This window comes from Alnus glutinosa, chromosome 2 (genome assembly GCF_958979055.1).
Source record: "Alnus glutinosa chromosome 2, dhAlnGlut1.1, whole genome shotgun sequence".
Lineage (NCBI taxonomy): Eukaryota > Viridiplantae > Streptophyta > Magnoliopsida > Fagales > Betulaceae > Alnus > Alnus glutinosa.
Genome location: NC_084887.1, coordinates 36066722 through 36136201, shown reverse-complemented (window position 1 = coordinate 36136201; position 69480 = coordinate 36066722). Strand labels below are relative to the sequence as shown.

The following is a 69480-nucleotide window of genomic DNA, read 5'->3' as shown; positions in this document are numbered from 1 at the left end:
AATCATAATGCCTTGTTTTTCATAGCATTTGAATGAGTGAGGTCATCTTTTAGGTGGTGCATGAAATTGGAGATTATATATATATATATTTATCTCTGTGTGTGTGCACGCCCGCGTGCGCATTCCTCTTTTAGTCTTTTTTAGGGGCTTTGAAGAATGAAAGCTGTTATTTTTTTTTTTTATGATTTTGTTAGAGGTTCACTGCTTTCATTTGGTCCATTAGCTTACTTATAAAAAAAAATAAAAAATAAAATTGGTCAATTAGCCCAATTGGGTATAACTATATGATGAAAAATCTCCTAAATCAGGATTACACCTCTGCTTCCGCACACCGAATCACCAAATCATTTTAGTACTAGAAGATCTCATTTAGTGTGTATATGTAGTGTGTGTGTGTGTGTGAATGGAAATAATAGCTCTGTTTTTTTCCCCCCGCATCATTGCTCAGATTTGTGCAGTTCCACCCAACTGCCTTAGCTGACGAAGGCCTTCCCATCAAGCCAGCCGACACTCGAGATAATGCATTTCTTATTACTGAAGCTGTTAGGGGTGACGGAGGCATCCTGTACAATTTAGGCATGGAAAGGTTCATGCCCTTGTATGATGAGAGAGCAGAGCTTGCTCCCAGGGATGTGGTGGCAAGAAGTATAGATGACCAGCTTAAAAAGCGTAATGAGAAGTATGTGCTCCTTGATATTAGTCACAAGCCCAGGGAAAAAATTCTCTCCCACTTCCCCAACATTGCTGCTGAGTGCCTACAGTATGGTCTGGACATTACCCGTCAGCCGATTCCAGTGGTTCCCGCTGCTCATTACATGTGTGGGGGTGTGCGTGCCGGGCTGCAGGGGGAGACAAATGTTCAGGGCTTGTATGTGGCTGGAGAGGTTGCATGCACTGGTTTGCATGGAGCAAACCGACTTGCTAGTAACTCATTACTTGAAGCACTGGTTTTTGCCAGAAGAGCTGTCCAGCCCTCAATTGATCACATGGAGAGCTCTAAACATGATCTAAGTACTTCAAATTGGTGGGGTAGACCAGTTGTTCCTTTGTCACTTGGGAATGATGCTATGGAGAAAATTTTAACAATGACAAGAAAAGTAAGGAAAGAATTGCAATCAATCATGTGGGATTATGTGGGAATCGTTCGGTCAACGACAAGGCTGGAATTTGCAGAGCAAAAGATTGGTGAGTTGGAGGCTAAATGGGAGGAGTACTTATTTCAACAAGGGTGGGAGCCAACAATGGTGGGGCTTGAGGCTTGTGAAATGAGGAACCTCTTTTGTTGTGCAGAGCTGGTGATCAGCAGTGCCCTTGCTAGGCATGAAAGCCGTGGGCTTCACTACACGGTTGACTTTCCTCATCTGGAGGAAAGTAAGAGGCTCCCAACAATTATTTTCCCTTGTTCATCAGTCAAGAGTACCTGGAGTTCACGACAACTACACAAGCAGCTCATGTGTTAAAGAGTGCAACCTTGCTGGCAACATTTGTATTTATAGGTCTTTACCATTATATTTGTAAGTCAACATTGAGGTTAGGGGGGAAATGTGTCTTACAGCATTTGTTATTTATTGTTACTGATTCATTTTTAACTTTTTTTCAATAAAAATTTGTTCTTAGAATTGTATCAAAATGATAATGTTAATCTTCTTGTCCTTTTCCATAGTTATGCGCGGCTTTTTCATTATAATTTAGTTTTAAAAAACTGAAAACGTCTTAAAAATGAATAGCAAAAAATATAAATAATAATAATGAAAAATAAAAAGAAAGAAAATAAAGGTTATAATTGAATTTATTAAATTCAAACAACTTTTGATTTATACCCTATGGTGATGGTTGGGTGGGATCCAATTAAACACAAAAAAACAATCATAGAATATGTTAGTGCAGTTTCTGGTCCAATGACGTGGCAACATCGGAGCCGTCCCTTCGCCTGGTGACCTGCAAGACAGCAAAGGTCTGCCAGGGATTGGCCCGCGAAACCTCTTCCGACAATCAAAGCTAGTAAAGAGTTATGAGAGGGAGAGAGAGATCTTAGATGATATGAGATACTTCCTTCGTTCATAATACATATGTTTATAAGCCTCTTTTTTCTTTGCTGATATATGTGATAAGCTTTGTATTAATAATAACCAGTTATGGTCTTATGACGCTATGTTAAACACAGGGTTCCATATTGACATTTGATATAATTTCTGATTTGATTTGACTCCAAGGTATTCCATGTATATCCAGCCTGTGCCCAACCAACCTGGGGGTAGGTACTAGGCGCACATTCCGGGTGTAGATACCGGGTGTACTTACCGGGCCCACCTGTCATAGGGGCTAACAATTCCCCATCAGAATACTTGTCATAAATTTAGCCATCCTAAAACCATTTTATAAATTAAACTTTAATTTGGTTCTTTTTCAACCTAATTTTTATTAATCATTGTTGGTGAAATTTTTGCAAGCGATTGAGCGTAACTTAAATGCACCTAAGTATGAAATTACTAGAAGGTGTGGCCTATTTGACAAGAATAATGTTATAAACTATATTTTTATCTCCACAATACTGATGTGGCAATCCCAAACAATAATTGGACCAATCTTTTTTTTTTAAAAAAAAAAAAAAAACTCAAGAGTTGATTGATACTGCCACGTTAGCATTGTGAGATAATTGTAAGACAAAAATGTAGTATATAATGTGCTTCTCTCTCTCTCTAATCCTTTATTTAGCTCCAAATTTAACAAGGAAATCAGATGTAACAATTTCATCATTGTATTTTATTTCGTCCTAACACCTTCTTCTGCCTCAGCTGTCTTTGAAAAGCATCTCTTCTACCGTTGGAGTCAAGTTAAAGAAGCTTCATTATTGGGAAATTTTTCCATCAGAATATCTTATAAATAAAGGGAAGGGAAAGGATGGTCATTTTGAGTTTCTGGAATATTTACAGATATTCTTTCACCTCAAGACAATTGCAGCCCAACTACAAGCACCAAGTGTTTCAAGGTTTGGAAGCATCCTTGGCAATGGAGTGCCATAACCCATAAATCAAGCCAGTTATATCAACGTCCTCTAAAATTTTTAGGATATTTTATCATCAAAGATATTTTAAAGTTCAACTATAATTTTAAAACCAAATGGTTAAAATTTTTTCACATCAACCTTGTTGGAAATAATCCTACTCCAAGTTGAATTGGAGTAGTAGTCTCAATTCGGATTCAATAAGAACTCTTTGAAAAATCTACCAAATCAAATACCAGGTACTCCTAGTTCAAGTGAGAGTAGTAAACCCAATTCAGGTTTGATTTCACACCCCAAGTATAAACGACAGACTAAATATTTTATGCATAGAACATATTTGTTTTTTCTTATAAGTTAATTTAGGCATCGGAACGAGACTCCTGGAAGAGTCTCTTAGTTTTAGTTGTTTTGCAGTGATGGTGGGAGCGTGAAAAACATCGAAGAACGTGCAATTCACACCATATTGAAAATTGTACTAACATATCTTTTATTACTTTTGTTAATGGAGCATTACCACCACAATGTTTATTATACTTTTAAGACATTTTATAGATACTAAAAACTGACACAATAAAATTTCAATCATTTAATTTGAAAACAACGAACGGTCGAGATTTGAAAATTTAAATGTTGTAATAGCTCTATAATTTTAAAATATCTTGATTTAATAGCTTTTTGGGTATTGAGATTTGCCAAAGAAGGAACAACCATAGATTGCTATAATTATCTTTAGTTGTTAGATAAGGAGCAATATCAACTAGTATTATTATTGAAATTCTGTATTTCATTATTAGTATGTAGATAATCATATTACAATAAAATTATCTTAGCATGTAATGATGGATTAATGTGTCATCCAATATGATTTAAATGGGATAGGATCCTCTCCATGTCAAGTGAAATGGTTTTTTTTTTTTTTTGGTAATACAAGGGTTTTTGTCACATTATTGATATTAGAAGTTATTTTAGTAATTAAATTGTATAATTCAATTGAATTCGAGTTCATGACACTTAAAATCCAAATCCAACATACATCCTACTGAGTTTTACAATTTAAGTCCATAAACCATTAACCCCGTCCAAGTGCCATCCCTAATTCTGGAAGAGAGTGTCTAATGTAGATAAAACTGCATCTGAATTCATGAAAAAAAATGAGAGAAGACATTTGCGTTCGAAAGAGATCCCAGACCCGTTTGAATGAGCCCACTCGATGAGGTTGGAAATAACTTTCAAGGAGTTTTGGTCAATGGTCAGTCGATACCTATTCAACTAAGGCGACTTTCCGAGAGGCTCGATCGATGGATGGTTGGTGCTCACTCTACAGAGTGGTGCATCATACAAATACTTGAGACGTTCGGTTGATGCCTCGATTGACCAAGGACTTCATTGTAAGGTCTCATTCGAACGTGAATCAGTAGTTTCGTTTTGTTTCACTTTTCTAGCAAGGTTTGGACTTATTTTTCTATATAAACTCCCTTAGGATGGCTTAGGCTGCAATTCATGATATATTTTCTTTAGTTTGCAATAAGAAACACTCAAATGTTGAGTTTCCTCCTATTTTACCAAGAATCCTTCAATTTGTTATTCGTTTTGGAAAAAGTTGTAAGTTTTGTGTGTGTGTGTGTGTGTGTGAATTTTGCAACCTACTCACTACGCTTTGGAATTCCTTGCTTTCCACTTTAACCATCTTAATAATTGGATGCCAAATAATATAATTTTATTTGTATAGCTCAACAATGCACTCACGTGGGCAGATGAAAAATTTATGACAAAGTTTTCTTCCAAGGCGGGTAGGAGGAATTTCATCTTACCCATTCTATTAAATTGATGTATGCATGTGACTCGCGCTCTAAAGATAAATATCAGTATAATAGACTAGATTAGAGAAATTTCTTCCAATCCAATTTGGAAAAAAACTTTGTTTGAAAATAGATCAAAGTGCCCAACTTTGGTCCAAGTCAAGCACTCATTAATAGACAAACGAATCACCAAAAGTGCCAATTCTTAATGCTCATTTGGCAACCCCCATTAGAAAGAGAATCAGAGAAACTGGCTCTCTGCAGATTTTCTTCTATGGCTAACTGAGATCATCTGACGTCATTTGGGACAAATTGCTTAGGGAAAAAGTCATATCATTTTCTATGACCATCAGAAAATTTGTTGTAAACAACTTAGACATCTTCAGCAATTACCAAACAAATTTATTAAAGGTTAGTATCTTGCTCTATCCATGGTAAGAAGCAATTATAAGTTTTCCATAGGCAGTTGGTGCACCAATAATAGAAAATGAAAGTTCCATTAATTCTATATTGACATTGGGAAAATGATGTCTCACCAATTTATTGACATCGAGACATACCAAGAAGAAGGTGACATAAATTCATCAATCAATAAACAACAAAAGTATAAATGGACTTCTGTTGACCCCTTTTAATGCTATATCAAACAATTTGAAGCAGGATCACCTCCTTGCTGTTATTATTGTTTATTTAGTTTCCCAAATTTGCCAAGAACAATCTAACAACCCGATCACCTAACTCTCTTTTGAAAGATATTTAACTTATAAACAAGCATATATACACCATCATCATTACAATACCTTGATACCATCATCTGCTATGATTTCAGGGTTGGCGTCAAGGAGTGTAACTAGTGATCTGGTTTTCCTGTTCCGGACCCTGCCGGCTTCTTTCAACAACTCCGCTAACCTCCGCCTCTCATCAACCACATCAGGATTTGCTGTTCCAAGCTTCTCTTCTCTCATGCCAACAAGATATTCCAAAATTCCAATGGCATCATCCAGCCTGTGAAATCATAAGTTGGAAAGCACACAGATATCACAAACTATAGGCAAAGGGAACCAATGCTTAAATTAGTGTTTGATAACCAATAACAGGAAGCAGAAGGATAATATCTAAAGAATGGTACCTGCCCATTGCATCATAAGTGCCGGCAAGATTGCTATAGACCCCTAATGTGTCAGGGTGACATGGCCCAGATTCCTTTTCCAAAATACTCTTTGCTTCTTCAAAAAGATCTGCAGCCTCATTTATTGAGTAACGTTGCACACAGGCAAGTCCCATTTGGTTAAGAGCAATCCCAAACAGTGCAGATTTCTTCTCTCCAGTTGCCCGGAACTTTGAAATGGCACTTTCTAAGGTGTTGTAAGAGTCAGAGTAGTTCTCAATCATATAATACATGACACCCATCTGGGCCTCAATTCCAGCAATTGTGCTCTGTTGACCTGGGGCATTGCCATATATTTTCAAAGCCTTTTTAAGTAGCTTGAGTGCCTGCTCCAATTCATTCATAGATTGATAGATAGCAGAAACATCAATAAGACCACTTGCAATCTCTTCTGAGGGGATCCCAGGATTAGGCTTTTGATAGATTCGAAGAGCATTTTGACAATAAGATTTGGACTCCTTGAACTTTCCTATCTTGTGGTACAAGTCAGCTAAACGGACAAAAACTGAAGCAACAGTAGGGTGATTCTCTCCATTAGCTGACTTAAAGACTGTCAGTGCTTTCTGATAAGAAAAGATTGCCTCATCATACCGAGCCAAGGATAGATACGCGTCGCCAATGCTGCAATCAATCGAAGCCACATCTATTTCCTGGCCATTGGCTGCCATGGCCATGCTTGCTAAAACATAGTGCTCAAGAGCAGCTTCATAGTCTCCTTTTGCATCACAGATAAGTCCCATGAGCCTCCTATCTGCTGATTCTTCAAGAGAAGCAGGAGAACCATTCTCCTTGTGGATGTCAAGACCCATCTGACAAAGCTTCTGGGCCTCATCAAACTGCAATGCTTGAACATGGGCCTCAGCTACATAGCGACATGTCTCACCAAGTCTAGGGTCTGTTTCTCCCAATACCTGCCTTTGGATCTCCATACCTGCTGTATAAAACAGAATACAATTCTCAATCTGGCCTAGCATTGCATAAGTATCACCTAATTGCATGCACCCAGCAAACTTAGCTAGGGCATGATCTTGGCCATCTTCTATCACTGGAATGTCAATTGAGCGCTCAAGAGCAGGAATTGCCTCATTGTATTGGCCTAAGCTGCAGTATATTGCTGCCAAAACATGCAAACACATGACCAGCTCCAAGCTGGGCTTCTCTTGTGCACATTTCTCAAATGACTTCATTGCCCGAAGAGCCAATTCAAGAGCTCTCTGAGGATTTTCACCAGAAGAAATCATATCTCTAGCTTGTTTAAGCAAGAAGGGGCCAAGGTCTGGGTTATCAAGAGGATTATCAACTCCATTCTGAAATTTTGCTCCCAGCAAAGCCAAATTTCTCTGCCTTTTCATGGCAAAAACTGAATTCCCTTTTCTTGAATTCTTCTCATACCTCTTATCAATTGGAGGCCTCTCATGAGAAGATTTACTTCTAGGACTTAATTTTGCTGCTGCTCCAGAGTCCAAGTGCAAGCGGGAAAGCTGCTTCTTAGCTGACTTTTTACCAATAGACCCGTTTTCTTTCTCTGGAGTCAAGTCACCTCCATTACCCCTCTCCTTATTTTCTATGACCACCTCCTTTGTTACCTCAAATTCCTCATTATATCCAACAAGATGACGCAATTCTGAATCAATCCTCGATTCCCATCCATATGACACAAAGCTACCCCTCGAGGGTGACTGATCAGAGCTCTGCATCTCGCAGACATTGTGATACAGCTGATCGATAGACGTGTCAATCGCACCATCAATAGCCAGATCAATGGAGTCACTTTGAGGACTTTGTGGACTCAATGGACTTCTTGGAGAGCCTTGCTGGGTAAAGCTTTCCTTATATGGTGTGTAGCTTCCATTGTATTCGTCTACTGCAATATCCCCATTCAATGCATCCATAGCTAATCCAGGCATTGCACTAAGTATAAACTAATGAAATAAAACAAAACACAACAACAGTTATCAGATGGAAACAACAAACTAGCCCTATGCAGATAGATTGACAGAATGCATTACAAACTCGATGTCATACTAGGATTTTTCAAGAAACAATGAGTGCAAACTAAGAAAACAATGAAACATATAGTTGGCAATGGCATAACTCTGTCTCAAGTCTCCCATTTGTTCACATCACAAATTCTTCTTCCCAGACTCTTCCATTATATCCATAATCGAAACACCATAATATATGTTCAATCCGGTGCATGAAATGATTTCATAGAAAAGACCATAACATGAAACCCAGAAGAGAAATCAATTCAATGGCTTTAATGGGGTCTCTGCAAACTACAGAAGTACTTATAACTCAATGATCAAAAGAACCAAACACCAAAGAATAACACAGACATCAAACTCCAATAGCCAAAAGAACATTTAACATGAGAAAAACTACATAACTAAGTCAACCTTGGAAATAGAAGTCAATGTACTTATATCATCAATGCTTTCAAAAGAAACCCAGCAAAAAGACATAAACAATATAAAAGGGACATACCTTAAATGTTGTGCCCAGATAAACAAGGCCCAGAAGTTTTGACTCCCAAAATTCTCTGGGTGTTAATGCACAGAAAGATAGAAGAGAGGTATGGGGGGGTTGTTATGTATCTGAATGCTTATATATGACAGAAGAGTGAGGGCAAAATGGGTTTTCTCTAAATTTATGAGTTTTAACAGGTAATATATGTATTGGTGTGGGGTTGCATAGAGTTGGAATGTTGAAGCAATAAGGAAGGTGACCTCTCTCCCACCCCAACACCCCTCTCTGATTCAAACATATTAATAGAGAAATAACATAAAGGATAGAGTTTTCCTCCTAATTATATTCAAGGATTTCCTCAAATTTAGTCTTTAAAATTATTACGTGTCCCTTAAATATGTGAAATGCAAATTTTTTTTAATAATATTAATAGAGTTTGAGAAAATTCTATTAAAAAAATTATATTTATCGTAAGTTAATAAACCCATGACAATTTTATAGGCGATAAGAATTCTTTCAATTTAGTTGGGAGGAAGTCTTTATTAGTACATAAAAACTAATTAAAATTAAATGAAATTTTAATTAATCTTAATTTTGTTTGGCTGTGATTGTAGCAAGTTGGCGGGATTAACGGCTTTTCAACGCCAAAAGGACTTGGGGATATGTACAGCTGACAGGATTGCCCCCCTCGGGAATTTTGGAACTTCATTTTTTTAACTTTTTTTGCTTTACCACGTGGCAAAAGGAAATTTCAGCTTTATTTTGCTGTGATCTAATGATTGGAGGCCTTTGGGGGATTCCATGTGGGCCACATCCAGCCGTGCTGGGGCTGTTTGGGCCCATGTTTTCTTAATTTTAATCTCAAGTGGGCCCTGAACCAGACGGATATGTGGGCCCAAGCAAACACAACTGGCCCATCTCGCAAGTGCTTCTTTTGCTTTGATAAAGGTCAAGGGAAAGCGGGTTGATAAATCTTTCTTAGCAATTCAAGTATATTCTTGAAAATGTGTTAAAATATTAATTAGATAATTAAGCTTATTATTTTTTATTAGTTTAAATTTTTTAGAATAAGTAATGAATTAACAAAAAAATTATTATAATTTTGTGAGAATCATATAATATGTGACCATTTAAATATCGTTAAATTCATGTATGGTTTACAGACAGAAATGGTTGGATGTATTTTAAGTTATAAAATCTCGTTATATATTTAATTTTCATATATCAAAAATTAGTGTGGAAAAACTAATTATGGTATAAAAAATATCATTTCTTTTCTTATTTATCTCTCTTAGTTACCAACAAGTAAAAAGACATATGAGTATCGTAAACGGATGATAATTTAATAAATTGAGTTAGAAAATTTTCTTTCAATTCAATTTAGTGTAAAACTTTGTGTTAAACAGATTATCATGATTGCAACTTTTTGGGGGTGGACGGCTCTGAAACTAGCTTGATGCCATTATTATTATTATTATTATTTTGTAAGTTGATGCCATTATAAAATGCACTAATTTTTCGTTTAATAGAAGGGCATTGGGAAGCAGCTTGAGCTGACCGAAATGAATTATTGGATTTGGAACCCATATTATATGATATGATTGCAACTTTTTGAGGTTCAAAAAGTAGAAAACTTGGGAAATATCCAAACTACGAACATAAATCTTCTACTCTTATTAAATAATAGAGAAAGAATCCATGGAGGGTCATGAAACAAATTCCAGAAAAATAAAAAATTAAAATCCAGAGTTGAAGACAAAAAGACATGCCAAGGTTATTAATTTTTACAATTAATATTGTCATATATAATTTGGTTAGGACCCATCTCTGAGGAAACCCTAAGGATTAATATAGAATTGAAGCTTATGTTAACACAATTATTCAGAAAACCTGTCTCTGAAAGATAAAATATGAAAAAAAAAAAAAAAAAAAAACCAATTGATTATACTTGGAATTTATGGTGCGCGCTTAATTAATTTTTCTTGCATAATAGTGATGATCAGTAGGTGACCGACTAATTCCATGATAGGGAATCTAATTAAAATTGATTATACACCAACCAACAATTAAGCTTCAAATATGCCTAATTAACTGCTCTTCAACAGCAACAAGAGAAGACACCACCCACCGGAATTGAAGATAGAAACCGATATGAAAAAGATATATAATATATTATATTAATTTTATTGTTTATATGCAGCTAGTGCTTATTAATAAACTGCTAAACTATGGATGGGCTATTTTTCTTAACTTTATTCTGCTAATTTTTTTTTTTATCCAAGCTCTTTTGGATGAACGACAATGTAGTGAAGTTTAGATAAATTAAAGGTAAATTCTGAAAATTCCACATGCACTCTGGTTGTTTGCTACCTAATATTGGAATGTTGCAGCATATTGTTAAATCACCGGTACTTATTCCAAAAGCTTAACTTTATAGAAATAGATAAATTTAATCATTTAATTAATATTTTTACACTCATTGACGTGTGGGCTCAAACTTCATTTTAATAGATGAGGTCCAACACGTGAAATATTTAATTAAAATTAATAAGAGGTAAATAACGGAGTTAAGGTTCGAACTCAGGACTAAACTTAACCGACCTTAAACTTTTGGAATAATTAGTGATTTAACACGTATTGTTTATATGATCTTGACCGAACTCCTAACTAGCCAACACTAGATTAATTTCTAAGATTTTATTATGTTAGATTATATATAGTTATACCAGGGAGGCACTAGCTAGTATTTTATGTGGGGGAAAAACTTAAATAAAAAAATAAAATAAAAAAATTAGCCATATATATAAACTAAGTTTCATTTTGTATTTGATAGTGGCAGTTGAGTGGTTGGTTTTTATATTAGCCATAATGTGCAAAGACAAAAATTCAAAATTGAAGGTTTGTTAAAACAGCTGACGGCATGCTGAAGAGTAACAATCCGAACTGCCTGCAAGAAAAGGAAAGTTTATTAGCGTAAGAGTTTGACAAAGCGAACTAACAGGAAATAGCTCGAATGCTTAAGTCAACATAATTTATGAAGACAGTCATAAAGATATGCAAGATATCGTTTAAAAAAGGAGACAAAAGTCCTATTTTTACTTGGTGTGCGTTCAAACATTTTGTATAGCCGATTTGCCGTGACCGCCAAGTCATGTAGCTAGCTAGCCTGCCCTCATTGGAGGGTTTCCTGTTGATGCATTCCTAAGTCTCGTGATTCCTGCAAAGAATCACTTCATGCTGTGATCAGCATGCTAAAGGAGAGGATATGGTACGGTGCTCTGCAGTTGGGCTCGGGTCGAATGGTTAATGGATCAGATACGGGGCCATTGAGGCCCAACAAAGGTCGATAGAGTTTTAAAATGGCTGTGGAGTCACAGATCGATCAACAACCTAAAAACCTAATTCTGGCGTTGGTTGTTAGAAAAAGGCTGTCTGGAGTTGGAGCCGAAGGAGACGTCGCATGGGGTCTGTACGCGCTTGTGGTTGCATTGAGAGTGGAAGATTTTGAGTGGCACATGCATGAGAAGGTGTGTGGCGGCCGGCGTCTGTGGCTGAGATTTATCAAACAAATAGGTCAACAGCTTTTTTTGAATACCTAGACACAATACAAGATGGCCTCATGATCGGCACATGCATGAGAAGGAGTGTGGCGGCGTCTGTGGCTGAGATTTATCAAGCAAATAGGTCAACAGCTTTTTGAGGGTGATGGTGTCATCATTGGCTGAATAAAAGTTGAATACGTAGACACAATACAAGATGGCCTCATGATCAGGTGCTTGTGGCCAATAGCAAAAGAAAATTAGAAAAAGCTAGCTCCCTATATCATGATACTATTAAAGAGGAATCCAGATGAAAATAAAAAAAATAAAAAAATAAAGCTAAAATAGATAGGCAAATGATATTTATTCATACATTGTTTACGCACTCATATTTGATGTGGAATCCATACGTGTGAGATGGGTCTCACATTCATGAATCCTAAATCAAATATGAGTTTGTGCATAATATATGTACAAATAATACATCTCGAAAAGATAATACTGTATAGGCCAGGTCCATTTGATGTATAGACATCCTAAAGTTTAAAATTAATCAAACCATCCTTAAAAGGTTAGGATTTATCATAATTAATATCATTAGTCAAGTGAGCTGGCAGTTTTGGGTATCGTATCATTTTTGAAGCCACCGTCTTTTAAATTTCATCCTAATGTGTTTTTTTTAAAAAAGTTTATCGCAGTGTTAATTGAACCGCGCATAGTATATATAGTTAAACGAGCCATTTCTACCTGTTGTACTTGAATCATTCTCACAATATATCTCTTCCATAGTTGTGTGTCCCTATCAGTGATGTGAATCATTCCCCCTAGACTTCCCCTCCATTTTTGTTTTTTTGTTTGGGTGAGTTGCCAGACCCTAGCACTTGCTGTTGGAATTTAGAGAAAGGGGATAAAGTTATGATTGAGAGAGGAGAATCATCTTTTTGCATTTATTATTAATATTCTTTCCGATGCAAAAGAAAAATAATGATAAAAGCTCCATGTAGGCATTGGTCAGAGAAGCATCGTTTTATCTTTTTCAAAGGGTATATATATGTTTCTTTTGGGTTTTGACTTTTGGTGGTCTAGAAAACACGTTGACATATATGTATCACATCGTCAAAGGAACAATGACCATATATATATATATATCATGACTCTATGACGTCGATGGCCGGCCATCTGATATCACCCATGCATGCATGATTTGGATGGAAGGATCGATCGGAATCAAATAGAGGCTAACCTCCATCTTCTCTCCCTTGATAGAACATCGATCATCAGAATCATCTCCTCAGCCGAAGTCAACTCAATCTAAAACTCTTGATGATAGGACCCAGTCGCCAGAAACAAGTCCACCTCCAAAACAAAAACTGTATGATTAATTATGTCAGCTGTGTTTTATGAACTTTATGAGAAAGTTTGTTAATAATCTTATTAGTTTTCAGCTAAATTATCGGGTACTATTCAATGATATTCAATTGTCTTGCTTAATATCTAGCTAGTGCCTGAAAATCCAATTCGAATTTGATGAGTTTTAGAGATAGCAATAGTACTAGCTGGTCGACTATTATGATTTTGTTGACAATGATGAAGAATGATGACTAGCAACGAAAGAGATCGAATATAACGATGAGCATGAATGATTGCAATTATCAGTTCGAGCTAGGTGGGTTTTACAAATAAAGTCAACGCAGGCATGCACACATTGAGGTTAATTTTGGCATTTTGTGTTTGATGATACTGTAAATCACACAATTGAGCCCAGGTTGCGAGATAAGTTTAATCATTTAATCAATAATATTTTATTGAAATGGAATAAATGAAGTAGATAGGGTTTGAACTCAGGACCTCTGCTCATGATACCATGTTAAATTAACACTTGTTTTAAAAGCTTAAGGTAATAGGAAGAGATAAATTTAATCATTTAATTAATACTTTAACAAGTAAAAAGGCTTGCCGAATGTGTTGGCCGAAGATGTATGCTTAAGTTAGTGAGAGATTTTGAGAAAAGGGAAAAGCTCATAATGAGAAGTGTCCAGATGGGTGAAAATGATCATACACGAAGGGTTTCCCCCTGCAAGGCTCAAGCCACGTGTCACTCGGTCACCGGCCAAGTTCATGTTTAGCATGACACTTGGTTGATGTCCTTTAATGGGATATACGTCTGTGACATGTGATAGTGGCGTAGTATCCGGCCCTGCTTTTTATGCTCGCTATTGAGTTTCAGGTAGTGTCAAACACTCATTGGCTACATTATGGTCGTTATGTTATTTTTTACTGGATTTGACGTCCTCCACCTTAGTCCAATTTGGGTTAATATTGGTACATCAGCCTTGTGAGCTTGATAATTAATTTTGTAAGACATGCACTGAAATTTCAACATCTACTATGCACCTATCTTTCTTTCTTTCTTTTTTTTTTTTTTTTTTTTTTTTAACACCAAAAACTACCTCAACATAATAATTTAATTTGGATTAGAAATTGAGATGTCATGGTAGGAAGTGGTTCAGAATTTAGAATTTAGAATTTAGAATTTTATCGGCGTATAGTCTCTTGGCCCTATTAATAATTAAGCAAACCAATTAGTATTGAAGTTGATTGTAGGTTTAATTAAGGGCTTTGGTTTGTGTTTTGCTTCTGTGCACATAGGACATGCACATGCTGCTGGAATTGCCACGCGTTCTCAATTATTGAAAAGGTACCTCTAACTTGCATTCCGTTCACAAATTAAGAACACAAGCCTAACTCTTAATTAAGTTCCAAGTTTTTATCAGTCTCATAACACAAGGTAGAATTAATATTGATTAACTAAAAGCAGTCATTTTTTTTCTTCCTCTTTGGATGAATTTATATACGGATCTGTTTTTGCACACGAATTAATTAGCTAGCCTTGATAATATTAGACCAAGAAGAATGGATTCTTGGATCCTCTTTCGTTCAATTAGGTACAGGCACCGGCCCCGTCCCTCTAGATCTCCCTATCCTAACCCCAATCCTCAACCCACTGCCTTTTCTTCCTCACCAACGACCCAAGTGGCTGAATAATTACATATGTGGACGGTTTTTCTTTTGACCGTTTTGATATTCAAAGAGTCAAATCTTGTCTTTACTTTTCAAACTGTTTGTACGTACGTGGAGATCTATAGAGATCTAGAGAGAGAGAGAGAGAGAGAGAGAGCTTTGCTGGTAACAAAAGAATGTTATATATAGATGACCCTTAATTAGCATAATCATATATATATATATATATATATATAACGTGGAATATAAAGCGGAATAATAAATAAATAGACACAAAGAATTACGTGGTTTGATTTATGACCTACGTCCACAGCTATATTTTGCTATTTTTTTTTTCTTCTTTTTGAGTGATGTTTATAATATAAGAAGCTCGTATTTATAGGAGAATTAGGACTATGTAATAAATTTCAACTGTAGCTAGGTCACAGTCTTCAACTGTAACTAGATAATAGTCTTCAACTGTAATTAGGTCATAATATTTACCCGTCATATATAGTCTTCAAATAATATTAATTTTTTTTTTTTCGTATTCATATTTCTACTAATTAAGGAGAACCCCATCACTCTTGTATCCTATTTTTTTCGTATTCATATCCTAATTTTTTTCTCAAGATGCATGAGATATCAAATTGATCTCACTTGTAGACTCATCAGTCATGTGTGTGTGTATATATATATAAAGTAATAATTCACTATCACCTAAATATACAACTTTTCATCACCTTGCCTATATATGTGGCAAGGTAGTCCCTCACCTTAATTTATTTTTAAAAAATAAAAAAATTCAAAAAACAATGAATGACTACCTTGCCACATAAGTAAGGTGGTAAAAAGTTATATCTTTAGGTGGTATTGAATCATTACTCATATATAAATACACGCATCGATCGCTCTCGTATGGAAGGCACGCACTTAATTGTGGCAGCTAGCTTTGAATCTTGGTTTGACATTCGAAAAATAGAGACGTCAATGTGAGGGATGGTCACGGCAGCATGCATGATTGAATATCGATGCATATATGTTAGTGGACCAGAATCATCAATATAATGTTCTCTTTTGTATTCAACTTTTATTATGGGTATCCTCAAAGCAGGAAGGACGACGAATCTGTTGGGGGCCCCTTCACAGCCAAAAGAAAGTCTTAATTTGCTGACATTCCCCATCATGTTTCTAAAGTCTCACACCCACAGAGATCGAGATGATGAGAAAAGATAGAGGGAGTGACGGTATATGCTATAGGATGCTACCAGACAAACCCAAGATAAGCCATGATCATGATTTCCCAGCTTCAAAAACCTTATCTTGATCACGTGCGTGCCCTCCATACGTACGCCCCGATCTGCCGAAAGTATATATGGAAGATTACCCTTAGTCCTTCTTCATAATCCCCATTAACTTTTCACAACTTGCATGCAGCATCACTAGCTATATACAGTCCATTAATTACCTTGAAATTTTAAAAAATACTCATATATGAATCTTTTAAACCTTAATTTCACAGGCTCTGGTTAAAAAACCTTATCTTCACCTCCATACGCCTCTGCCGAAAGTATGGAAGACTAACCTTGATTAGTCCTTCTTGATAATCCCCATGAACTTTTCAGAACATACTACTTTTTTATCCTATCATGATAAGCTGAAAGATGATAAATTAAATATCGTTTATATATATAATCAACAATTACGTACGCTTTAGGGTTCCTAGCTTGTCTGTGATATCATATATATAGCTGCACAGGAAAAGCAACAAACATAGCGATCTTTGACTAGAAAATCCGATCCGAATAAAAGGTGAAATATAAGGTTCGTTGCATTGATATTTTACCCATCGATACTTAATTTGTTTGTTTGTGATTCACTATTCAAACAACTTTCAGTATTCCATGTCAATATATACTCAGAAGTGTACGTCAAATAGTCTAGCTTGCCAATCAATGTATTAGACTTTCCAAACGCCAAAAAAACGGTGCATATATGTATGAAACCCTGATGCCAGTTTGGTCAGAGATGGTGATCGATCGATCAACATATATAGGGCTACGTTTGCACAGAACAGCAACTTGTATATATAAGCCTGCAAATAATCTAGTGCTATTTATTAATTCTAATGATGCCTGAATAGTGCTAGAGACCATATACAACTGGCCAGAGAAGTAAAAGAGATAACCAAAAACTAGCAAAGGTTTAGCATTACTAGATAGAGAGTTAACATCTCTATCACTTTGTACGAGCTGAAATGCTTCTGTCTTTCATGAACATATATAAAAAAGAAATATTCTCCAATGTGACTGGTATATATCGTTTCGTTCCATAATGCATGTGCACAACTTCTTGTTATTCACTCCGCAGAGAGTTCTTCTCCAATAAAAATAAATCGAATAAGTCATGCTCCGTAGAAATTCCGATCCAGTGCAGAACTCATCTGAGGAGAAACTATATAGTACTGTTAGTATACTCCTGTTGTTACATTAATATTAGGGAAAACTTCATTTATCTCTCATAATCTGCAATTATATCTTTAAACTTTAAAAAGTGTAAATTTAGTGCAATTATATCCATCTTTTAATTTTTTTCAATTTCAACCCCCAGTTAAAATTTTTTGTTAAATCCTAACAGATTGGTGTCAAAATTCTTAAATTACCCCTCATTATTTTTAGGGAAAAAAAAAAAGAGAGAAAAAATTACAAGAATTTAAGCATCGGTTAGAATTTAATGGAATTTACAAAAATATCTATGCCTAAATCTTTGATTTTTTTTTTTTTTTTTTTTTAAAAAAAAAAGGAAAAAATAGTGGTATTTTTGAAATTTTGAAAGGATTTAACGGATTGGTGAAATTAAAAAAAAAAAAAAATTGAAAAAATGATACACTAAATTGACATTTTTTGAAGTTAAATGGTATGATTTTAGAAGCAATGAAAGATCACGAGTAGTAAGTGAAATTTTTCCTTAATATTATCATATTTATGCCGAAATATTTTCATAATACGCAAACGTATTATGGTTATTAATAATCTTTATTCACTATCATATTAGCTGTTGTATATATTCTAGATATTATTTCTTGACTCTGTATTTAGTGTTACTTCCTCTTTATTTTTACAGGCCATTCAACTATATATAAATAAGTCATTCTATTATACAATTACAAAATAAAAGCTTCCTTTCTACAATTCTTTAGCTTGTAGGCGTCTTAGATGCAAAGAGAGAGCAGAATCGGGTATATAGCCATGCAGACAAATATTCAGGATGAACGGTAGGCCCCAATTAAGCATTTGGGATTACTACGAATGTTCAATGATAATACAACACCTTCTGTAGAGAAAGAAAACTCCAAAACTCGGCCAACGTTAAAGTCCTTTAAGGGATAATTCTTACACTCAACTTGGAGCCACTTCTCTTCCCCTTTCTACTATTATAAATACCTTCCCTTCCCTACCTTCTTCCTCAACTCCTCCTTCCCTACCTTCTTCCTCAAGTCATCTTAGTCTTCATCTTCTTTATAAACACCTTCTTCTTCTTCTTTTTTGCAACTATCATGGACTCATCAGAAACTCAAAGGTTCTATCTCTCTCCCTCTCTCTCTCTCTCTCTCTCTCTCTCTCTCTCTCTCTCTCTCTCTCTCTCTCTCTCTCTCTCTCTCAATCTCTCTAAGATGATATAGTTTTTCATATACAAATATTTAAATGCATGATTCTAAACAGGAACAAGTGTGCAGCATGCTTCAGACAGTTCAACAAAATGGAGCACCTAGTGGAGCACATGAGGATCTCATATCATTCGGTTCATGAACCTATTTGTGGAATCTGTAAGAAACACTGCAGATCTTTTGAATCTCTAAGGGAGCATGTTATCGGTAAATTAACTGCAATTTATCTAGCTCAGCCACAAGTTATAATTCCAATATCTTGATTGATCCGTTAAAGATATATAAATTGTGAGACATGCATATATAAACTATAATTTTGCTTCTTTCAATTCAGGACCATTGCCAAAACAAGAATGCAAAAATGCTTTCAGCACCCGAGGATGCAAATTCTGCTTAGCTATCCTTAATAGCCCTGATGCTCGCAGGAGTCACCAAGAAAGATGCCAATTCTCGGGCATAAATGCTGTACTAATCCTGATCAGCTACAACTAATTACTTACTATTTTTCTCCATTTTCTTTTTCTTTTTCCAATGATTGATCAATGTATCTTTTAATGCATATGCTAATGCTATTACTGGTTCTAGGGGATACTTGCTCGCTTGGCTAACTTGGGCATTCGCGACAATTTGAGTACTAATGATAATGGTGGAGCAAGAGGACCGCAAGTAGTTGCACTCGCTTGCAAAATGGTTGGTGGTGGCAGTGATGGCTCCCTAGATCTTTGTGGAAGGGTCTGCCTGATTGATGAATCTGAGAACATCATTTTCCATGCTTATGTCAAGCCAACAATTCCGGTCACAAACTATAGGTTAGATATTTATATATGCGTGTACATAAAGTACCTTTGGTGATTTTATTGAACAAAAGAAAAAAAAAATTGGTGATCGATTTTTGAACTATATATGAGTGATGCACTAAATTAATTAACTCTTGTGAAACTTATATATAGGTATGAAACAACAGGCATTCGACCAGAATACTTGAGGGATGCAATGCCACTCAAGCAAGTGCAAAGGAAGATTCAAGACTTCCTTTGCAATGGGGAACCAATGTGGAAAATTAGACCTAAAGGCGGCAAAGCCAGGATTCTTGTGGGTCACGGTTTAGATCATGACCTTAACTGTTTGCAGCTTGAATATCCAGCAACTAGGATCAGGTAAATCCCTTTAAGGAACATTAAGAGGGGAAAAAAAATAAAGTAAAAGAATAACAACAAATTAATTAAAAGCGCGCGACTATATATATATATATATATATGTTATCGCCTGAAAAATAAAAAAATAAAAACAAAAAAAATCGCCTACCTTTTGGTCGATCTCTTGGATTAAAGAGATCATTGATTTGAATCTATTGCGACAAAACATGATGAGAATATTACTGATTTTCAAATGTATACTAAATAATTGTGACTGCAGGGATACTGCAAAATATCCTCCATTGATGAAAACAAGCAAGCTCAGCAACTCGCTCAAGTATTTAACACAAGCATATCTTGGGTGTGTACCCTACTAGCTAGCAATTTTTTCTCCTTGCCTTTTGTCTCGATTATCAAAGGAAAATGCTTGAACTACGTACTATAACTTTTACTACAAATTGTAGTATCGGTAGCGGCGTTCATTATCAAAGGTGCATCTTATTAATTAGCACAGTGAATACGTACAGGTATGACATTCAAATTGGTATACAAGACCCTTTCGAGGATTGTGTGGCGACAATGAAGCTATACACGAGGATGAGATCCCAAGTTCATAAAATAGAGGAGTTTCCGATGGCTTCTGACCCACAAAACCGGAACAACTTTGCATCGTGGAGGCAAAGCGAGCTTGAAAGGATGAGCCCAGAACAAATGTTGCAAATCTCAAGGTCAGATTACTACTGTTGGTGCTTGGACTCCATGCAGGGATAATGCTTGAATATAGAGAGGCCAATTTACTCCAAGGCTGGACAAATATATATAACAGCTGATGAAGGATCGGACATGCTACGGCCTCTAATAATGCTTTATGACTAGAAATAATTACAATAAAATGGGAGTGTTATATATATGTCGTTTCCAAAAGGTGTTACGTACTTATGCTTGTAGTACTATGTAAACCAAACTTATGTAATTGTATGCTTGCAGCTGCGCGCTTAAATAATCTAGCTATATATATTTGGAAGTCATTCACCAATTTACGTTTCCATTTTCTTGGTCTTAATTAACTTAATTTTGCTTTTGCTTTGTAACTTTATTCAACAAGCAGATTAATTAAGATACTATATATCGTGATTCGTCAAACTCCATTTATTAATCGATCAGCAAACAGTGAAAGGAATTAAGTGAGACTTCATGTGCATTAATTGAAATTGTGAATGATCCTATGTGAATTGACATTAACCTGCAGCCATGCAGCAAAGTTCTAGGACCAGTTCGTTTTTCATCTGTCTTACGCCAACAGAGAGATATTGGAGGAATTTTAGTGTTCTTCGATCGATCTGTTTGTGTTTTTGTGTTTTTCTCTTTTGATCAGGATGAAAAAAAAAACATTATCTTTAAACAAAAGTGACATACTATGACATAAATGTTAAAATATTATTTAAATAATTAAATTTACATTTTTTTAATAGCTTAAGCTTCGGGTAGATATGATAATTAATTTAACTTAGTATCGAAGTAAAGTTTTGAATTTTAACTTTTTCTTTATAATTTACCTTTTATTTTAATTAAATATTTTTCGACCTAAATAAAGTTAAAAGGCCTCTTATAGCCAAATTATTTGTTGTTATCTCCTTAGGTTCCTGCAAGCTAAGGGGCATTAATTGAATGTGCTCCAATACGAATTATGCAGAAACTTTGGAAGAAAAAAATTCAAAAATTAAGCCCTAAAGACCGGGTTGTGCTCCAATACAAAAATTATAGACTTTTTTGTCACTTAAGCCCTCACCAAAAAAAAATAATAATAAAATAATAATAATAAATTGCAGTCGAACACGACCTCCCAAGACTGCTGAATTAATTTCATATACATTAAAGCTTTGCAGTCTAGATTAGGGCTAAGCAAATCCCCGCAATACCCGCCCCATACAACACAAAAATTGCACCCATGGTGCAGGCCGCGGGGCTAGATTTGGGCCCCCCGCACAGTGCGGGGCGGGTTGCGGGGGGAGGCCTTAAAAATTTTGAGGTCCCCGCCCCGCCCCACATATTTAAAATAAAAATAAAAATAAAACCTAAGTTACAATTACAAACTTACAAGTTTACAACTTACCTAACCCTAGGTCTTCAGTCTTCGACTCTTCACGTCTTCAGCGGCTCAGCCTCTTCATCATCGCACGACAGTGACGATACAACCCTGAACGACTAAACCCACAATCACAGCGCTGCACCCTACAATGCCCACGCCCATCGCCCACAGCGCCGCACGGCCCGCACCCCACGCCCACAGTACGTTCTCTACTTCTCTCGGTCTCTTCTTTTCTTCTTTCCTTCTTCTATTCTTCTATTTATCTTGTATTTAGCTTCTATTTAGCAAGACAGGTACGTCATATGTGTGAATTTGTGTTCTTACCCCCATGGTTTGACAATTTGATGTTATGTTATGAAAGGTGGAGTTTGGGGTTCTAGGGTTTCAAATAATGGCTAGAAGTTTTAGATTCAGAATAATAGGCGTTGTTTGGTTGGGATTTAGACGATAGTGACAAATTATTCAGAGAACCATTGCAAAAAATGTATTATTTCATACCCGCAGATCCCCACCTCGTTCATCCCCGCCCCATACCCACTCTCCTCGCACGGTTGCAGGGAGTTTTTCACAGGGTGCGGGGTAAAAAAAAAGCCCATCCCATCCCCCCCCACCCTTCGCCCCATGCTCGGCTCTAGTCTAGATTACACATAGCTTCATGCAATCCAGTAAATTGATTAATCATGAAACTAAGCAGATCAGTCTAAATAAACTGTCATATCATTATATTTCAATATATATCAAATGAAAGCATGGTAGCGTTGGAAATCTATTAATTAAAGGCCACAATTTTGTATTTTGCGAAAAATTAAATTAAATTCCAATGTTTACTAGCTAGGTCGTCAACAGAAGTCTAAAACTCTGTTACAAGAATAACAAATCCAGTAGTATTTTATTTATATTCCAAGAATGAGTTGTACTTGATCCATTGTCGTGTGGGACAAGTAGGGAGAGGTTTTCTTTGAATAACCAATACCACATTTGAGCCTCCCCTTCTAAGTGGTAAGCCACCAGAAGCAATTCATCTGCCTCTTTTGATTGTTGAAGTTCGAAGATTTGCTCTACCCTGCAAACCCAACTTGTGGGATCTTCTGCTCCATTGTATTTAGGGAAATCTAGTTTGGCCAACTTAGGTAAGGCTGAACTGAATGATCCACAGTGGTGGTTTCTGTCATGGGTCTTGCTAGTAAAATTCACCCCTGTCTGGTTACTCCCTTTAGACATGATACTATCTACCATGGTTGTGCGCTCCTCCATCATCCTTGTTTACTCATCAAATCTCTTGACCAACCCTTCCATCATAATCATGAGACCGGCAAATTGTTTTTCAATCAAATCCACCTGTGGATCAGCCATCAAACAACTTGGATCTAATACCAAATTGTTACAAGAATTCATAACAGATCGAGTAATGCGCCCCTCAACCAGAAAAGAAGCTGGATTCAGCTTCTTATTCCAACCTATTTTGCTAATCGAATGAATTAGCGGTAGAAAATTAGAGGATCCTAGGCCTCCAAACACTAGGTTTGAGAATTAATTTTGCATGCCTTGATTCACCCCAAACAAGGGTTTAAATATGATTACAAATCAGATCTAGGTCAAATACCCATAGGATTTGTAATACTAATACTACCTAAATTAAGAGAATCTCTCCTTAATTACTTGTCCCATACAGCAATGGAGTGGAATACTCCTTATTGCCATATTATTCTACTAACCGACAATGGAGTATAACTCCTTATTGCAATATAAATAAAATATGAAGAACTTCACTTATAACCCCTGATCTTTTATCATTTTTGAAATAAGGCACCCAAATTTTAAAAAGTGTCAATTTAGGGTATCAATATTTCAATTTTTTCAATTTCAACCATCCGTTAAAATTTTCTGTTAAATCCTATCAAAATTTAAAAAAATATCACTCTTTTTTTTTTTAAGGAAAAAAAAAATTGCAATGATTTAGGTGTTGATCATAATTTAATTGAATTTGCAAAAATATTCTTGCCTGAATCTTTGAAATTTTTTTATAATTTTTTTTAAAAACAAAACACATGGGTATTTTTAAAATTTTGATAGGATTTAACGAAAAATTTTAACGAATGATTGAAATTGGAAAAAATTGAAAGATAGATATACTAAATTAACACTTTTAAAGTTTGGGTACCTTATTTCAAAAGTGATGAAAGATCAGGTGTTATAAGTAATTTTTTCCCAATAAAATGTACTACTAATTGAACTTGCTATATATTCTCGTAACGTACAATCTAATTCAGACATCTTGAGCAACCTTCGCTCGAGCGAGATTGCGATTAACTACGGGACAAAAACTTCACACACTCTCGCAATGTTTGCACGAGCGCAAAGTTTGCGATTATTTTTAGGAAGGCTAGTTTAATAAAAAAATTTCAAGACCGCATCCCTATCTTCTATTTAAGCATAATCTTGCCTGCTTGGCCGTCAGATTTGTTATAAATGTTTTCTTCAGCTTTATCAATAAGAATACTCTAAAGAATTTATGTTCTTCAGTTTTCCATTAATAATTCCTAAAAAATTATAAGCTTTGTAGAAGAACTGTAAATTCTAATGTTTACAATTAAGCTGTGCTTTTCCCAACGTTACGCCGCATCAGTTGATCCTAGAAGCACCCAGGCTTTTAGCTTTGACCAATTACAATGGACCACGTTCGGGTGCCAACTGCCAAGAAACGCTTTCAGAATTTGGCCGCGAAAAGCAAGGGCAATGTGGAAGGCGCTGTCGTTCTTGGGCACTTCTCTTAGCCTTTAGGTTTGGCTTTTTTTTATTTTATTTTTTATTTATTTATGGAACTTTGAAAATTATTAGATGCGCTGTAGTGGGGCCGTATATTCTTTTATGTCACGGTGGGCCAGATTCAAATTAAAAACAAAGGTACTGTTTGGTACGTATTGTTGTGTTAAGGTTTTTTTTTTTTTTTTTTTTTTTTTTTTTTAGTAATAAGAAGCAGTAATTGATGTAATATAAAGTAGAATTTTTTTTATTAGAATAATAAAAAAAAATTATTGATGTAATATTAAAAAAAAAAAAATTAGAATGTTTTAAAGTAAATTATTTTTTAGAAAAATAAAAATAAAGTAGAGAAATTATATGTTACTTGCCGAACAAAGCCAAAAAGTATTCTTATGATGCAAATTTGACTTTGGTTCTCTTCAAATCACGTGCGATGAATCTATTTATCTTGTTTATAGTTTTGAATTTTTTTTTATAGAAAAATGAAAAAAAAATATTTTGTAATAGGTTTTTTTGTTTGAATAATAGTAAAAAGTGATTGATGTAATATAAAAAAATAAAAAATTAAAAGTAAAAATGTTTTGATGTTGTGTTTTTTAGAAAAGTATAATTATACCCTTAAATCACTTAACGGAAAATTTTCATTTGTGGGTTATTGGGAAGAAGGAGATGGATCAGATTTACACGAATCAGGATCGTCTACAATTATCTACTCAAAGTATAGAGAATTCAGGTAAGTGATTGTAAGAGACTATTTATAGAACTTACCTAACCAAATAAAAATTAGACTATCTAACTACTTACTCGGTTATCTGCTTAAATTCTTTACACTTATACTCTGTTTGTTTCAAAGATATTCTAAGTAATTCATTTTATGCCGAAATAACCAGAGCATTAGAATAAATAATTATAGACGGTTGATCCGATTCACAAGTACGGGTGGTGGGTGGTTAGATATATGACTCATATATAGCCACGTACGCTAACTTTGGTAATATGGAAGTGAGAGGAAGAGGAACTTTGAGAAGTGAACAAGTGTCAATACGTAGTGAATAGTGTCGATACATAATTGAAGTCTAGACACAAAAATATTCACGTAGACAGTACTCTTTCCCGGTGAGATTCATTGAGTAATCCCATGAGGCCATGATATGAGAAATGTTCATTGCTCCTTTTAAGAGTCCGTTTGGTCTTACAATTTATGCACGTGTACAAGTTTCTCATATGCTTTAGCCAGAGGAATATATATGATTTTATTAGGCTAGTTTATAAGAATTAATTACAAATTAATTTGTAGTTAATTTATGTCCAGTTAAAAGTGTGTTTTTAAATAAAATTGTAGAAAGTATTCAAAGTAGTGGGATTTTTTTTTTTTTTTTTTTTTTTTTTTTTTTTTTTTTTTGTTTTTAGAAATGATACATATACCTTCAAGTGTTTACTTTCTAATGTAGCAATAAAAGTTACAATTGGATCTTTAACGGGTTCATTTATATATTTCACATCAACAGTGATTTTCACTGCGACACTTGAAAGTATATGTAACAATATTTCTTTTTTCTTTTTTCTTTATATGTGTGTGTGTTATGTAGGGATATTGTTGTTATTTTTTAATTTTTTTTTGCCAAATTTAATGGAAAATCCTATAAAATAGGGCTAAGTAGTTGGGGGCGAGGGGGGTAATTAGTAATTTTCTGAAGTATGAGAGGGACGTTGTAACTTGGCAAAAAGTGATTATTATTATTATTATTATTATTATTATTTAAGAAAAATACACATACCCCTCGAACTATTAGAAAATTTGCAATATCCCTCTTCCCATATTTTCAATTGATGCAATATCCCTTCCAAACTACAAGAAATTTGCAATGTAACCCTTTTGTCTACACAAAAAAGACAAAAATACCATTAAAATTAAAATTCGTAAAAAAAACAAACATCCTTATAATAATTAAAAAAAAAAAAAAAACCAAAACAAAAATATGGTGCACCAGTTTCTATCTAATTTTTTAATTTTTTTCTAAATATTTTTTAAACTGATGTTTTTGTCATTTCAGGTAGAGAGGAAGGGTACATTACAATTTTTAGTAATTTGGGAGAGGAACATTAATGCTTCAATTGAATATTTGAAAAGAACATTGCAAATCGAGTAATTTTAAGGAGTGGGTGTACTTTCTTTATCTTTTTTATTTTTTTATATTTTTTTTAGCCTTGTCATCCGTCTACCAATAACATCCAATTTATACCTACTCATATTGATAGCATGAAAGACCCAAATGCTCAAGAACAGAAGACCCAATAATGTCGTATAGCTCACGTAGCTGCTTCTTCATTTTGGGGTCTGATCGAAGCCCCCCTTTTGGATGACAAAAGAATAGAATAAGGGAATGCGTATGGCCTGCGGACTGCTGCTCCTCTGGAATCGTGTCATTCAAACCCTCATTTGCTCTTTTTTCGATCTGTTTGCTTATTACGACAAAATTGTGATAAGCGGAACCTCTTTGTTAGGATTTATGTTTGCTAATTTGATAGGCTAAGTTACAATTCAAATATCTTGTTAACCCTCGTTCCCTGATCGTTTGAACGAGCTACATCAAAGAATGAGTATTGAGACACTCGGACAAGTTACTTACGATAACTTTTAGACATACTTTGTAAGTTGTTTCATTAAAGAAAAAATTAATGAAGTTCAAGTTTACTCTCGAGAAGATTGGTCGCAAGTCTCGGTTGGAGAATGTTCGAACGAGATGAAGATCGCAATCAGGCAGAGAAGCTCGTTCAGATCATGTCCGAAACGAGGCGAAAATCAGAGAAGCTCGTTTGGAAGCTTAGTGGGAGCATTTTTGAAAGCCTTCATGAGGAATCAGTCAAACCCTAACTACGTCGGAACGGATCAACTTACTCATCCGAACTTAACCATATAAATTTACCTTTTCAATGTCTTAATTGCATTGCAACACTAAGTATTTTCCCAAAATCTATAGACCTGGAGGCTATTACTTTGTAAGCTAAGAGAGATCTTTCGCGTACCTATGCTTTCAATTATCAATCTCTCTTAGAATTGTTAAAAATCACACAAGTTCTTAAACCTTCAAGTCACCGAAGTTCCACATTGCATAGGAAACCAAATAGAAGATTGGCGATAATTCTTGAGCTATTAAGGTAGAAGACAAACAGTTCATTTGTTGGGTACAAGTCACTTTTTTACTGCAAAAGTTTTGTGAGTATAATCTTGTATAGTGAATTGGTTTCTTGAGTTTGACTATTTTACCTTTAATGAGTTCTTTAAAGATTTTTTACTTGATCACCAAAATTATTGTGCGATAACTTTATTGCTTTGATTAATTTGGTAATTGATTGTGCGGTTGCAATTAATATTTTAATTTATTAGGTCTGCTAGAAAACACCTATTCGTCTCCTCTAAGTGTTGTTTGGGGTCGTAGGGCGAATTTCACTCTTACACGAACATGCATGTTAGAATTTGGCACTAGCAGTGGAAGCTAGCCTATTCACATAAACGATAATCTTAAACGAGTTAGACAATAAGATTTCACATAGTTCATACAACAATAGTAAATCCATCCCACTTATGTCTGGTTTCAGTAAAATGCACTTTGTTAGGCACTTAGGCCAAAACAAACATCATATGTGAGATTTACATTCTTCTTGTTCCTTTTCTCTTAACAAAATCCAAAACAAAACAAGCAACCAGGATAACAGAAACTACAGTTGGGAACTTGGGAAACAAGCCAAACCCCTTTATTACAAGCCCTAATCCATAGACAAGGATATATTATTTACATATATTTCTGAAATCCATTTTTTTGCCCTCACGGGATCGGATACACGACCACTTTACCAGTAGCTCTGTTAGTGTCAAGATAGGAAAATGCTTCAACAGTCTTAGAAAATGGGAATGGGCCTTTGGGGTCGATCACCGGCTTCACCTTCCCACTCTCCAAGTAGGGTTTCAGTTTCTCTAAGATGGAGCCATTAGAAGTGAGCACAAATATGGATGCTGGTGGAGTTACAGGATGCACTATTGTCACAGCTTGCCCGCCTTCTTTCACAGCCTTCACTGCCCTATCACTCTGCCCTGTGATACTCCAAAAATAGATTGGCAGGTGACAAATTATTACTTTAGAACTACATCTACATGTCTAAAAATCATTAGTATTTGGAAGCAATAATTAATGAAGTCAGAATCTTACCAACAGCATCATATACTACATCAAATTTCTCTGGAAGTTCTTCAAAGTTCTCCTTGGTATAATCAATAGCCAAATCGGCTCCCAAACTCTTCAGCAGCTCCAGTTTTGCAGTGCTTGCAGTAGCTGCTACCTTGGATGCACCAAAAACATGCTTTGCTAGCTGCCTCAGACAGAAATTACAAGATATATAACAGATATCAGATCTGAATTAGAGTGCTTTTAGGCTAGAAACTTTAATTAAAAAACTAATGATGATTGATGAAATGAAGGGTTGCAATACATGTTCGCGTGTCAACTTCGGATAGTGTTAAGGAATGGGTATAAGACTATGTAGGCCAACTGGCTAACCATAATTTGAAATCATTCAATTAAACGAATAAAACCCCTTAACTTCAACTCACTAATTTCATGCTGGATTCATGAGTCGTGTAAAAAATTATCATTCTTAAATGTCGTGCGTTAAATTCAGGTCATGTTGAGAAGAGGCATGAGTATAACATTATATATATAAGTCAACTCTAATTCAATCCATTTAATTAAATGAGTAAAAGGTACCCCTCAATCCTAATTCAATAATTTCGTGTAGAGTTTGTGTCGGATTTTCAATGTGTGACTTGCAATAATGAAGAAAATACAAATTTTGCGTAAGGTTGACATGAGAGCATTCCAGCATATAATATGAAAGAGAGTGAAGATATACCTGAATAACTTGGGTTCCAACACCACCAGCACCTCCCAAAACAAGGATGGATTTACCAGCAGAGAATCCAGTTCGCTCAAGGCCTTCGAAGGCAGTCTCAATAGCAAGGGGAAGGCTAGCAGCTTCAGCAAAACTTAAATTCTTGGGTTTAAGAGCCAGTACCTTCTCTTCCACAGCAGTGTACTCGGCTAAAGAGCCAAATCTTTTTGGGTGGTCTAAAGCCTTCTCATTGATATCCCCATATACTTCATCTCCTTCCTTGAAATTCTTCACTTGGCTTCCCACTTTCACCACCACACCAGTAACATCATAGCCCGGAACAGTCTATATATATAACACACAAATCAGGCTGATTATGAAACAAATTCATGAAGTAATTAACTTCTGCAAAACCATCTAGTATGCAAGCTGGTCTAAAATTCAGACAGAAGTTTTAAAAAACAGTAAAAAAAATCGAATCATAATAGAGACACTGTTGGCATGCAACAGTATCGCTCTGCGTAGACGGCTCTTACAGTATGCCTTACGGAATGCGATTTCAAATACCATAAAAGGCTTTTGGTTTCACTGGACGACAATTAATTTTACAGATTAGATGCCAAACGCCCTATCCAACAGAAACGACCAATTAATAGATAAGCATGTTTACTTCATCCAATTAAATCCGTGGAATACCATGTAAATATTATCAGATCTCAAGCAGAAAAACGTTGATCAAGAATTAATCTTCATAAAATGAGCGGGAACAGTACTTATAATATACGTTTGCAACATAAAATTAAATCTTGTGAAGGGAAAGAAATTAAACACAAAGAACCCCAAAGAAAGTTGTGAAGAAATTCTTACTGGTAAAGGAGAGTCAGTGGCCTTGAAGAAGCCACGCATCCTCTTAGAATCAACAGGATTGAGGGATGCAGCAACAACCTTGATCAGCACTTGGTCTTCCTTGACTTGTGGGACGGCCACATTTGAGTCCAGTTTCAAAACATCAACAGCGCTTCCATATTCAGAGTAGACCCAAGCCTTATTGTGAGAGGGAATCGGAGCAGTTGAAGGGGCTGCCATTGATGGGTGTAGAAGACGTACACTTGCCGGGCTAGCTATTGGGAACGGACGTACAAGGAGAGAGAGGAAGCTAGAGAAGAGAACAAGTGTCAATATGTATTGGTTATTAATTAATTGTGTTTCTACTGATCTGGACAGAAAAATATGCACCTAGACACTCTTTCCCTATCAGATTCATTGATCGGTAAAGTGTAAGTAAGCCCATGATATAGGAAATGTTCAATTTACATGTTAATATTAAAAGTGCATTTTTAAATAAAATTGTAGGAGTTATTAGAGTGCATTTGAAAAAAAAATAAATAAATAAATTACACTTTTTCAAACGGTAGGTAAAAGTGTATTTTTAAAGAGAAATGTTATTTCATATTTTTTTTTTATATTAAGTTAGGGTTAAAATATATTTTGTATTTAAAGAGAAAAATACACTTTATTTCATATAAAGTGTATTTTTAAAGAGAAATGATATTAATTTTTTTAATGTCTAAAAGAATTAGTTGGAGCCATTATGGACAGCTAATCGATAAGGTGATCTGGCATTTAATGTTTAAAAATTGGAAGATAATGTCTCTAATGTTAACAACATTTGTCAACCGTTCACTTGTCTGTCATTTTGGATGGAAAGGAGGTTGACGCACGTGACTATTTAAGTAAAAATTAAGACCATTTTGTCCCTATCCCCTACAGTCCTTATCCCTTGCTCTTCTTGGTGTCCACGCTGGCCGTCACCACTCGTCGCGTGTCACATTCATGGAAGAGTTGAATTCGCTGCTCTTGTTGCCGTTGAGAAGGGCCATCAGCTCAATCCGGTCGTCGTGAATTTCCCACAGTCGGAGATAGTCGTTGGAGGGGGCTATGAGCTCGAGGTCGGGGATCATGGCATCCTCTGAGGAGAAGAACATGAGGTTGGTGGGTGCATAAGGGTGGTCAAAGACTAGGCGCCTGTCGGTGACAAAATCAGACGTGTCATGGTTGAATTGGACGAGCTCCACCTTGTTGCTATTGTCTTCAAGGAAACTTCCTATGGCGAGGCGAGAAATCTTGTCTTGGCAGACCGATCAAGCTAGCGAGTAAATTGGCCATTGAGCAACGTAGGTGTAAACGCCTGGTTTTTTCTCTGCCGGGCTTTGCATGGCATGGTGAGTCGAAATGGATTGGATTGATTAGATGGTCTGAAATTTCATCATATATATGGCTTGTCAAATCTCTTAGTTTATTCATACTTTAAATGTTCTACTGTGACCAGTGGCGGAGCCAGACTTTTAGTTGAGGGGGGTCAATAAATTTTTTTTTTTTTTTTTTTTTCATTTTGATAAATAGAGAAAAAAATTAAAGTTAATAAAAAATAAATTAAAAAATTAAAAAAAAATATAACTAAGACAATAAATAAATAATTCAATAAAATTTAATTATTGCTTAAAATATATAAATGTAACTTACAATTTATTTTGTCACACCTAGTGTTTATTTATTCAGTTATCATCGACGAGTCTTCCTACTTTAAAATCGCTATATAATTTTTTTTCATTGCTAATAATCTTAAATATATCATTCTCAATATACGTGACCAGACAATCATTTATTCATTGATCTCCCGTTCGACTATATAAAAAAAGTTGGTAAAGTTAAGTCTTAATTTTTTTTTAAAAAAATCAATTTGTCAACATAAACACAAGTATCATGACTCCCATCTAACCAATCCTAATAAGTAGGCAGGCCTAAGGCATTTTTTTTTAAAATAAAAAATAAAATAATAATAATAATAATAATAAGGCTTCAAAAAAGAAAAAGGAAAAAAAGAAGGTTCAATTGTTACTTTATAATCGTTTTAGAAGAAAATTATGAAAAGCTTATTACCTTATTACCAAAAAAAAAAAAAAAAAAAGAACAAAAAAGTATGAAAAGCTGGAAACCATCAACATCATGGTTCAGCTTTTAGCACTTATGGGCCACGTTTTTGGACCGGGCATAGCTGGAAGCCTAGATTATCTTTAGTCCATAGACGTGTCCGGTATCCTCCAAACGAACGTTTTGTTTATTTAACAAAACGACGCGTTTTATCAAAAGGAAAAAAATGCGTCTTCAACCTATCTTCTTCAACCTGTGGCAGCTGCTAGTGACTGGTTTTAGGTTATAAATCAGTGAAAAAATGGCAGAACGTAGTGTGGCTCATGAAACTCGTTCCTCTTGAAAAATATTTGCCTCTTATGAGTTTTTGAGGGTGGGCAATTAGGACTTTCCAAAAAAAAAATTCCAAGAGTAGGGAAAATTTTTGGGAGGTGAGGGGGGGCATTTGACCCCTCTCGACCCCCCCTGCCTCCGCCCCTGACTGTGACCTGAAGATGAAGATGAAGAAGAGGACCCATCATCAAACGGCGCCGCTATTTCCTCCTCCTCCCCTACTTCGACTTCTTTTATTTGTTCTTGTTTTACTGTGACCTGTTCTTTCATTGGCTTCTTTCCACCCCCACCCTCACTGCACTGCATCTTCCTCCATAGTAACAACTTCTCCGGTTGGCTCCCTCTCTCGATCTGCAACCTTCCGAGGCTCCAAAACCTCGATCTCTCGAACAATATCTTCTCGGGATCTAAGTCCCAGTTAGATTAAGTTCCCTACAGGGCATTTTATACACGTTTTCCACGTCCTCTGTTTGACGTTCAAAAAACAGAGCATGATAACACCCTTCTACAGATGCATTTACAGATCCCTCTACATCATCATTCCCGTTACTGTCGTTCTAAGTTTGCTGCAAATCCTGCACTGTTGAAGCGCCCAAACAACTCTTCCTCTTCGATGGTCTCTAAGGTATGCCATAATTACGAATCGCTCTTTATAGTTTAAAAAGTTGATGAAAGGTCCTTTTGGTAAATTATAATTACAAATCGATCCCTGAAATTAAATTATGTTAAAAAATTTGACAGATTCTTTTAAATGCCACATCAAATCAATAAAATGGTGACACATGTTTATCTGAATAAAAAAAATATAAATTTATTAAAAAAATAAATAAATAAACTTATTTTTTTAAAAAAAAAAAATCATAAAAAAAAAAAGATGGCCGGGGGTGGCCTGACCCCCAAAGGGGTGGCTGGGCCACCCTTTCCTTTTTTGTGTTTTTTTTTTTGAATTTTTTTTCATTAAAAAATAAGTTTATTTATTTATTTTTTAATAAATTTAACACCAATCATTATACACAATTTTTCATACAATCTAATCATTTTCAATCACTTCCTACCATTAAAAAACTCTTTTTTCCAATCTTAAAAATTCAACGCCCAATCACAAATTTAAAAAGAATCTTAATTCTATTCAACATCTAAATACATTTTCATTGTTTTGAAATCCACAAACAAATTCAAAATATTATTCTTATTCAAAAAATTCAACACCCAAACGGACCAAATCAAAGAAAAGATACTAAATATTTGCAAACGGAGCCGGGTGATAACTACCCTGCTTTATCAGTAGTCCTCATGCATAGACAAGGATAGATATACTGCTGAAACAGATTTCTTCTCCCTTACGGGATCGGATAGACAATCACTTTTCCAGTAGCTCTTTTAGTCTCAAGATAGGAAAATGCTTCAACAGTCTTAGAAAATGGGAATCGGCCTTTGGGGTCGATCAGCGGCTTCACCTTCCCACTTTCCAAGTAGGGTTTCAGTTTCTCCAAGGAAGACCCATTTGAAGTGAGCACAAATACGGATGCTGTTGGAGTTTCGGGAACTATTTTTAAGGCCTGCCCACCTTCTTTCACTGCCTTCACTGCCTCACTCTGCCCTGTTTTTGTTTACAAAACAGATTTAGTCTTCAATCTTCTTTTATGGGTAATAATTACATCAGAAAAGAAATTTTTGGAAGCAATAATGAAGTCAAAATCTTACCAACAGCATCATAAACTACATCAAATTTCTCAGGAAGGTCTTCAAAGTTCTCCTTGGTATAATCAATAGCCAAATCAGCTCCCAAACTCTTCAACAGCTCCAGTTTTGCAGTGCTTGCAGTAGCTGCTACCTTGGATGCACCAAAAACATGCTTTGCTAGCTGCCTCAAACAGAAATTTCAAGATATATAACAGATATCAGATCTAAATTAGAGTATTTTTAGGCCAGAAACTTTAATTAAATAACTAACAATGATTGATGAAATTAAGGGTTGCAATTTGTGTTCGCTTGTCAACTTCAGATGGTGTCAAGGAATGGGTTTAAGATTATATAGATCAACCATAATTCAACCCATTTAATTAAACGGATAAAACTCCTTAATCTTAACCCACTAATTTCATCTAAGGTTCGTGTCGTGTAAACAATTATTAGTCCTAAATGTCGCGTATCGAATTCAAGTTATGTCGAAACGAGGTATGAATATAAGACTATATAGGTCAACTGTAATCCGACTCATTTAATTAACAGGTCAGCCCCTCAATTCTAACCGATAAATTTTGTATTGAATTTGTATCGGATTTTCAATGCGTGACTTACAATAACGAAAAATATATGAATTTTGCACAAGGTTGACATGAGAGCATTCCAGCATGTAATATGAAAGAGAGTGAAGGTATACCTGAATAACTTGGGTTCCAACTCCACCAGCACCTCCCAAAACAAGGATGGATTTACCAGCAGAGAATCCAGCTTTTTCAAGGCCATGGTAGGCAGTCTCAATAGCCAGGGGAAGGCTAGCAGCTTCATCAAAACTTAGATTCTTGGGTTTAAGAGCCAATAGTTTCTCTTCCACAGCAGTGTACTCGGCCAAAGAGCCAAATTGTCTTGGCTGGTCCAAAGCTTTCTCTACCATATCCCCGTAGACTTCATCTCCTACCTTGAAATTCTTCACTTGGCTTCCCACTTTAACCACCACGCCTGCAACATCGTGGCCTGGAACAGTCTATTTGAAAATATGAAATATCAACAAAAATAAATGATATTAAGGCAATGAATTTTAAAGTGTCTCACATCGTCAAGAGATACATGACCTGAGCACTTTATAAGCTATGGACTCGCCTCCTCTCTTAAGGCATCTTTTAAAAGCATCAATGGACCCATAAACTTTTACATGGTATCAGAGCTTATTTCTTAAACAATAATGGGTTTTTCTTTCTTGATGTTAAACACGTGTTTGGCCAAAGTTGACACACGTGAGGGGCATGTTAAAGTGTCTCACATCGCCAAAAAGATACACTACCTTGGCACTTTATAAGTCATGAACACCCCTCATCTTTTAAGGCATCTTTTGAGTGTCAATGGGCCATGGACTTTTACAATGAACACCTAGGAAAGGATTTCCTCCATATTGCTTTTTCCTTTTTTCTTTTTGGGTATATTGTATTTTTTTTTTTTCTTTTTCATTTTAGCTACGATATTCTATAAATTTTAAATTTGAGCAAACAATCTTCTAAATAAAGGGTTAATTAAGTTGCAATGTTCCCCTGCTGTTGACGTTTCTTCCAGCTTCTGTTATAATTAGCCTTCAAATTTATGTGCTTAAAATTTCATGAAGTAACTTCTGCAAAACCATCTAGTATGCAGGCTCATCTACAAGTCACACAGAACTTATAAAAGTAACAAAAAAAAAAAATTCAAATATTGCAAATTGTGGAGAAGCCCATTGATCCATTAAATACCATGTAAATATTATCAGATATCCTGTAGAAAACCATTAATCAAGAATATTCATAGCTTGTACCTTGCGAAAAGAAAGAAAACACAAAAATCCACAAGAGAAAGATGGGAAGAAAGCCTGCTTACTGGAAAAGGAGTGTCAGTGTCCTTGAGAAAACCACTCATCTTCATATAATCAACAGGATTAAGGGCTGCAGCAACTACCTTCACCAGTACTTGGTCTTCCTTGACTTGTGGGACGGCCACAGTTTCGTCCAGTTGCAAAACATCAACGGCACTTCCATATTCAGAGTAGACCCAAGCCTTAATGTGAGAGGGTAATGAAGGAGCTGCCATGGATGTAAAGGAAATTAACTTGCTGAGCTATTGGGAAGCAACTAAGCAAGAGCAGGAGATGGGCCTGTTTCAATAAGAGAGATGGTCTGAGAGTCGCACTATAACTTTTGTTCTCTCTAAGAGATTTCCTTTTTTTTTTTTTTTTTAATGTGAATTATTGCTTCAATTCATGATCGATTTTTTATTTTATTTTTAGATACCTAAAAAGAAATTACATTAAACTAGTGTTGGACAACCCAAAATAAACACTAAAAATATAAGTACGCGAAGGCAAAGATACGGGCCTATTGATTCTTGTCACGGATGCCAAGAACCCGAGCCACTAGTGAAGATGGTTTAAAGGTGTATACAGAATCCAAAGGACCCAAACACCGTGTGCGTAACCATTACAGAGAATACCAAAAAAAAAAAAAAAAATACATATAACATATAGCTAGCCCATAAATACAAAAGTGGTAAAACCATCAAAGCAACATAGCACTGGTCGGATGGGAGTCGCCAGCGCGAGCGCATGAAGTTCACGCGCCAGCCTGGGACAACCTCTCTCCTGCTGAAAAAGACGCCGCGGACAGCCACAGACCGGCAACAACAGAGGCAGTGGAAGGAAAAACGGTGGAACAATGCCTCCACACGTCAGCAAGTGAGAAGCACTTGCTGGCGCGTGCAGTCAACGTTCCGTTGAGGGGTGGTCCGGTGGGAGTGTGGCTGATATCGACGAAGACAAAAGACTGCAGGGAGTAAAGTGGAGAGGCGTGTGTCATGTTGAATCTAGTTGAAGAGCGTAGATCTAGCTTCGAAAAACTCTACCCTAAGTCCTATCCAAACTCAGCGATGGACATGGTGGGAGAAGGGGTTGGCCAGTGTAGGTTGTGGTGTTGGGAGAGAAAACAAAGATAATACCTCAATGGAGGCAAGTAGGGCTAGTTAAAGTAAACTCTAGCAAGATAGAGGCCTCAAAAAAGGCGAAAAACGAGGGGGAAAGGAAGAGGAGGGGAAGAGAAGAGAGGGAGGAGGGAAGCATCCCATAGAGTTAGGGCAGGAAGAAATACATGCATGCAATACATCTTTGTTTTCTCCAGGAGATCCCACGGTGGATGAGGATTGGGCAGCTTGATGCCTTCTTTTAAGAAAAATGCTTCTTCTTTTTTTCATCCTGTTTGCAAAAGACGTGGACAACATATGTACGAGGAATGAATGTGTATCAGGTCTCTTCTTATAAAAATGTTGGAGAGGCTAAGTAATATTATTTGAGCAATATTACACACACTTCCACTTTTTTGCACCCATCATCACCACTCACTTAAGTGACTTTGAAAACTACAATTGGATTTGGGATGAATTTTTATTAGATTTTAATTCAATTGTAGTTTTAAAAGCTACCAAATCTAATGGTGGTTTTAAAAGCCACTTAAGTGAGTATGAAAATTGATGTGAAAAAATAAGAGCATGTATAGCATTACTCATGTTATTTTTGTAGGCTATTCGCAAAATGTTATATCTACTTTCTTCAATTTTGGGCTCTTATTGCCAATTGGAACCCTTTATATCAAGAAATATAATATGTTTACAACTTCTATATAATTTTTGTACAATTCTAACAACTTTTTTTAAAATCAATCATTGAATATATAGACCCCTACATGTAGGAAAATAATGATTTGTACAAGAGTTATATCAAGAGTTGTACAGTAATGATTTTCTTAAATCAAAAGGTCACCCGATCTTGAATCTTGTTCTTGATTGGTCATTTCAAAAATTTCACCATAATTTAATCTGTACATAATCTTGCTAAATCGACCACCTTTTGTAGTTGTTTCTCTGTCCTTTTGTAGTTGTTTTTTCTTATTTGCTCAAAAAAAAAATTTTAAAAAAAAAAATTGCATGGACAGAAAAATATGTTTTAATTTCTTATGTGATTCGTTAAACCCATTATATATACAACGGTAGTTTTCATTGCTTCAGGGAATACGTCACCAATGACCTACGCTACTACTGGGGTCAATTTGTCCTAGATCATAATTCATAACACTACTTCCTTTTCTTTTTGTTTTATTTTTTTTAAAAAAAAATATATATATACAATAATGTCACGGCATGAAAATACTTTCTTAAATAATAAATAAATACATTTTATAAAAACATTAACAAACGAAAAAATCTCTTCAGATTGGATCAAACCATGCGTGCTTTACTTTTGTATAAAAAAAATAATTGAATGGACGACTTTTTACTTAACCATGGAATGATTGGATGCAGGATTTTGGCTTCTTTCTGGACTATATGTCATCGTTGATTAGTGAACAAAACTATTTCATTAAACATCCTTATCCTTTAGTAAAGTGATAATTGTTTGCGAAGATCTTTCAATGAATTATTATATTTTGTTTAGTAATTTTGTGTAAATATTAAGTAAAAAAGAAAACCTAACTGTTGGTTAAATATTTTATATTTCGATTACCTAACCCAGCTGAACATGCACCAATGTTTTCTTTTTTTCTTTTTCTTTTTTTTCTTTTAGCAAATAACATATCAAACAAACCAAAAATAAATAAATAAACACACATAACTAACAAACAAACAAAAACAGGGGAAGAAGCTTAAGCCTTAATTGAAGGGATTCAAATCACTAAGAGCACTAACAGCAGATTTCCAACCATTTTTCCAACCAATATCGGTCTATGACTAATATTTATAGGGTAAAGCCCAAAGGGCTACATTGTTGCTTTTATTCCTTGGTTATTTACAATACAAATGATCTCATGGATATAGAAAAAATACAAAATGGTATGTAGAGAAAATATAATCAAATCAGAATTGAAGATATTCAAATCTGATTTGATTATAATCAATTACAATTAATGAGGATTAAATCAAATCCTCCAATATATGGAGAGTACCGTAATATACGGTATCAATATATTCTTTAACATCTATATGGAGAGTACCGTAATATATATACGGTATCAATATATTCTCTAACATCTCCCTGCAAACTCAAGATGGAAGATTCTGAAATCTTGAGTTTGATTTTTTTTTTTTTTTTTTCTTCTTCTTCTTTGATCTTCTTCTTCTTCTTCTTCTTCTTCTTCTTTTTTTTTTTTCTTTTTTTTTTTTTTTTTTTTTAATTTTGGGTCGGATATAACCTAGTTTGGAGAACACCTTTCTTCTTCTTCTTCTTCTTCTTCTTCTTCGAGCCAACTATGGGCTAAATGAAACTGGGTAGTGAGGTTTTGGGTAATACCTAAACACATGATGGGCCATTTATGGGCCAAAGAAAATGAGCTAACTTTGGGTTGAAATGGGCATGGTTTTTAGAAAATACTTAAATGCCAAAAGAAAGGTGGAGTCATCTATGGGACAACTATGGACTGAAAATAATATGGGCAACTTGGTCTCTTGATTTTTTTTCTTTTTTTCTTTTTTTAATCAACAAAACACTGAACTGAACAGTTTGAAAAACCAAACAAAATACCGAGCAGAGATACATGGGGGACAATTTTCTGTCCCCCATCACCCCCTTTTTCATTTTTAAATTAAAAAAAAATTAAAATTTGTCCTAGGACAAATTTATATATATTTTTGATTTAAAAAATCAAAAGAGAGTGATGGGGGACGGTTGTTTGTCCCCCACCTATCATTTTCCCAAAATACCTGCAACCAAACAGAGTCTTTCGTCTCCAACAGCTCGCCTGAGACTTACCAGAACCTGCCGAAAACTTGCCGGCACAACTAAATCTCGCTGGAGAACACCACAGATCGCCTGAAACGTTGTCGAACAACTCAAAAGTTGGCACAAAAGCCGCTGACAACCATGAAAACCACCATTAATGGCCAAACGTCGCCGGTGAACACAACAGAACCGCTGAAAACTCGACGGAGACAACCAGACGCCATCTTAAACAATCTGAAACTGTCAAAGCAAATGAGAACTTGCCGATGACACCAACTAGGATCGACAAAGAGCCAATCTACAAACACCCACCGTGAAAACACAGAAAGAATTTTTTTTTTTTTTTTTTTCATCTGGTCAAATGCGACGAGTATGCAGATTTTTTTTTTCCCTTCTTAGGAACAGTATGAAATCTCCCCATAATGAAATACAATTTTTTTTTTTTTTCTCATGAACATAACGAAATCTCCCCATAACGAAATTTCCTTCCTTTTTATTTTTCTACATCAACATGTAGAATATCTATGGGGATGAGATTTGCAAAGCATTGACTATCAAGAAAAATGAAATACAAGAAAACGAAAAATTTCACAAGACCATTGGATCGAACACTGGCGTTAGCCTATGGCTCTAATACCATGAAAGAAAACATAAAGCTAAAATAAAATAAAGCGGAATAATAGAAACGAGAAGAGATTTTACGTGGTTCGGTCTATGATCTACGTCCACAGGGTAAAGCCCAAAGGGCTACATTGTTGCTCTTATTTCTTGATTATTTACAATACAAAATGGTATATAGAGAGAATATAATCAAATCAGAATTGAATTGAATGTATTCAAATCTAATTTGATTATAATCAATTACAATTAATGAGGATTAAATCAAATCCTCTAATATATGTAGAGTAACGTAATATACGGTATGAATATATTCTCTAATAGTAACGACAAAACATGACTACACGAAATAAAGTTGAGAGTTGACAATGGTGAAAGAGTATGAGAGGAAAACTTTCGTCCTTGATTGTTGATGAGCACCGGCACATGGGAAAAGCATGATGGCCAGTGGCCGACCACCATGCTTGATTTTGGCAGTACCACCGGAAACTCTATTTTGGAGTTAAAATCACGTTAAACTGGCCAACCTCTTTTACCAACCATGGAACCAAGTTACCAAGGCGTTAAATCATAGTCTCAGAGGCCTTTGTCTACCGTTTTAATGTATATATAAGTGAAGAAAATTAGCCCAAGGACTAGATGTAGAAGACACTTGATGGTTCTCTCTTTTTGCGACTTACAATATGGAAGAGAGAGGAAGCTAGCTAGAGAAGTCTGAGAAGAGAACAAGGGTCAATAGGTGGTGATGGAAAGGTGGCGGGGAGCTTGGTTAAATTGTGTTAACGTTTCTAGTCTGGACAGAAAAATATGCACCTAGACACTCTTTCGATATGGGAAATGTCCAATTTACATGTTAATGTTAAAAGTGTATTTTTAAATAAAATTGTAGGAGTATTAGACTGTGTTTGAAAAAAATTAAATAAATAAATTACACATTTTCAAATGGTAGGTAAGAAGGTGTATTTTTAAAAGAAAAACGTTATTTCGTATTCTCTGATCATTTTTTCGTCTTTTTTCACTGACGTGTCATTATCAATTTATTCTTAAATTAATCGTTATTGTTTTAAATCGCATATTTTGAAACGACTAATCAAATAGACCTTTAATTAGGTAAGCAATTGTAGAGAAATATGGTATCCAAATATTAGGAACAACCTATTCTCAAGCAGTGCATCAAGGTTACATGAGCCCAAGGACTCACAACCAAAAGTAGAAAGATCAAAACTAAATGGGAAATGTACTTTTTATTTATAAACTAATACAACAATAAAAAATAAAAAATAACTTGGATTGGGCAACACTTTTGCAACATAAAAAAGTTTTAGTTAGATATGATGGAATGAGAGATTTGAAAGCATGCTTACGGTATATATAAGGGTTAGGGAAGGGTTTCAGAGTATTCTCACACTTTACTAATAAGATAAGTATAATTTTTCATGTGACGAGACCAATGCCAGCGATTCCGGCCAGGTTGTAGCTCTTTTGCCTCAACTGCCGCAGCCAAAGGCCAGAGAGCCTGACACAGCGCAGCCGAATCTCAAAGTGGGTCGACCTCAGGCCGTGAACAGTGAGCGGGAGAGCGAGAAGATTGTCTCGACCCCGCCGCAGACGGATAAGGATCGGACGGTGAAGAAAAGGAGGGATTCGAATGGGCCGTCGAAGAGCTCGAGCCAAAACGGGCAAGCCCAGGGCAGGCAGAGCGTTTGCCGTCCCTTTCTCCCCTCTCGTTGGCCTTCCATCTCTCCCGAGCTCCAATCGGCCAACGCTCCCCTCCCCATCTAATTTTAAGGCATTTTCATTTCCGGTTGGTGTTCAACGAGAGATGGGTGAAGGGCATTTTCGTCTCTATTTTCGTGAGTTTATTTTGGATTACTTTAGCATTTATTTATTGTGAATTGTTAGATATAAAGCATAGTTAAGATTTAACAATTTGAGAATCTTAATTGTAAAAGAAATTTGAGGGGATCCTAATTCGAATAGGGGTAGTGATGGTTAGATAGCCAAGATAGAAGGTGATAAGGTGGAAAGGCTAAGAAAATGATAGAATGACATGTGTTATCCATTATGTGCAAGTGAGTCCTCCTCACATTTAAAATTGAGAAATGCTAGGGGTATTTACAAACTCTTACAAAAAAAATTTACAAACTGACATGGCATGCATGTGGCATTTTATTAACTAAAAAAGTTAGACACATAGGATTCCACGTCCACACTAAATCCAGGTGGAAGCTTCCATGGGAGCTTCCATGGACGGTTGGCTATGGGAGCTTGGGACAGATGGACAGCCGGCAAGAGGGGAGAGATCCTAGGAGAGGACAGCGTGCGGGCAGGCCTATGGTCAGGGTCTGGCACACCGACCGGATCTAAGATCCAACAAACCTACGTCGGTGTGCGTGGGTTTCTGGCCAACGATCCTATCGAAAACCCATATCAGTCCAGAGATTTGGCCTTCTCAAACCCAAATCCGGCCAAGAATCGATCATCCATTCCCATACCCATTTGCGGCTGAGCATTGAGTGTCTATTCTTGAACCCAGATCCGGCCGGTAACCTACCCCTGTCGTCGTTCCCTTGCTTCGTCCTCACCAGCCGTTCTCCGTTCTCGGCGGTGAATTTGGGTTCAACTGGATCTACTAGTCGGGCTTCCACCAAGCTAGTCGGGGTCATGTTCGGTCGGTGTGTTGGATTTCCAACGGTGTCTGGGTTCAACTGGCCGGCGACTGGAGGGGAGAGTAGGTCTGGAACGGCGACTGTAGGGGAGAAGGGTATTTTTGTATTTTAACATTTATTCCATGCAGGACGCCACATCAGTTTGTAAACTTTCCTCTGTAAAGGTTTGTGTAAGTACCCCTAGCATTTCTTTTTAAAATTACATAAGTTTCTCACTACATCACTTAAAATAAAAAGAAAATTAATACCTGTGAATTTTAGACAAATGCACTTTAAAATTTAACAGCAATGACCTAACCATGAGGAGAAACTTTCTCAAGATTTTGAAAATGGGTTGGTTGAACTTGCAAATTCAAGTATTGAAATTGAATTGGCCATGCATCCCAAAATCTCATAAGGTTCAATGGATACAAAACATGCATGGTGGACTGGTACCCACAAAACATGACTACACGAAATAAAGTTCAGAGCTGACAATGGTGAAAGAGTACGAGATTTAACATCGTTTATACGATTCTAGTAAATCCAACCCACTTATGGTCTGGTTTCATTAAAATGTACTTTGTCAGGCACTTAAGCATTTCCATTGGATTTATGTAAAACTCATATTTGGCTAGAATAGATAACATAAATACTAAAAACACATTTCATTGGATTATTTATCCTAAATCTAAAGTAGAGTTTTTGTAGATTTGTAAATAGTACAATTCTACATGTGGAGTTGCACTATTCACCAATCTATCCATTATTTTATTACTTTTTACATATAAAAAGTGAAAAAAGTAAAATGACAAAAAGTAGATAAGAGATAAAAAGAAAAAAATAAAAGTAAAAAAAGAGTATAGAATTAAGAATAGATAATCGGATGGAGTGTGCCTTTTAAAACCCATTAGCTAAACTAGATAAAGTGAGTTTTGATTAGCTATTTTAGATTGAAATATACACAATCCAATGTGACAAACATCATATGTGAGATTTACATTCTTCGTGTTCCTTTTCTCTTAACAAAATCCAAAACAAAACAAGCAACCAGGATAACAGAAACTACGTACAGTTGGGAACTTGGGATACAAGCCAAACCTCTTTATTACAAGCCCTGATCCATAGACAAGGATATACATATATATATTTCTGAAATCAATTTTTTTGCCCTCACGGTCACGGGATCGGATACACGACCACTTTCCCAGTAGCTCTGTTAGTGTCAAGATAGGAAAATGCTTCAACAGTCTTAGAAAATGGGAATGGGCCTTTGGGGTCGATCACCGGCTTCACCTTCCCACTCTCTAAGTAAGGTTTCAGTTTCTCTAAGATGGAGGCATTAGAAGTGACCCCAAATCTGAATGCTGGTGGAGTTACAGGACTTACTATTGTCACAGCTTGCCCTCCTTCTTTCACTGCCTTCACTGCCCTATCACTCTGCCCTGTGATACTCCAAAAAATAGATTTGACAAATTATTACTTTAGAACTACATCTACATGTCTAAAAACATGTGTATTTGGAAGCAATAATAAAGTCAGAATCTTACCAACAGTATCATATACTACATCAAATTTCTCTGGAAGGTCTTCAAAGTTCTCCTTGGTATAATCAATAGCCAAATCGGCTCCCAAACTCTTCAACAACTCCAGTTTTGCAGTGCTTGCAGTAGCTGCTACCTTGGATGCACCAAAAACATGCTTTGCTAGCTGCCTCAGACAGAAATTACAAGATATATAACAGATATCAGATCTGAATTAGAGTATTTTTAGGCCAATTTTGGATTGTGTTAAAGCATTGGTATAAGACCATGTAGGCTAACCATAATTCAAAACCATTTAATTAAACGAATAAAACCCATTAACCTTAACTCGCTACTTTCATGTTGGATTCATGAGTCGTCTAAAAAATTATTAGTTCTAATGTGTCAAATTCGAGTCGTGTTGAGACGAGACATGAGTATAAGACTATATATATAAGTCAACTCTAATTCGAATCATTTAATTAAACATGTAAAACGTATCCCTCAATTCTAATTCGTTAATTTCGTTTTGAGTTTGTGTCAGATTTTTGGTGACTTGCAATAACAAAGAAAATACGAATTTTGAACAAGGTTGACATGAGAGCATTCCGGCATGTAATATGAAAGAGTGAAGATATACCTGAATAACTTGGGTTCCAACCCCACCAGCACCTCCTAAAACAAGGATGGATTTACCAGCAGAAAATCCTGTTCGCTCAAGGCCTTCATAGGCAGTCTCAATAGCAAGGGGAAGGCTAGCAGCTTCAGCAAAACTTAAATTCTTGGGTTTAAGAGCCAGTAACTTCTCTTCCACAGCAGTGTGCTCGGCCAAAGAGCCAAATCTTTTTGGGTGGTCTATACCCTTCTCAGTGATATCCCCATATACTTCATCTCCTTCCTTGAAATTCTTCACTTGGCTTCCCACTTTCACCACCACACCAGCAACATCATAGCCCGGAACAGTCTACATATATATATATACAAATCAAGCTGATTATGAAACAAATTCATGAAGAAACTTCTGCAAACCATCTAGTATGCAAGCTCATCTAAAATTCAAACAATAGTTCTAAAAAACAGTAAAAAAAAAAAAAAATTAAACACAAAGAACCCCAAAGAAAGATGGAAAGAAATTCTTACTGGTAAAGGAGAGTCAGTGGCCTTGAAGAAGCCACGCAACCTCTTAGAATCAAGAGGATTGAGGGATGCAGCAACAACCTTGATCAGCACTTGGTCTTCCTTGACTTGTGGGACGGCCACATTTGAGTCCAGTTTCAAAACATCAACAGCGCTTCCATATTCAGAGTAGAGCCAAGCCTTATTGTGAGAGGGAACTGGAGCAGTTGAAGGGGCTGCCATTGATGGGTATAGAAGACACTTGCCGGGCTATTGGGAACGTACGTACAAGGAGATGTAGAAGACGTACACTTGATGGTTCTCTCTTTTTGCGACTTACAATATGGAAGCTAGCTAGAGAAGAGAACAAGTGTCAATATATAGGTAGTGATGGAAAGGTGGTGGGGAGCTTGGTTATTAATTGTGTTAACGTATCTAGTCTGTCTGGACAGAAAAATATGCACCTAGACACTCTTTCCCTATCAGATTCATTCGGTAAACCCATGATATGAAAAATGTTCAATTTACATGTTAATGTTGAAAGTTTATTTTTAAATAAAATTGTTGGAGTTATTCTATTTGAGAGTGTGTTTGAAAAAAAAAATTGCACTTTTTCAAACGGTAGGAAAGAGGATGTGTTTTTAAAAAAGAAATATTATTTCATATTCCCTATCATTTTTCTGTCTTTTTTGGTTGAGGTGGCGTTATTAATTTATTCTTAATTAATAACGCCAAATCAGGTATACTCTTAATTAGCTAAGCAATGACCTAACATGAGGAGAATCTTTCTCAAGATTTTGAAAATGAGTTGGTTGAAATTAGCTAAGCAATGCTTAATTAGCTAAGCAATGACCTAACCATGCATCCCAAAACCTCATCAGAATCAATGGTACCGACAAACATAACTACACGAAATAAAGTTGAGAGTTGATTAATTTCTTTTTTAATTAATTTTTTAAAAAAAATTATTTTTTATTTTTTATTTTCTTATATTACAACATGTGTCAACCGGTGGGCGTTAGTTTTTGACGGAAAACTTAACTAAGGTACTAATTTAGTCTTTTTTTTAAAATTGAGGTACTATCTGTTATACAAATTGAAACTCAAATACTAACAATTAAAATTTTTAAAATTCAGACACCAAAAGGTGTATTTGACCCCAAGAAGGCAAGAATTATGGATGCCTTTTTTCTAAACAAATCCTTAGAAGCCGATAAAAGTGACAGGAAAAATATCCTAAATTAATTTTCTCTGAAGAGATTACATCACTCAAAGAAAAGATACTAAATATTTGCAAACGGAGCCGGTTGATAACAACCCTGCTTTATTAGTAGTGCTCATGCATAGACAAGGATAGATATACTGCTGAAACAAATTTCTTCTCTCTCACGGGATTGGATAGACAATCACTTTTCCAGTAGCTCTGTTAGTCTCAAGATAGGAAAATGCTTCGACAGTCTTAGAAAATGGGAATCGGCCTTTGGGGTCGATCAGCGGCTTCACCTTCCCACTTTCCAAGTAGGGTTTCAGTTTCTCCAAGGAAGACCCATTTGAAGTGAGCACAAATACGGATTCTGTTGGAGTTTCGGGAACTATTTTCAAGACCTGCCCACCTTCTTTCACTGCTTTCACTGCCCTCTCACTTTGCCCTGTTTTTGTTTACAAAACAGAATTAGTCTTCAATATTCTTTTATATGTGGGTGATCATTACATTAGAAAAGAAATTTTTGGAAGCAATGATGAAGTCAGAATCTTACCAACAGCATCATAAACTACATCAAATTTCTCAGGAAGGTCTTCAAAGTTCTCCTTGGTATAATCAATAGCCAAATCAGCTCCCAAACTCTTCAACAGCTCCAGTTTTGCAGTGCTTGCAGTAGCTGCTACCTTGGATGCACCAAAAACATGCTTTGCTAGCTGCCTCAAACAGAAATTTCAAGATATGTAACAGAAATCAGATCTGAATTAGAGTATTTTTAGGCAAAAACTTTAATTAAAAAACTAACAATGATTATATTGTTGAAATTAAGGGTTGCAATTCCGGCATGTGATATGAAAGAGAGTGAAGATATACCTGAATAACTTGAGTTCCAACTCCACCAGCACCTCCCAAAACAAGGATGGATTTACCAGCAGAGAATCCAGCTTTTTCAAGGCCTTGGTAGGCAGTCTCAGTAGCCAGGGGAAGGCTAGCAGCTTCAACAAAACTTAGATTCTTGGGTTTAAGAGCCAATAGTTTCTCTTCCACAGCAGTGTACTCGGCCAAAGAGCCAAATTGTCTTGGGTGGTCCAAAGCTTTCTCTACCATATCCCCATAGACTTCATCTCCTACCTTGAAATTCTTCACTTGGCTTCCCACTTTAACCACCACGCCTGCAACATCGTGGCCTGTAACAGTCTATACGAAATAACAACAAAAATAAATGATATTAAGGCAATGAACACCTAGGAAAGGCAGTGCATGAATGACAGTTCTCCAAGATCTTCCTCTATATTGCTTTTTCCTTTTTTCTTTTTGGGTATATTGAATTTATTTTTCTTTTTCATTTTAGTTATGATATTCTATAAATTAAATTTGAGCAAACAATTTCCTAAATAAAGGGTTAATTAAGTTGCAACGTTCCCCTGCTGTTGAAGTTTCTTCCAGCTTCTGTTATAATTAGCCTTCAAATTTATGTGCTTAAAATTTCATGAAGTAACTTCTGCAAAACCATCTAGTATGCAGGCCCATCGACAAGTCACACAGAACTTATAAAAGTAACAAAAAAAAATTGCAAATTGTGGAGAAACCCATTGATCCATTAAATACCATGTAAATATTATCAGATATCTTGCAGAAAACCATTAATCAAGAATATTCATAGCTTGTACCTTGCGAAAAGAAAGAAAACACAAAAATCCACAAGAGAAAGATGGGAAGAAAGCCTGCTTACTGGAAAAGGAGTGTCAGTGTCCTTGAGAAAACCACTCATCTTCTTATAATCAATAGGATTTAGTGCTGCAGCAACTACCTTGACCAGTACTTGGTCTTCCTTGACTTGTGGGACGGCCACGTTTTGGTCCAGTTTCAAAACATCAACGGCCCTTCCATATTCAGAGTAGACCCAAGCCTTAATGTGAGAGGGGATTGAAGGAGCTGCCATGAATGTTATAAAGGAAATTAAGTTGCAGAGCTATTGGGAAGCAAGAGAAGGAGATGGGTTTGTTTCAATAAGAGAGATGGTTTGAGAGTCGCACTATAATTTTGGGCTCTGATCGGCGATTGGACCCCTTTATATCAGAAGCTCACCAGATCCTGAATCTTGTTCTTTATTGGTCATTTCAAAAATTTCACCATAATTTAATTGGTCTGTACATAATCTTTGCTAAGCCTGTTGTTCCTTGTAATTCTCTGTCATTTTGTAGTTGTTTTCTCTTATTTGCACCAAAAAAAAAAAAAAAAAAATGTATGGACGGAAAAATATGCATGTTATACATGTTTTTCTTATGGAGGAATGCTCCAGAACCCGAAAACATGCTACACACGTTTCCCATGATATGGATTATGGACATTGGACAAGGGTAATTTTCGTAGCTTCATGGAATACGTCATCAATGACCTACGCTACTGGGGTCAATTTGTCGCAGATCATAATTCATAACACTATTTCCCTTAATTTCTTTCTTTTCTGCTTTTTTTTTTTTTTTTTTCTCAAAATAAAAACATTAAAAATACAAAACGCTTACAAAATATTTTTATTTTAACGTCACATCAAAATCTTTCTTAAATAAAAGAAGCAAAAAGTAAATTCTCTTAAAAAAAACATTAACAAACGAAAAAATCTCTTTAGATTATTGGATGGATATCTTTGCATCCTAAAATCTTGAGTAATTTACTTTGGTGTAAAAAAATCATTGAGTGGACGACTTTTTACTTGACCATGCAGGATTTTGGCTTCTTTCTGGACTATACGGTAATGAGGTAATAAGGATCTTACTCTCCTACTATTTTCTGCCCAAAGGGACAGGAAAAATTTATGAAAATTGTGACAGGGCAGTACCCCTATTGGAGTGGGGTTCTGATGTCTCCTGCTTTGAGTGGAACTTCTACTCGAATGGGCTCCATACTCGGACGCAAAAATGGACTCTTATAGACTTGCCTAGAGAAGAGGGCAAGGAATCAAATTCAATGTTAAAACTTAAAAGGGACAGGTTGAGTGTATGGATCATATTAATATTATTTCAACAGATAAGATATAGTGTCGTTTTAAATAACTTCTTATTAGCTAATGTCATTGTTGATTAGTGAACAAAACTAGTTCATTAAAGCATCCTTATATATCCTTTAGTAAGGGATAATTGTTGCGAAGATCTTTCGGTGATAGTAAACAGGCCAGTTGGCACTGCATGAACTTTCTGAGTAGACCGACGAAGGACTAAATTAAGGAGCTAACGAACTTCTAAAATAAACGGGTGCAGTAGATGATTAGCACCCAAAATCAATTCGTCAAACTCCCTTTAATAAGTGAGACACGATACATGAAATATTTAATTGATGAAAAATAAATTATTGAAAATGAGTTCGAACATGACACTTCTAATACAATATTATATTATTAATTATTCCAAAAGCTTAAACTAATAGAAAATTATAAATTTACTATTTAATTAATATTTTCTAGCAACCAGCATTACATTTACATTAGGAACAGGAGTTTTCAAGCTGTTTGAATGTTCCGTCGATATCAGGCATTAATGGGCTGAATAAGTGTGAAATACATGCAGAAATATATATATATATGCTTATCAAAAGGCCATGATATGATAGTCCTCCATGGTTCAATAGAAACGCAAACATCTACTTTTATACAAAGCTTTTACACGTCTTTCGCATTAATTTTTCTTTTCAACAATCTATCATAACTAGCACTTCAGGGAGGGGAAAGAAAGGTTCTCCAAAACACCGACGTCATATAATTTACTGATACAGCAATTGTATCTAACTATGAAGTTTTAAAATGGTATTGCCAGTGATGAGAGAACTCAAGGCAAAGGCCAGAAATGCAACAAAGGAAAATCCCACGGATGCGCTTGCCATTTCAGGAAACTTGTCGCTGCCCCAGTTGGACTTCCACTCGTAAACTCTGGTGGCAGCCGATGATGAGGCCGATAGCAGAAGATAAGTCAACATCTGCCACCCCAAACAACAAGCCCAGCATTTTGCTATGTATATCAGTAGACGGTTCTTGAAATGAAGTCATATGCACATGCATGCTCTTATATTGATACATGTTTAACTGTGTTTCTTGTGTGTGTGCGTGTCTTGTGCCCCTGTGGTGATTCCTTTCAAGGGATCTTCAAGTCCCCCTACTAGATAATTATCGGGCTCTTCGTCAGCTTCTTCTCCTAGATTTGTTCGGTGTGAGATTTAAGTAATTGTTCGTCTTTGGCTGAAGACAAAGAACAGATCTGTTCTTCGTTCAAAGATGAAGAGAAGATCCTCCTCTTCATTTTCGACCAAATTAAGACGAAGATCTATTCTTCGACGAGCAGATCTTTGTTCTTGCCCAAGTCATTTCCAATTCCAACTCCGAACATTTCGAAGGCGGAGTCGGACCGAAAATCACCTCCATCAAAGGTTTTTCAACTCTTCCAATTTCGGCGGAGGCGGATGCCGGAAGAGCCCTTTCCAACTCGGCAAAGTCGGTGCCCAGCCCTACTAGAAGCCGGAGAGCCAAGAATTATGTCCCATCCCCTTGGAATTATGTCTCCATATAAAAATTATAATGGGTTTCTGGTAGAATTCTAGCATTTCCTAATAATACTTATGCATTAAGCTTTCAAAGCCATTTGACACACTAAAGTGATTATTATTAACGTACCAGAATATTCCTTGCTTTAGAAAGTGGAAAAGTTTCTTCCAAGAGGCAATTATAGAATGGAGAAACCGAACCTGAGAAAGCAAAGGCTGATCACTACGGGGAAAAGGCAGGAAAAAGGTGATTAAAAAAAGTTGTGGAGGAAAGTCAACAACTACACGGTCCAAAATTAATCGAGTGACCCAGCAACTTCTCTGCAGGACCGTGCCCAACATAAAGCGTACGTGGAAGAAAACTCACTGCCTGTGGGTTGTGCTAGTCCACAGACTCCACACCCTCCATGGCCCTAATGCAACGACCTTTTCTATAAGCTGTGGTCCCATAACGTAATTAGCATAAATTCATTGGACCCCCTAATCTGTACTAGTGATTAGACCCAAAACAGGATATGCACAAAAACATGGATGACGGTTTTTTCGGGCGAAGAGAAATTCGGATAGTTTAAGAGAGAATAGGCGTGGAAGACACCTGCCCTGCCCCGGGTAGCCTAGGGTATTGTGGCCACCTATCCGGACAAGTAAACCCTGCAGCCTCTCTCGGGCTGCCCAAGTACTAATTTTTGGGGAGTCCAATCCAGAAACCATGGGCCAGTGTTAGGTATAATATGTGCTTTACAATAAATATTCAAAACAAAGACTTGCCTGATCGATAAGGAAATCAAAGTAGTGACGGAGGTGGTGCCGGACTAACTGTTTCCCGGTGGTGAAATAATGGACCAGATCATACACTTGCAGCCCTGAATATGCAAACCCTATCACATTCACAGCCATACAGTACCTGCAATTCATCACATACAAAAAGCTCACAAATTTGACCGACATCTCAAAACGCTTTAATCAAACAATTCAAGGCCTATGATCTACAAATTCAAATAAGCAACTTTTTGCTTGATTGCTTTATCCAGATGGCCGTAGAAACAATCGAAAAAGGCCCTTCGTGAGATTTTTCCCGCAGACAGTACTACTTTTACCGAACAAAAACCTAAGACTATTAAGTGAGTAACTGACCAACAGACAGGCAGGCAGGCAAGACTAACCTGAACTCCTTGTACTGGTAAAAAGAATCAAGAGCCCAACCCTGAGACTTGTCAGCCGACATAACCGAGAACGAGATCAAGCAAAACACAAACCCAGAAATCCGTAACCCCAACAAGGCCCTCTTCACCATGCTTTCCCTCCTCGTCCTCCTCAGAATCGACAGATTTGGTCTCAATCGCCGGTCAGCACCACCACGGTTGTTAGTGCCTGGTTCAACTTCTCTGACGCTGGTGAAGCCCTCTTGGGCTCCTAGGTTCACCTTGGCCGCCACCACCACTGGGTCTGCCGGGAACGCCCGGTTCGCCGCGGCCGGCGATGGGGTTGCAGGGAGTGCGGTGGGGTGTTTGAGTTCATTGCTGTGAAAGGATCGATCGGAGGAAAGCGAAGAGGGTGATGAGGAATCTAACGGTGGCGATGAGGGCTTGTGGTCTCTAGGTGAAGAGTGGGTGGTGGGTGAGGGTGGTGCGTCTGAGATAGTGTGCTTTTCTTGCGCTTGTTCTTCTACTGGATTTTGTTCTTCTTTTCTTACATATTGGGTGTGATTTTCTCCTTCTTGTTTTGCTTCTTCTTCTATCACATCTATGTGTTTGTCCATTTCTTGGTCTGAGTTCAGAGGCATATTTTCGTTTTTAACTCGGAACGCGCTCTTGCCCACATCAGAAGCTGACTTCCCCAAGATTGTCTGCGTAAATATATTGGGGTGTGAATAGGTAGGTGAGTAGCTGCATTTATGTTGATTCTCCCCCCTGCGTTTTTAATTGGACTGAAATCTTAGGTATCTCTCGGCATATGACAAATCACGTATTTTTTAAATAGTATCTATGCTTTTTCAGTGGCATTAGAATAATAGAAATGTGTTTTTCAAAGGATAAATGAGACTTTCAGGGATTGAATCGGGAGAAATTCTTTTAACTCGGTTTGAATGAAATTTATATTAATTTTTAACTATGTTTTAAAGATAAATGTTAATTTAATAAATTGGATTGAAAAAATTTCTTTCGATACTGTTTTCTGCAAACTAAGTTAAAGAAATTTTTTCCGATTCAACATGCGAGAATTATATACTTTTTTTAATAAAGCTAATTGTAACATATTTTAAACACAGGCCGAATTAAAAGAAAATTCTTTGGTTCCAATTTAATGTAAAAGTATGTTCTTTTTCTATAAAGCAAAACCCCTCGACGTAACGCGAGGATTGGACAAGGGGACCACCACCGCCAAGGCCACGCACTCCGTGCTGATTGGTTGCTAAAGGCCCGGGCGGTGGGCACAAAAACAATAGCAAATCTAATCGAAATGCAAAATGTCGCTTCAAAATGGTCACTCTCAACTGACACCATATTACGTTAGAAAGCAGCATTCCAGCTCAGTAGCTCATAACCTGGACCAAATCTGGTACAAATCGGTTCCAGCCAATGCAGCCACATACCTTTGCTTCAACCGTTCAATGGTCCTAAATGATCCATACGCTAGCCTATCCATGATATCCAGAATAAAAAATAAAAAATAAAAAATGAGTATCTCTTCCGCATCCAACGCTGCCCCTGCAATCAACACCACCACCTGAAATGCTTCTGTTTGATACACTTTCCAGGCTTTAACTCCGATGCAAAGCCTTCTAATGCAATATTTTACTGTCATCTCATTTCTTTTACACACTACCCCATGGCTAAAAGTTATAATTGATCGAATCTAAAATTAGGATTCCTTACAATTGGGGTGGCTGAATTGCAGATCCCACAAAGGGGGCCGCAGGGTCTACCCGTCCTGAGTAGACTAGGCTGTGCGGTAAGGGTAATATGCCATAGTGAGTGTAATGCAATAGTTCATTATCAGCATAATTCACTTCTCTTAACCTTAGAGGACCAATTTGCAGGGTAGTAGAAATTTGCATTATACATGTCAGCCCTGTAGATTGACGAACGGTAATTTGCATTATACATCTCAACCCTGCAGATTGAGTAACCTAACAGTTGATTTGCTTAGGACATGGCAAAGAATTCATGTGCTTCATAGTACTTTTCTAAGACAACATTGAAGATAGGGTGGATGCGTTCCAAGAGATTGGAATAGGGACCCATTACTTCACTGGGCAATGGTGGAGAATCCTCATCCTTTGCCGAGCTATACTGACATCCTGAGAGGCCGCTTAGAGAATAACACGTGTGATAATAGTCCCTTCCCTTCCCGGGTTTATCTCTCATTCCGCCCGCAATATCCTGCATCAACCAAATCATGTCAGAATATTAACCCCTTAAAAGCAGGATAATAGCATGTCAAAACAATTTTTCAACAAGCAAAAACATCATCGGGATGCCAAATATGCAATTTTCAGTATATTGAACGTTCAAATGGAGGTCCGCTAATTGGAACAGTGAGGACATCAATTAAATGTTTCAAGAACTGAAAATGTTGATAGTGAACTCAGCTGTCCAAAAATTTCAAGTTCTCTTTCCCAAAAAGACAAAATAACAATGAGAGTTCTGACTTAGTTATGGCACTAAAAAGCCGAAAAAGTAATTCTTACAAGACTGCCTATTTTTCAGGCCCTTCACAAACAAACCTAAAGTAAATTAGCAAAATTCAGGCAAGACATAAATCACACAACCATCCACCAGGCATCAAGTTACCACAATGTTGAATTACAGGTCAAATCCACACCTGCGCACATAAAAGTATGTATTGTTGCAAAGCCAAGCTGTTAAAAAGGGATGCTGTTTCTGCAGGTTGCTTGATGAAATTATAGCCAATACTGTTTAAATTTACTGGACAAGAAGCATTCAGGCCTGCGGACACGTGAGAACGGCGGTTTAAATATAATCTCCTAATAAATGAAGTGGAAAGAGTTACAGATATCAAGAGAAAAATTTTAAACTGTCTTTTTCTTCAGATATACCAGAGGCTATACCAGTTTTTTGGCTGTCATTGGTGCAGTCTCCTTCTCCAGAATGCGGGAGTGCAAGTTGTTCATCAAGAATAGAATGAAATCTTTGTAACAATGCAAACACACCTCCCTGGTCACTCTCTTTTATATTAATTCCACTATAAATCAACGGAACACTGACAAGAAAATTAGGGAGAGGGAAGGGGGGGGGGGGAGAGAGAGAGAGAGAGAATTACCTGCCAAAATGAATAGCAACTATCAACCAATTTATTTGTTCTCCCCTGAAATCCACACTCCCTACCTTGCCGAAATGCCACCCAATCCTATACAATAGCAGACATTTGATAAAGAAAAATTTAAAAAGCATTTTCACAGAAATAATCGCAAGAGAAATGTTGATGACAAACACAGCAGATAAAACCAAAAGCAATACAACAAAATTGTTCCACCACGTTATACAGAGCCAAATAAAAAAATAACTTGTATCAATCACCATAAAGAGAGATAAAAATGTCTTACAAGTAAACCAGCCAAGTCCAAACGATTAACCTCATTGATCAGAATCATTGTGGCGAAACCACAAAAGGTGTACCTGATAATCAAATTGTCAAATCTGTGAGAGGCAACCTTGAAAGTGAACTGTGAGAACCAGCTAAACAGATATGTAGGGGAAGAGAAAATGGGTACAGGACGAAACATACCCACCATGAGCTTCAGCACCAGGTTCCCCAGCAATGCCACCTTCATAAGTCTGACAGCTACAGAGAGATGACAGTAAAATACTATCAACTACTTATATTAACCAGGCAATTAACGAAAGGACAATTTAAGTAAGCAATCCTATAATACTGTTTAAATCTATGTGCAGAAGACAAATTTAACTTATTACCATCAAAACCAGGGAGTGAAAGCAGACAAAAGCTTTCCAAAATAATGCAGAACCAGTGCCACAGATTAATTGCACTAGTACTCATCAAAAACTGATGGCCACTTTACAATGCAAAAAACGCTAAACCTAGTGAAGGACAAGATGCTAAATAACTTCGAAAAATTCAATTCCAATTCACTTCTTTTATGAGTCATATAAGAAGAAAGTTCTTCCTTCTCATCTTTAAATTTCAATTGTACCATTTCAGTACTGTTAGTAAAAAGGGGGAAAATATATGAAAAGGACAGAAACAAATACAAGAATTTTTCCTCTCTTCTTCCACTCCTCCCCAAAGAATAACTGGGACCAATTCAGTCACGTTCCCATTCATTTAGAATCTGGGCTCTTCTGCTTCATTTTTATTTAATTTTTTTATTATTATTTTTCCTTCTCTTTTCTTTTTTTTATTCCCTTTCATCATTCCTCAAGTCCCATAGGTAAGATCCTGTAGAATCTGGCCCATTTTCTCATTGAGCAAAAGGTACAAATTAAATCAAATTGATTTTTAGATCACAAGTACTATATGAAATCTTCATTTTTTTCCTGTCTCTATATCCCACATATGAAAGAGTACACAATAATGGTGTATTTGGCAAATCAAATATCTAATAACGAACCATTCTAATTAGTTGATAATTTATTTTATTTTTTATAAGTAATCAAAAAATATTATTAAAAGCTTAAGGCGTCCCTATGTACACAGAAAGCATACAAAAGGAAACACCAAATTAGAAAGAGCAAAAAAAACCCCATTACACCTCCAAAACACCAAGGCAAGATCCACCACCCAATCAAAATTACAGCCAAGTTGAAGTCCCCAACACACACCCTTACTCCACCACCCTCAAGTCCCACATAATCAAAATACCACCTGAAGCCCCGCAAGACGACACCCGCATAAACTGCACACAACGCCAAAAGACATGAACCTTGCCTTTTCCATGGCTTGAACACTCGCCTCTAGCATCATAGTTGATGGAGCATTTCAAATTTCTTAGCTCCTTGCTTCCTTTTATACCAAGATTAAAGAGAAGCCAATTCCTCACGATGATGCTCCTCTTCAATAGCTGTCAAAAGAGCCAAAGACTGCTCCTCATGACCCACACAAGAGATCCCCACAATAGGATAGATCTCCTTTACATAATGCAAAGCCCAATCTGAAAACCAGAATCTCCCAACGCAACAGGGGGATAAATACACAGAGGGGAAGAAAGGACCTCTCCAACCTCACCATCACCACCCCCATCCATCCCATCCAGGAGACACAAAGCAACATCCATCATCACCCCCATCCAACCCATCCAAAAGGTACTTATTTTCCCCTAACCTCCTTATGTTGAAGCCACCCTTAGCACCCACAAGCAATTTGTAAGAGGGAGAACACTCAAGGGACCTGGCACCTACCACCAACCCACCTTGCTTGCCCAGACAAGGCACACTCACCGCTGAGATACACCCAAGGAGGACAAAATCTGAACTTGCCACGACACCATCGGGAGGGTGAGTAAGGAAACAATCAACCAGAGAGGCATGCGCTGCTTGCTCAAGCATAACCGGCGAAGCTAGCCTCGGCGCGATCTGGGAAGGACGACCGGCAGGCTCTGTTACCACAGACAACATCGACCCGAATGGAACAAACCCATCCATAACTGAGCCCCTCGAAGCTGAAGGAATCTGAGTCACGGAAGAGACCAAATTTGAGGAAGGTGGTCTCTGGCCCGAACTTTCTTCTTCGAATCCGTACCCATGTAAAAAGGCTTGCAAATTTTGTTCTTCAGAGACCGCTTGACATTGGGCTTAAGATGGGTCGCTTGGGCTTTAATTTTTTTTTTTATAAGTAAGAATTCATTAAAAAACGCAAAGGGACGCAACCCTAGTACACAAGAAGTATACAAAAGTGTCCCTAATCAGAGGAAAGAAACGAACAAGTAAAAAATCAGTGAACGGCAAACTACCCGGGCTATGCGCCGACACCCAAAGATATAACATATTAAGCACATTTCTACAAAGAGCCCCAACCGATACCTCCACATCCTCAAAAAGCCTAGAATTTCTCTCACGCCACAAGCCCCATAAAACACATAAAGGAACTTGCTTCCAAATACGGTTAACAAGACCACGACCCAGCAAAGTGCCACAACCACTCAATAAATCCAAGACACTACTAGGCATAACCCACTCCACCCCGAACAAGCTATTAAAAGAACTTCAAACAACCCGTGCCACGTCACAATGAAGAAGAAGGTGATCAATGGATTCCCCATGCTTTTTACACATAACACACCACTCTATCACCACAACACCACGCCTACGTAAATTGTCATGAATTAAAATATTTCCTAAAGCCGCTGTCTAAACAAAGAACGCCACCCACTTCGGAGCTTTAACACGCCATATACCCTTCAAGGAAAAAAAGCCGCCTCATGACAAACTAATGCTTTATAGAAAGTCTTCACTTCAAAATTCCTCCTCTTAGAAAGATTCCACACCACTCTATCAACCTCCCCATGCCGAACCCGAATAGAATATAACTGTTCATAGAAGGACATCACCATCTCCACCTCCCAATCCTGAGCATAGCGCATAAAGAAAACATTTCAATGAACCACGCCTCATACCAAAGACAAATTATCCACCACCCAAGCATCAGGAAAACGCGCAATAGTGTACAAAGCTGGAAAACAGAGCTTGAGAGGCTTGGGCTTTAATACTAGGCTTAAGATTCTTAAAGGGCTTAAGGGATAATTTTGCGAAAGGATTCCTATGAAAGATTTCATTAACTCCTAATCCATGTTGAATAGACCTTTTGAAGAAAATCCTAATGGTCATTCCTCATGCTTTGAACTATGGGAACACCTATAAACAAGATCAGACCTTAAAGAATGACATCATTTCATGAAGAATTAAACATCACTATCCAAAGATGTATTCCATATTATATGAAAAGCAAGGCCTCTATTAATAATTAGATAAATTTTTAACTGGAATGAGATAACTTTTGGAGATTTCATTTACATGTTCAATTGATTCAAAAGCAAAAGGACCAGGCATTTATGGGCAATCAGCAATATAACATTCAGCATTGGTATGTGATAGAGTTTCAAACACATATATGATTCTTCCACAATTTGTACACGCTTCATTCACAAAGAGTATTCTAAGTAGAAGGACCACCTAAGCATAAAACCAAATATAAGAATGAAAAGAGTGTTGAAGCAGCTAGCTTAGCACAAAATAAAAATTAATGGATGATAGAGACCAACCTTAAAATGTAATCTCCAACATTCTGAACCAGTTCATTGTCCAATATGTTAAGAACACTTGCAACCTGATCAAACAAAAAGAGTGTTGTCCATAGATCAAGAAAGCAGAAAAAACAATTTTATCAAAAACGATTTATGAACAGAACTACCATAAATTGTTTGATGAGACAATTCTGATAGTGGAGATATAGATAAAAACCAATGGAAAATATGAATTGGGGAGATCTGCCAAAATAATCAAGCACTGCATTGGAACAAATTATCGGATGGTACCAGTGCAAACATTAGCAAGTTCACAGAATTTCAAGAACCTATAGAAACATTTATTGTCCCTAAGGCCTTACCTTTTACACAATCATGTGCCCTAATCAACCCAAGTAGATGAGCAATCACTTCTAAAACAACATCTAATCTTGAACATCACGCCATGCAAATTAAGAGACACAATTTAAGGGTAGCATTCTTATGTGTAACAAGTATTTGTGTTGTTTGTGCCATATATGTTTGAGAAGATGTGCATGTATAGAGAGAGAGAGAGAGAGAGAGAGAGAGAGAGAGTGGCTAACTTACAGAGATAGCAGTGTAGCAAGCCCGAACATCAATTTCTCCTGCATCATGCATCCTGATGAAAGGTGATTTATGATATTAAAAAGTCATCATGTGGTGCTCAATAATCAGAATCTACACGTAGGATACAAATAGTAAACCATTGAATAATGACCACTCCATAAATTTATAACCCTAAATCTAAAAAGTTCACCAACCAGGAAGGGGGGATTGAAAAAATTCTAAACAGAGAGGAATAAATAGAGGTGAAATACAAAGACATGTAGAATCAGTTCCTGTAGTATGATGTCACACCTGAAGGGCCCGCTTGGATCTTTCATCCGACGCAAAAACATGTATACATTTTCTCTGCAAAATATTTCCAAAATTCATGGCATTCAGTTTCAAATGGCTCCAAAAGGCACTATTGCAAAAGAAGTGAGTTGCTTCAAAGGAGCATGACAGACCACCTATTTATTGATGACAAAGATCTCTCACCACCCACAGTAATAAGTGCATTTACTGCAGCATAAGTTGTTGCAAGATGTGGCATCTGAGCAGAATCATATAAGTTAATGTTTATAATAAAGACATTAAGTAATTCAAGAAAGCATATGAGAGTTTTTTTACCAGGCTATAATCTTCAAAACAATAATTCTTTCTTTTCTCTTTATAAGGGAAAAAAAAAATCGTTTTTTCGAAGATCCAAAAAAAAAATTGTTGTTTTGGAGATTAGCCTGGCAAAGAAAACCAGAGAATATTCGAAACCCGCTAGATTCTTAAGTAGAAAGATAACCAACAGCCAAAAAATTCTATTAAGATAACCATAGCTTCTAACCCAAATAAATCAATTCAAAGCATGCCATGTGACTTCTGTATCTGTACCTTCTCTTAAAAAACACGTGCACATAAGGACTCTAATATAACAATAATATAATTTATTTTATCAGCTAACACAAGGCCATTTAGTTCTCTCTTCTTATGCAATACAGTTCAGAAAACACTAAGTGACCAACTAAGGAAAGGAATGGAGAAAATTCTCTTTCACTGCTGAGATCCAGATAGAAATCTTTTTAAATTATCACAAATAGTATTTAACAAGAAAATACATCAACAATGAAACATTAAATCCTTCAGCTTCTCCATTGTTGGAAATTTCTAAGGCGGGGACATCCCCAAGAGGCTATCTGGAATGTTATTCCCACTCTTTTAATGTGGAGCATTTGGAGAGAAATGAATCGTCGACTCTTTGAGGATAGCGAGACTAATGTATTTTTTTTTTCTGAGATCTCTTTTGGATTGGGCTTATTGTATATGTTCCCAATTTTCCCTCAGAGAATCTGGTTGATCTAATTTGTTTTCTAGATTTTAGTAGCAGCTAGGGCCTCGGCTCTATTGTATACCCTTCATGTACGGGGGTTTTGCCCTTTTTTTTCAATAAAATTATTATTATTCATAAAAAAAAAATTGCCATAAAACGGAATATTTACTTGCCTGTCCAGGTCCGCCACCATATCCACCATTAGGATCCTGCATGTATAAGTTTACAACAAAATCAATGGCAAAGCAAAGGAAGGAAAGATAAGAGGGCCAAAGAAAGTGGGGTTTGCACATTACCCAAAAAAACATAATAAAGGTGATATGTGTCAGATAATGGACTAACAAGCATTAAACTTAAATAAGTATAACCAAGGTATATCTTGAACTCTATGATTAGGACTTTTACACCACAGAATGGAGAATACTAGACATTCCAGTGAAGCAACAAATACTCCCAAATTAAACTCTTTATGCGCAAAGAAATAGGATTTATGATTAAGAAGAAAACGATGGGAATATATGCTGAGTTTCCAATCATAAGTTCTAAAAAACAGGCCAAGGATATATCTGTCCAAATGTGACGCCTATTTCTATGATGCTAGTAACATTCAATTAATTCCTAGCTGCTAACAAAAACTGAGAGAGAGAGAGAGAGAGAGAGAGAGAGAGAGAAACTTGAACTACACAGTATAGTGAACATGAATAGTTGTTGAAGCATAACAAATTAACAATGCAAAAAGCTCTGATTGAGACTGCACACCTGACAACGACTAAGAAATTCAACGACATTGTCTTCTAGTTCAGGCTCAACACACTCCCCAAGTAAAGTGATTGCGTGCAAGATCCAGTAGCAAAGCCAAGGTCGACTGGACAAAGAAACATTCAGCACAGAAAACCAATATAAGAACAATTTACAGTACGTCAATAAATATGGTTTCGCAAGAACATCCCATGAAGAGAAACATAGTACCAATATTTAATTTAAATAAATAAATAAGCTTCTATTGAAGCTCAACTTAGCACATGAGCCTCATAATTATACCCAAGCTTGAAGTGGAATAGGATCCTCTCCATGTCAAGCAAAATGGAAAGAATCCATTTCATGGTTAAGAATATTAAGATTAGATTTCACACATCTAATCTGTATGAGTAATTACAAATACTCATCTCCCATCCCACTCGTATACCACTAAGATGATGTGGCATGGCCCATCAATCATTGGATTTTTTTTCTTTTTTAATAAAAGCTGATCCAATGGCTAATGAACACTGCCACATCAGCCCAGTAGTATGGGAGTGGGATAGGAGATAAGTATGTAGCACTACTGAATCGTGTATATGGTGCCCCATAGTGTACATTATGTCACGTCATTAAAAATTTAATTAAATGACTTAGTATCATGTCCACCATTAAATACAACAAAATAAAATATTGACTATGAAATACCTCCTCTCCATTTAAAGTGAAATAGAGAGGATCCTTGTGAAATAGAGAGGATCCTTGTCTGCCTGAAGCCTAGCCAATTCCGCTAGCTAAAAGCACCAGAACACAAAATCTAGACAAGCTAGGGATTGCTATTAGTTCAAATACAGAAAGCTTTCCGTGCCGCATCATAACCAGCCAGCAATTACGAATTAGTAATCGCGATAAATTAAACTCTATTTCATATTCTAGTGCTAGTCAAGTATTCCTCAAAGAATTTCGTCTTCGATTATGAAATAATTCATTTTAGAGCCCCTTGTATATTACTACACGGACAAGCAGAGAGAGAGAGAGAGATACTTGGCATCCAAGACGGAAAACGAAGGTTCGAGTCGTTTGAGACCTTTGATTAGGTACTTCATGTGATTCTCACGCTGGAGCTCCAACCTATCAACAAATTAAGTAAATTTCCATTCAATGAAGTTTTATACAACAGAAATTACGTTTGAATCGTAAGAAACCCTAGCGAGGAGGAAGATAATTTTCATACATGGCGGATTGGGCTTTCGGTGGAAGGCCAACGAAGAAGTCGTACATCTGGAAAACCTGATGCTCGACCATCCATTGGTCGCGCTCAGTCACAGTTGGCGTCGAAGACGCCGACGAGTCCATCGGTACTCAGTGGAGGGAATCCCAACTTGCCTGGTTTCTCGCAGTCGCAGAGTGGCGGAAAGTTTACTTGGGTCCCCATTTTATTTTGGTCGTCAAGTTGAGTCGTTTTCTTTTTTTTAGCGCTTTTCTTTTTCAAGAAAAATGTGTTCCGGCTAAATCCGAGGGACGAACTGTAGTTTGAAGCGTTCAGCCAAAATTTATAAATTTTAATCTCCTCTATGAATTAGCTTGATTCTTTAGAGTGGGTTTGAGATTGTAATTTTATAAACAAAAAGTTGGATTTTAGACCAAATTGTAGAAAATTAATTCTTTGGGAATTGTTTGGGCATTTTTAAAAAATTACGGTTTGAAAACGCACAAATCTGCATTTTCAAATTACAAGTAATATGGTGTTTTTTTAAAACGCAAAATTTTGAAGGCTAACCTGCGATTTTGCTAAACGCTTAACTACATTTTTAAAATTCACTTTTTCAAATCGCACATTTTAAAATCGCTAATTTTAATTCGCACTTTTTGAAATCGCAAACTCAAACGGACATTAATAATCTCCTCTGTTAAGGAATTAAAATGAGTCTGAACATTTTTATTGAAGTCAGTATGGCAAACTGATTGAATATATTAAAATTGTGTTGAATAGTCTTTTGTCATGGTTTGCAGGGCATACTAAAAGGGAAGTTAATTAAGAAACTCACTCTTTAGCAAAAGCAGCTCTTCACCAATCATTGAAGAAAAAAAAATGTGTACGGAAAAAGACTTGTTTTTATTCAAAGTATTATATTTACTGAACAAAATCATTCTTATTAAGTTAATGAAAGGGTTAATGTTTTATTTTTTAACAAGAAAAAGTCTTAGCACTCATAAATGTGAAAACGTTTTAGGGTGTCACAATTCCCTCCATTCAAATCATTGATCATTCTTATACCATTTATAATATGCTACGAAAAATGTTAACCGCATTTACATTATCACAATCAATTAAATTATAAGTTGAATTCCCTATAATTATTTATAAAAGTTTAATCTCACCTAATAATAAACTGATGTGAGACTTATTAGCACTAATGATCACTTTTATAATCCACCTACTCAATATGAGACTAACTTTATGAGATGTCACACTAGAAACACATGTCCATTAAATAAATTGGATTTAAAATTCTTAATTTAACTCAATTTAATTTTTTTCTTTTTAAAAAAAATTATCGTAATCAAGGATTAGAAATTCACTCTCTCATTCAAACCTCAATTCCTATATCTTGATCAGACGGAAAAGATTATTTAATTTGTTTACTAATTATTGTTTTTTAACATAGTAATGTTAAAAAATTACACTTTTATTTAATCATAATTTAACTCTGTTGACGTGATAGTCCCAATCAAACCCTGTTAAAAAAATAAACAAAAAAAATAAAGTGTTCATTGGCAATAAAGGTGTCAATTCTTGCTCGTGTGTTGGGTTTGAATCGTGTTAATGCATGAGCCTAAAACTATATAAGTCAATCATAACTTCACAAATTTAATTAAACAAGTCAGACACTCGACCTTAACCTTCTAATTTTTATATTAGATTTTTTGATCGTTTAAAAAATTGTCAGTCATAAATGACGCATGTCGGATTTGAGTTATATCGATTCATTAGTACAAAACTATATAGATCGACACTAACTTGACCTATTTAATTAAACGAATCAGATCATTTTTAGACACCACTACATCAATATAGTAAAATAAAAATGAAATAAAATGTAGTTACTCTTTTCAATATGACTCTAACATGAGAAGATATATAAACTTATTAGTTTTTTTCTTCTTTTTGTATATTCATGAGCATCATAGTGGATTAGTGATACATGTGTGTTCGTGATACACTGATATACATAAAATATTGAGAGATCAGTGTGTTAATAAGGTGGGATGGGCTTGAGCCGCAACGGCCTCAGCTCTAATCCAAAACCAGCCGAGTTGAGACTGTGATCCATAAAGGCAATCCAAACAGGAGCAAAACTTGAAAGTTACCAATCTTAAGAAGGCCCAATGTTGCAGTTGGGCTAGCTTGCCCTATTTACGGCCTTTCACTCGAGCCATCCTCAATTAGGTGGCATGCGAAGTCTAATTTTAGAGGTGTGTTTATAGTTATTTTATCGTATATTTTTTGAAAATTGCATCATTAATATATGTAGTTAACTTAAATTACGAATCACTTCATATAATATAAAAAATAATTGTAAGGTTATTGTGATAAGCGAAAATTACAAACTACTCATCAAAGTTGTTTTTCGTCCACAAACTTAACATAAACTGTTAGGTTGTCACGTCAGTTAAATAAATTATTGACATGATTTTTGACTTTTTTTATTTTTCTTTTATTAAAAAAAAATCATAAAACCGTGTAATGGGTTGAGGTATGATTTTGTGGTTTTTTTTTTAATAAATAAAGTAAATAATTATGTCTTTGGATAGTAAAATATCATATCTCGCCATTTGTCAGCCTACTTTCATGTCTTTGGATGGCAAAATATCCATAACGGATAAAAAGTATTATTTCAAACCTTTAGAAGATATCTATATTTTTTTCAAAAATTCAGTTTATTAAACCAATATTTATTTTTTAAATTGTTTAATTTTTAGTAGGATTAACAAATTATGTGATTTTCATGTATATTCCAAATGTTCATGAAAAAAACAGATATAATTTAATAAATTGACATATATTCAGTTTGAATGATAACTTTGTCCATCAACAAAACTATGTCATAATAGGTGAAAACTCGATTGGCCAAAATCGCCAACTAGCTCCAGTAACTGATTAGCTGGTTAACCAGTTGGTACTCGGTAATCAAGACCTGGTACTAAAATTTTTAAAATTTGGGCTTTTTGAAATTTAATTCATTCCCATTTGCAACAATTTTCATCATAACCGACCCAAAAAGCCAACAGACCCTTATAGTCTTCTTTTAAGGCCCTGTTTGAATTTGAGGAGTGCTTGTCTTTATTCCTCAATGCATTTAACCTTAGAATTACACAAATTCAAAGCGAAATCAATTGTAGTTGCGGTACATAGGAAGAACCCAAATAAAAGCGAGAATTCAACATAAGGGCATCTCATTATTTGACTTTCTCGATCTTATGAAGGGTGGTGGGGTACATAAGAAGTGAATTAGCCGAAGTACCGTAGGTTTTGATGTCCCAAAGTGAATCACATGGATTCTATTTGTAATGGTATCTCAATGATTTTGTAATAAATAAAATAATCGTAGTGGATGACTTATTGCATGCGTTCTTTCATATATGTCATTTTGCTTTGAATTATCTTTTGGCACACTTTCTTTTGTCTATCGATAAAGGAAAACAAGATCTCTATTTACTAGTGCCGTAGTGGAGGACTTCTTTCGTTAACGTCATGTCCAGGGGCGGAACCACATTGGGGCTTGGCCCTCCTAAACCCCCATATTTCCCCTAAAAAAAAAAATTAAAAATTAAAATTTTACTCATAAGTTTTTTATTTTTTTAGTTTTGCCCCCTAGTATATATTTTTTTGTTCAATTTTGCCCCCCAAATCCTAAATGCTGGCTCCACCCCTAATCATGTTCGATAATAATCATCACCTTTTAAATATGTTCATAATATGTAATGCATGCTAAACTTTATTTCAGCCACGCAAATTCTACGCTAATGATCAAATTTTATTTTTATTATTTTAAATATATATTTTTATTATATATATATACTAGGTTATCGGATATAACCGGACACCAGATACCAAATTAGTTGGCCAGTTTGTCATTACCGGTTGGTACTCAGTTACCGGCCGGTTATAACTTGCCTACTTGACACCCCTATGTTATATGATAAAAAAAAAAAAAAAATTAAAAAAAAATTAAAATAAAAATCAAATGCTATTTATGCTCTGACCCATTTAAAATAGAAAAGGAAAAAGATAACGGTGACCCACCTTCACCAGATAGGAAATCCATCATAATCTCCTCCCTCCAATGTAAGGACCAGGCTCCCTCCAATGTAAGGACCAGGTGCTAACTGGTAAGGAAGTCTCTGCCACGTAAGACAATGTTGTTATTCTTATCCCTTCCACATGGGATTCTCTCATAGCATGACCGAAATGCCCCCCTCACTACGATTTGCGAGTGATACGACGAAAGGCCAAATTGAAATTGGAGACCGCTGCGCCGGCGGACAAATGGTAATTGGCCACGAGGTTCAATGCTTTACTCGATAATTGCAGTCATCCCGATTCAATGGTCTCCAATCAAATAAACGGTCAACAGTCACGACTCACGAACAAATCCCGTGGACTCCAAATCGTCTTCTCTCAAGGCGGCTCATTTCTTAATTTTTTTATTCAAAAAATATCAAATTGGCTCATTTTATGACTAATTTCTAAATATTTATTTATTTATTTTTATCATACCGCTGCATATTTATTTTGGTTCCTTAACGAGAGACTGAGAAGATAATTATGAGATAAATGTAGAGCATTTAACCATTCAAAAAATAATATTATCTACTTTATTTACTTTTTTTTTAAATACACACTTAAATAAATAAATAAAAATTATTTTGAGGTCTTAATAGCTAAAATTTAAAATTACAATTATATCAAAATCTAATAAATATTATATCAAATTTAATGGTGATTTTAAAAATCAAATTACATTTGAGAGAACACAACAAATACCCTAATATTCCTTATAACATTATTCGAATTTTTTTCTTCTTCAATTCAGTCTATTAAATTAATTTAAATTTTTAAAGTATGCGACTCTCACTTGTGATGTCATAAATAGCAACCGGAAGGATATAAATTCTAACAATTTTGCTGTTAAAACTATAAAGTTTATATATGTTCTCATGCGTGTACGTGATATACATGAAATATTGAGAGATCAGAGATGTGTTAATAAGGTGGGATGGGCTTGAGCCGCAGCGACCTCAGCTCTAATCCAAAACGAGCTGAGTTGGGACTGTGATCTAGAAGGCCCAATGTTGCAGTTGGGCTAGCTTGCCTTATTTACACCCTTTCACTCGAGCCATCCTCAATTAGGTGGGCCTGCGAAGTCTAATTTTAGAGATGTGTTTATAGTTATTTTATTGTATATTTTTGGAAAATTGTATCATTAATCGTTATGGTTAGCATAAGCATAAATTACAAATCATTCTATGTGGTATAAAAAATAATTGTAAGGTTCTTATGGTAGGTGAAAATTATAAATTATTCTCTCAAGTCATTTTCTGTCTACAAACTTAACAAAAACCGTTAGGTTGTCATGTCAGTTTAATAAACTATTGACTTTTTTATTTTTCTTTTATTAAAAAAATTACAAAGCCATGTAAATGGGCTGGGGTCTGATTTAGTGGGTTTTTTTTTAAAAAAATAATAATAATAATAACTTAATA

The 69480-nt window shown here is 36.0% G+C and overlaps 9 protein-coding genes across 10 annotated transcripts in view; 2 read left to right on the top strand and 7 right to left on the bottom strand.

Moving 5' to 3' along the window:
• Positions 1-1660, top strand: part of LOC133859840 (L-aspartate oxidase 2-a, chloroplastic) — a 5608-nt gene extending 3948 nt beyond the window's left edge. The window contains exon 9 of the mRNA XM_062295385.1: positions 449-1660. Coding sequence (XP_062151369.1) covers positions 449-1460 — 1012 coding nt within the window. The 3' untranslated portion in view covers positions 1461-1660. The remainder of the gene's footprint in view (positions 1-448) is intronic.
• Positions 1661-5313: 3653 nt separating this feature from the next.
• Positions 5314-8640, bottom strand: LOC133859839 (protein KINESIN LIGHT CHAIN-RELATED 2). The gene is made up of 3 exons (XM_062295384.1): positions 8459-8640; positions 5933-7893; positions 5314-5808 (listed from the first exon to the last, which is right to left on the bottom strand). The coding sequence occupies exons 2-3, from the start codon at positions 7876-7878 to the stop codon at positions 5595-5597; spliced, it is 2160 nt and encodes a 719-aa protein (XP_062151368.1). The 5' UTR covers positions 7879-7893; positions 8459-8640; the 3' UTR covers positions 5314-5594.
• A 9800-nt stretch (positions 8641-18440) lies between these two features.
• LOC133861666 (RNA exonuclease 4-like) lies at positions 18441-20810 on the top strand. The gene is made up of 7 exons (XM_062297450.1): positions 18441-18558; positions 18702-18853; positions 18981-19111; positions 19232-19455; positions 19597-19803; positions 20063-20143; positions 20310-20810. Exons 1-7 carry the CDS (start codon positions 18536-18538, stop codon positions 20551-20553), a joined length of 1062 nt encoding a protein of 353 aa, XP_062153434.1. The 5' UTR covers positions 18441-18535; the 3' UTR covers positions 20554-20810.
• A 7342-nt stretch (positions 20811-28152) lies between these two features.
• Positions 28153-30700, bottom strand: LOC133859838 (2-methylene-furan-3-one reductase-like). The gene is made up of 4 exons (XM_062295383.1): positions 30389-30700; positions 29543-29866; positions 28843-29002; positions 28153-28727 (listed from the first exon to the last, which is right to left on the bottom strand). The coding sequence occupies exons 1-4, from the start codon at positions 30605-30607 to the stop codon at positions 28462-28464; spliced, it is 969 nt and encodes a 322-aa protein (XP_062151367.1). The 5' UTR covers positions 30608-30700; the 3' UTR covers positions 28153-28461.
• Positions 30701-33891: 3191 nt separating this feature from the next.
• Positions 33892-36654, bottom strand: LOC133859834 (2-methylene-furan-3-one reductase-like). Its single transcript, XM_062295380.1, has 4 exons — positions 36353-36654; positions 35169-35492; positions 34490-34649; positions 33892-34385 (listed from the first exon to the last, which is right to left on the bottom strand). Exons 1-4 carry the CDS (start codon positions 36560-36562, stop codon positions 34126-34128), a joined length of 954 nt encoding a protein of 317 aa, XP_062151364.1. The 5' UTR covers positions 36563-36654; the 3' UTR covers positions 33892-34125.
• Positions 36655-44427: 7773 nt separating this feature from the next.
• On the bottom strand, positions 44428-46743 carry LOC133859832 (2-methylene-furan-3-one reductase-like). The gene is made up of 4 exons (XM_062295378.1): positions 46162-46743; positions 45662-45985; positions 45049-45208; positions 44428-44943 (listed from the first exon to the last, which is right to left on the bottom strand). The coding sequence occupies exons 1-4, from the start codon at positions 46378-46380 to the stop codon at positions 44678-44680; spliced, it is 969 nt and encodes a 322-aa protein (XP_062151362.1). The 5' UTR covers positions 46381-46743; the 3' UTR covers positions 44428-44677.
• Positions 46744-47357: 614 nt separating this feature from the next.
• On the bottom strand, positions 47358-49505 carry LOC133859833 (2-methylene-furan-3-one reductase-like). Its single transcript, XM_062295379.1, has 4 exons — positions 49071-49505; positions 48212-48535; positions 47895-48054; positions 47358-47786 (listed from the first exon to the last, which is right to left on the bottom strand). The coding sequence occupies exons 1-4, from the start codon at positions 49278-49280 to the stop codon at positions 47524-47526; spliced, it is 957 nt and encodes a 318-aa protein (XP_062151363.1). The 5' UTR covers positions 49281-49505; the 3' UTR covers positions 47358-47523.
• A 1449-nt stretch (positions 49506-50954) lies between these two features.
• Positions 50955-53795, bottom strand: LOC133859835 (CASP-like protein 4A1). Of its 2 annotated transcripts, XM_062295382.1 has the most exons (4): positions 53032-53795; positions 52637-52772; positions 51999-52069; positions 51168-51307 (listed from the first exon to the last, which is right to left on the bottom strand). In XM_062295382.1, coding segments are annotated over exons 1-4 (828 nt in total). In that variant the 5' UTR covers positions 53652-53795; the 3' UTR covers positions 51168-51306. The 2 variants fall into 2 exon arrangements, with proteins under 2 accessions (XP_062151365.1, XP_062151366.1); XM_062295381.1 differs by lacking the exon at positions 51999-52069 and having other exon boundaries at positions 50955-51307; positions 53032-53791.
• A 1045-nt stretch (positions 53796-54840) lies between these two features.
• LOC133859830 (protein farnesyltransferase subunit beta) lies at positions 54841-64149 on the bottom strand. The gene is made up of 14 exons (XM_062295377.1): positions 63947-64149; positions 63757-63843; positions 62734-62839; positions 62148-62183; positions 61124-61206; positions 60969-61022; positions 60678-60729; positions 60108-60172; positions 56618-56674; positions 56436-56508; positions 56153-56239; positions 55941-56046; positions 55694-55818; positions 54841-55251 (listed from the first exon to the last, which is right to left on the bottom strand). Exons 1-14 carry the CDS (start codon positions 64066-64068, stop codon positions 55015-55017), a joined length of 1290 nt encoding a protein of 429 aa, XP_062151361.1. The 5' UTR covers positions 64069-64149; the 3' UTR covers positions 54841-55014.
• Positions 64150-69480: the final 5331 nt, after the last annotated feature.

What these genes read in the sequence shown, in the direction of transcription:
- LOC133859835 (XM_062295381.1), bottom strand. Translation starts at nt 53,651, where the DNA reads ATGCCTCTGAACTCAGACCAAGAAATGGACAAACACATAGATGTGATA. An exon ending in TACCAGTACAAGGAGTTCAG is followed by an intron (nt 52,773 to 53,031) that starts GTTAGTCTTGCC and finishes GATGAATTGCAG; the next exon opens with GTACTGTATGGCTGTGAATG. An exon ending in TTGATTTCCTTATCGATCAG is followed by an intron (nt 51,308 to 52,636) that starts GCAAGTCTTTGT and finishes TTGGGGTGGCAG; the next exon opens with ATGTTGACTTATCTTCTGCT.
- LOC133859834 (XM_062295380.1), bottom strand. Translation starts at nt 36,562, where the DNA reads ATGGCAGCTCCTTCATTACCCTCTCACATTAAGGCTTGGGTCTACTCT. An exon ending in TTGGAACCCAAGTTATTCAG is followed by an intron (nt 34,650 to 35,168) that starts GTATACCTTCAC and finishes TGTTTGAGGCAG; the next exon opens with CTAGCAAAGCATGTTTTTGG. An exon ending in TGTAGTTTATGATGCTGTTG is followed by an intron (nt 34,386 to 34,489) that starts GTAAGATTTTGA and finishes AAACAAAAACAG; the next exon opens with GGCAGAGTGAGGCAGTGAAG.
- LOC133859830 (XM_062295377.1), bottom strand. Translation starts at nt 64,068, where the DNA reads ATGGACTCGTCGGCGTCTTCGACGCCAACTGTGACTGAGCGCGACCAA. An exon ending in GATCCAAGCGGGCCCTTCAG is followed by an intron (nt 60,730 to 60,968) that starts GTGTGACATCAT and finishes ACCTTTCATCAG; the next exon opens with GATGCATGATGCAGGAGAAA. An exon ending in CTTGCTACACTGCTATCTCT is followed by an intron (nt 60,173 to 60,677) that starts GTAAGTTAGCCA and finishes TTGTTTGATCAG; the next exon opens with GTTGCAAGTGTTCTTAACAT.
- LOC133861666 (XM_062297450.1), top strand. Translation starts at nt 18,536, where the DNA reads ATGGACTCATCAGAAACTCAAAG. An exon ending in AATTCTCGGGCATAAATGCT is followed by an intron (nt 19,112 to 19,231) that starts GTACTAATCCTG and finishes TACTGGTTCTAG; the next exon opens with GGGATACTTGCTCGCTTGGC. An exon ending in ATTCCGGTCACAAACTATAG is followed by an intron (nt 19,456 to 19,596) that starts GTTAGATATTTA and finishes ACTTATATATAG; the next exon opens with GTATGAAACAACAGGCATTC.
- LOC133859833 (XM_062295379.1), bottom strand. Translation starts at nt 49,280, where the DNA reads ATGGCAGCTCCTTCAATCCCCTCTCACATTAAGGCTTGGGTCTACTCT. An exon ending in ACACTGACACTCCTTTTCCA is followed by an intron (nt 48,536 to 49,070) that starts GTAAGCAGGCTT and finishes TATTTCGTATAG; the next exon opens with ACTGTTACAGGCCACGATGT. An exon ending in TTGGAACTCAAGTTATTCAG is followed by an intron (nt 48,055 to 48,211) that starts GTATATCTTCAC and finishes TGTTTGAGGCAG; the next exon opens with CTAGCAAAGCATGTTTTTGG.
- LOC133859838 (XM_062295383.1), bottom strand. Translation starts at nt 30,607, where the DNA reads ATGGCAGCCCCTTCAACTGCTCCGATTCCCTCTCACAATAAGGCTTGG. An exon ending in CCACTGACTCTCCTTTACCA is followed by an intron (nt 29,867 to 30,388) that starts GTAAGAATTTCT and finishes TTATATATATAG; the next exon opens with ACTGTTCCGGGCTATGATGT. An exon ending in TTGGAACCCAAGTTATTCAG is followed by an intron (nt 29,003 to 29,542) that starts GTATATCTTCAC and finishes TGTCTGAGGCAG; the next exon opens with CTAGCAAAGCATGTTTTTGG.
- LOC133859832 (XM_062295378.1), bottom strand. Translation starts at nt 46,380, where the DNA reads ATGGCAGCCCCTTCAACTGCTCCAGTTCCCTCTCACAATAAGGCTTGG. An exon ending in CCACTGACTCTCCTTTACCA is followed by an intron (nt 45,986 to 46,161) that starts GTAAGAATTTCT and finishes ATATATATGTAG; the next exon opens with ACTGTTCCGGGCTATGATGT. An exon ending in TTGGAACCCAAGTTATTCAG is followed by an intron (nt 45,209 to 45,661) that starts GTATATCTTCAC and finishes TGTCTGAGGCAG; the next exon opens with CTAGCAAAGCATGTTTTTGG.
- LOC133859839 (XM_062295384.1), bottom strand. Translation starts at nt 7,878, where the DNA reads ATGCCTGGATTAGCTATGGATGCATTGAATGGGGATATTGCAGTAGAC. An exon ending in ACTTATGATGCAATGGGCAG is followed by an intron (nt 5,809 to 5,932) that starts GTACCATTCTTT and finishes ATGATTTCACAG; the next exon opens with GCTGGATGATGCCATTGGAA.